Source organism: Benincasa hispida, chromosome 10 (assembly GCF_027475165.1).
Source record: "Benincasa hispida cultivar pf3 chromosome 10, pf3_genome.v1.1, whole genome shotgun sequence".
NCBI lineage: Eukaryota > Viridiplantae > Streptophyta > Magnoliopsida > Cucurbitales > Cucurbitaceae > Benincasa > Benincasa hispida.
The window spans coordinates 22,077,462-22,149,550 of NC_143487.1; the positions used below are offsets into that span (position 1 = coordinate 22,077,462).

Consider the following 72,089-nt stretch of genomic DNA (forward strand, 5'->3'; position numbering starts at 1 on the left):
GACCTGTCCCAGTCCACGAACACCCCTAGGAGGGGAGAGAGAACTGTGAATTTAGAACATACTCACATTCAACTTCAGTTCGGAATATTCATCTTCGAGAACCCTTATTTTCTTTTTTGGTGATAAATTGTTATACTTATTTTATTTTTGTCCATAAAATTTTAAGCATTTTATTTTTATTGTTTGAACTCGCAAATGACAAATTGTCATACTCACATTGTTCTTTTTATTACTTCTATAACATATTTAACATTTTTTAACATGTCCCAAGTTTAGTATTTATTTAATTATGACGACTAAAATACACATCAACACATTATATAAATGAAAAATAGACTTACTCGTCAGTTTTATTCATACAATTTTATAAAAATAAATATAAGAATACAACAAATATTTGAATCAAAATTTTAGAATAAATTATATAAAAACATAAAAATTATAAACCAATAAATAATAAATAGATAAAAATATAAATAGTGAATAGTTCATTCATTATAATTTGGTGACAATTGTTGTAATTAATATTATCACAGTTGGTGGTCATCAATAAATTGTCTAACAATGAAGTCCTTGTGTGATTTGAAATAAGTCATTGTTGTGGTTGAAGAAATACAATACAACAAAAAATAGGTTTTTGTGGCTCTAAAAAACTATCATAAACACATTTATTGACTCTCTTTTTCAGTCCTTGACTCCACCGTCAAGAAAAGTGCATCAATAATGCGTCTAAAGCCTATCATTATAGGATGTTTCATGACTTTTTAATGTAGTAAACAGTAATCATTTATAGACATATTATGTGCCATGGTAACATTTTCTATGGCAATTTATCAATCAATAAATGACCCTAAAAGTTGTATTTTTATGTCAATTAAACATTATATTGACACTATAATCTATCACAAACTGTTATAATGTACCATTATATTGACACTATAATCTATCACAAACTGTTATAATGTCACATTTATAGTATCAATAATGCTTTAATCGTGACACTTTTTGGACGTCATTGAATTACATGTATTGACACTTATTTATAATCATAGAATTTTGATTCATGACAATATTCCAATGTCAAATACATACCTCATGACATTTATAAAATGTCAAAGAAATGCTTATAATTATGGATACACATCTCATAACACTTTTTGGATGGTTTTTCTCTCTCTAAATTTTCTAGCGTTCATGTGACATGAAATGTCCATTTTGTTGTATACGTACTAAGTTGTGTTATGGTTGGCTCTATTGGGTTTTATGCCCTAAATTCGTGGTTTGTAATAAATAAACAATTTGTTGTTGATTATTAATAAAAGAATTTGTTATTTTATATGAGGTCTTGAATTTTCATATCTATATCTAATAAAAGAATTAAAATCCAAGGCTAACGATATGAAATTTGAATAGTACGTAGTTGACTGCGGTGGATTATGTTCAAAATAATAACCTAAAGGATCTATAGTAATGGATGTCTTATCCTGATAATACTATGAATACAACCTACTTTGTAATTGTTACGAACGATGTAATCCAAATTTTTCTACAGAGATATGTGAGTGAAGGTATCCTATACAAAGAGTTTGTATAAGACTAGAACACGAAATGATTAATCATTCTTTATAACTCCATTAATTGAAGATATTAATGTTTCAGATCATATGTAACTCAATCTCAATCTTGAGTGAGTTTGAACTCCTATCTGTAAGGGCTCGTCCTTTGATTTGTATGAGTGTGAGTGGCTCGAGTCGCCGACTCAATAAGCCTATCATTTTGGAGACTTGATCGAATAGGGAGCTGGAAATATAATTTTATAAGACGAAATTCACTCCTTCCTGGGTAAGTAATGAAGGGATTAGATTCCCGAAGTGGAAGTGTACGAATGTCTAGTGTCTCGAATTTTGTTTGTCAAAACTCAATAAAATAGAGAGATGGAAACACATGATAAACAATAAATCCTATGCATGCTTTTTCTACAAAAATTTAAAGAAGAAAGGGACATTGAAAATAGACTAACCCTTGAAGATCCGATCTTCTCAAAATCCTGTCTGGTAAGATCATGAACTGTAAAGTTTCTTTTCTTGAACCCAAACACTATGAACACAACAGTGAGGACACCACCACAATATTACATTGTTATTCTCAAGGTGAGAATCACAAAAAGTTGTGGCTTTTGTTTAATTTTGGTAAAAGGGGAAAAAGTGTTCTTTTAAAGAAGTGCAGAAAATGAAGATGAAGATGAGAGAGAGATTTTTCTGCAGAAAACTTCACGTTCTCAATTCTATGTACAACTCCCCTTTGATAGACTACATATATGAGAGAAGTTAGTCAGAGAAATAACTCCCCACTATTTGGAAAATAACTCTCATTTGATTTAATTATATTAATAATTTAATATAATATCTCATATAATATATAACATATAGTTTATTATATCACATATTCTATAGAATAAATTATCTCATATAACCTATAGTTTTAATACGCATCAAATTCATATTAATTCTAAACTATAACTCTTTATGAGTCATATTCATATAAATCTCATATAACTTTTCTATTATAATGTATCACATATATTATATTAATTATATCTCATACAATTAATTCTCTTAATTTAATTTGAACGATTCAAATTAATTTAAAATTAATTTGATTCTCATTAATTCTTATTGAGCTAAAAAAGGGACATTATGGACTTACAAATTGAAGCTCTAATGATACGAGATTAATTAAAACTCTTTAATTAAATTAATTTTCATTCATTAGTTGTTGGTCTCTCCATTAAAGACCGACAACTGCACTTTTCATACTATAGATATATTTCTGTATTCATTGGATATAACCAATCAACAATTCCTTGACTTTTCACAAATTGGACGTAAGTACAGTCTGGTCATACCCTTGTAGTTACATCTAACTTCTTAAGTACCACTAATTTCTCTAATGAACAATTAGTCATAGTTCAGCTATAATTGAACCCCTCTTGGGCGAGGAGAGAGTGCGGTGTCACATTGTTTAAAACTCAGAGTCACTTTGACTTATTGTTCATTAGAGGAATCAGTGATACTTAAGGAGTTAGATGTAACTACAGGGACAAAACGATAAATTGGTCCAACTGTACTTACGAGCGATCTGTGAAGGTTATCGCACTGTTGATTGGTTGATATGGACTAGAAATATGTCTGTAGTGAGAAGAGTGCAGCTGTCGGTCTTTAGTGGAGTATCCGACAGTTAACAGATGGTGGATCCTATGACTAAAGAGTTTAGTTAGTTATTCATGTACTGTTAGAGCTTCAAGCTACAGATCCATAAGGTCTTCTTGGTAGCTCAATGGGTTCAAGTTGAAAATCAGATTTGGTATTAATTTGAAGTGTTCAAATTAACAAGAGAAAATTCAATTATATATGATATAATTAGTGTGATATATGAGATACATCAAGTGGAGGATTTAATGTAAATATGATTTACATTAAGTACCATAAAATAGAAAAAGAACTATGGTTTGTTTCATGAGATGAAATATTAAAACTATAGGTTATAAATATAATATGGTATGTTGGTTATCATATTTATATATAATATATTAATTATTTGATAATTATGTCTTTTTCTCTAATAACCGATTGAGTGGGAAGTTATTGGTGGTTTTATGGTAACCGTGAGATAAAAGGAAAATTTTTTTCCTAAATTTAGAAGTTACTTCATTTGGAAAGTTCTCACGAAAATAAGCTATCAAGTGAAAGAGTTTCACTAAGCAATAGCCTTTAAGAGACTACACGATTAGCTAAGCGATCGCTTACCTTTGACTATACGATAGTTAATCAGTTGATCGTAGCTACAGGATCGAGTGGCTAAGTTTATACGATAGGCTGCCGGTAGTAAATGATCGAGCACATCGTCCATACGGTAGACAGTGTCTTATCTCCCACTTGCTCGATCGTCTACTCGATCGTAGTCCTCTAGTCTCTTCCTCAAGCCAAGATCTTACATAGCCCACAACTCTTGGATTCTCACACTGGGTAACCATTGTGGTGGTATCCTTACTCAGTTCGTGGATCGAGTTAGACTCGATTGGGTTCGAGGAGCTGTTAGTCGTTCGTATTGGTGGTTTACTATTGTATATGTGTTAGCCGAAACTCTTCTCAACCTGTTCGCCGCATACTCATCGCATTTTCCATGTGTCAACTCTCTTTTTGAACTTCACCGCATTTCTTTATTTTTATTATTGCAACCAACTTTCCCAAAAACTATTGATTTATTTGGTTACCGCAAATTTTTCCTGAAAAATTACCACTGCATATTATTTTTAAAGTCTCTGAGTTTAACCTTGGACTTACCAGGAAACTCAGTTACTCTTGGATTTCACTGAGGAAACTTGATTGCTCAACACACATACAATAGTAAATCATGCAACACACATACAATAGTAAACCACCTCTCGATGCGAATGCTACAGCTTCTAATGCTAGAACGTATGCGATATATGCGATAAGTCTATAGGACATACACATAAGTCTCCATTCTTATTTATACGATGACGAAATGACACACATAAATAAGGAAACCACATAATATCATATCTATCTCTAGGGTGCATGTGATGCAGGTTGGCAAACAGAGCTTATCTCTAAGTCCCTATCTCTTGTTTATGTAGTTCTAATCTTGCTCTCTCGAGTCTAGATTCTAACCTGGCTCTCTCAAGTCTTAGGTTCTTTCTTTAGACTCTCTCTCGAGTAGCTCTAAAGGGATATTTGGTTAAGCATAACACAAGACAATTGCAAGCAATGAAAATCCTAGGTCATGTTAGCTTAGTTCTTCTCAACCTATTCGACTAGTTTAGCTACTCATGCGTACTAAGAGAGTGAACAGATGTAGAATAAGAACTTCCATTATATAAACATAAAGATGAAGTACAAAACAACAATGCAAGAATAGAATAAAGAGCCTGGTAGTAATCTCTTGCGTCCTAGACTTTTACACTATCTTTCTACTCGTGTTCAAAAGATAATCTTGCTCTCGCGAGAGTCGGCCCACTCTCTACTTCTACGCCTCAGGGTTCTCTCTCAAGTTGCCCTGAGTGATCTCCAACGTCTCTTCTCTTCTTTTGCTCTGCCTTAAAATAAAAGGGAAAACTATGGACAAAGACGTGTTGAGCTCTTAAATTCGTGAACAGGTGAACTCCTTTTCTGAAGGTTGCCTTCAGTATTTATAGAGCTTTTGGGATGAAAGGCGAATTTTCTCTTATGATTGCACAGATGGGATGACTTTAATTCCCTGACTGATGCATAGAATATTTTCATTGAAAAGCTGAATGTACTTGTTATCGTTACCGACTGTCAACTTAATTCGGATTCAACCGTCATCAGCTTTCTGTCCCATCGCGATTAATTATGCCTTTCACCCAGATGCGCCCACCAAGTTGCGACAATCCTTCTTGAGCAAATGTTTGCGACACAATCACTGCAAAGCCTTGCGGTAATGCTGCGCTCAACCAATGATTTCCTATGATCGAAATTTCTACCTTACGTCAACGCATATTCTACATAAAAATACAAAAATCAACTGTTCCTATGCGATGAACGCATGCAACCGCAATGTAATAAACTTAATGCTTTTTGGACGTAATCTAACACATTTTATCCATGCAAGCCAACATTGTTTAAGAACTTAGCACTATGATAACGTGCATTTCTGTCCGTTATCATAGGGTATACAAATAAAAAGTACAAAAGCTAAGTACTATATACAAAACAATAAACTAGGGCATACACTACGTTTCCAGTAACTTCTTCCACTTACCCTAGACTAGGTGATATAAGTCTCCTAGACCCAGACTCTTTAGGTGACCCTTAAACAATTTAACCATGAGAGCGTTTGTAAATTAATCTGCAACATTGTGCTCTGAAGCAATCTTTGTGACGATCACATCCCCTCGATGCACAATTTCTCATATGAGATGATATTTAGGCTCTATGTGCTTTCCTCACTTGTGGCTCCTAGGCTTCTTAGAATTAGCCACACCATTATAGTCATAATAAAGGGTGATGGGCTTTGACACGTCTGGAACAACTTTCACATCCGTCAAAAACTTCTTAAGCCATAAAACCTCCTTGGTAACTTCACAAGCCGCTACATACTCTACCTCCATGGTAGAGTCAGCTATGCAACCTTACTTTGTGCTTTTCCAAACCACAGCTCCTCCGTTAAGAGTGAACACTGATTCTGAAGTGGTTTTCCTAGAATCCTTATCATTTTGTAAATAAGAGTTAGTGTTTCTTATAAGGATCAAATTCGTAGACTCATCACAAGCATGTAGTCCCTTATTCTTCGAAAATACTTGAGGATAGTTTTAACAGTTGCCCAGTGATCTAATCCTAGATTAGATTGATATCTACTGACTATCCTCGCTTCATAGCAAATGTCAAGTCTAGTACATGACATTGCATATAATTATTTCTCTTAAATTAATCTGAACAATTCAAATGAACCCAAAATTAATTTGATTCTCATTAATCCTTATTAAGCTAACAAGGGACCTTATAGATCTACAGATTGAAGTTCCAATGATACGAGATTAATTAAAACTCTTTAATTAAATTAATCTCCATTCATAACTGCCCGCCACTCTACTAAAGACCGTCAGCTGCACTCTTCGCACTATAGATATATTTATATGTTCATTGGATATAACCAATCAATAGTGCGTTAACCCTTAACAAATTGGTCATAAGTACAATTAGGTCAAAATTATCCTTTTACCCCTGTAGTTACATCTAACTCCTTAAGTACCACGGATCCCTGTAAAAAACAATTAGTCATAGTCCAATTATAATTGAACCCCCTCTCGGGTGAGGAGAGAGTGTGGTGTCATATTGTTTAAGATCCGAAATCAGCCCTTAAGGGAGCAATCTATCTACTTACCCTATCAGTGGGAAGAAGTGAATTTCTTCTTGTGTAGCTGTGTTCTCAACCCTCTAATAAGAAGAATCCCCAAAATGGTAGGCATATTGAGTCGAGTATTTGGCCATTCTCACCCATGCAGATCAAAGGACCACCCTCATAAGTAGGAGTTCACAACTCACTCAGGATTAAGGTCAAGTCACTATGGTCATCCTGGTGAAATGTTAGTCTCTTTTAGTAATGATATTATAAAGAGAGACTCAAAATTTCGTTGTCCAGTCTTATACAAAATATTTTGATAGGATACCCCTGCTCAGATGTCTCCACATGAATCATGAGGATCAGATCATTTGTAGCACTTTACAACAATTGTAAAATCTACAAAGCGGGTCATATTCGTAGTGTTACCAAAATAAAATATGCAACCTTATCCATCTGCTACAAATCATTTAGGATATAACTTAAGCCTGATCCACCTATATGTCACCACTTACATATGTTTAGGCTACATCGAATAACCTTAGATCTTAATTTATTGGTTTTGGGGTTAATGCAATTAAATGTCAAATAAAATAAAACAACACTTATTTTATTAAATAAATAATTTTCTTGTACAAATAGAGTTTACAAACTACAAGACTATGAGATTTAGGGTATCAACCCTAACAATCTTCCACTTGTTCTAAAGCTAGTGGGGTGTACATATACAAAGTACAAAAGCTAAGTACAGTACACAAAACAATATATTAGGGCATACACTACGCGCCCAGTAATTCCTTCCAATTACCCTAAACTAGATGATACATGCCTCGTAGACCTAGGCTCTCTAGGTAACTCTTAAACACTTTAGCCGTGAGAGCCTTTATAAGTTGATCAGTAACATTGTGCTCCGAAGTAACCATCGTGACTATCAAGTCCCCTCGATGCACAATCTCTCGTATGATGTGATATTTGCGTCTATGTGCTTTCCTTGCTTGTGGCTCCTAAGCTCATTAGAATTAGCGACAACACCACTATAATCATAATAAAGGGTGATAGGCTTTGACATGCTTGGAATAACTTCCAGATTAGTCAAAATCTTCCTAAGCCATACAACCTCCTTGGCAGCTTCACAAGCCGCTACATATTATGCCTCTATGGTAGAGTTAACTATGTAACCTTACTTTGTGCTTCTCTAAAGCTCAACTCCTTCGTTAAGAGTGAACATTGATCCTGAAGTGGATTTCCTAGAAATCTGTCTGAAAAATCAGAGTCAGTGTATCTTGTAAGGATCAAATCCTTAGACCCATACACAAACATATAGTCCTTCGTTCTCCAAAGATATTTGAGGATGATTTTAATAGTTATCCGGTGATCTAATCCTGGATGAGATTGATATCTACTGTCTATCCCTACGGCATAGCAAATGTCAGATCTAGTACATAACATTGCATACATTAGGTTGCCAACCGTAGATGCATAGAAGATCCATCTTATTTCTTCAACCACTTAAGGTGTCTTAGGAAACTATTCCTTACACATGATAATTCCATTCCTGAAAGGTAATGACCCTCTCCTGGTATTCTACATCAAATATTTGACAAGCATCTTATTAATGTACGATGCCTAAGATAAGGCTAGCATTTTGTTCTTACGATTGCTGAAGATCTGGATCCTTACAACAAACCGTGCGTCTCCCAAATATTTCATTTGGATTTGGTCTGCTAACCACTGTTTAACATCAACGAGTAGCCTACATCATTTCCAATTAGTAGAATATCGTCCTTGTACAATACTAAGAAATCTACTAAACTGTTGATGATTTTCTTATAGACATAAGGCTCATCAACATTCTGGCTATAAGATTTGATCGTAGTATCAAACTTTATATTCCAAGATCGAGAAGCCTATTTCAATCCATAAATGGATTGATTAAGCTTGCAAACTATTTACTCTTGACCTTGAAAAATGAATCTCGGATGAATCTTTCAAGTCCGAAAGGAGAAGAAAGGCTGGAATGCCAACAGACACCTATTATTGAATTCACCCGACCCTCTAGTTGTTGCATATAAATGGCCTTAAGATTACTAGTCAGAAAGGTAGTCCTGGCGTCCATTTTCCAAATCTCATAGTCATAATATGTTGCCACGGATAGAGAGTATCTAGATAGACTTTAACATGACAATAGGTGAGAAAGTTTTTTCACAGTTCACTCCCCCAACTTGGGTATAATCCTTTGCCACCAACCTAGTCTTAAAGGTTTGTACCTTATCATCAACACCTTTTTTTCTCTTGTAGATCCACTTGTAACCTATATGTTTAACCCCATTAGGTTGCTCTACAAGATCCCAAACTGAATTAAAGTACATAGACTCCATTTTGAGATCTATAACTTTGACCCATTCATTTTTGTCCACATCTTCCATTGTCTATTTATAGGGCAATGGATCCTCAACATTACCATCTGATATGATCGTTAGGGTAAAAGAGTTAAAAAACATGCAGTGGAAGTATCAAGGATCCACAAGCATTCTAATTCACTAATTTTGGCAAAAACTAAAGCATGCTCTTCTTAAAAAGTGGGTTTTCAGAACATACCTTTGATGAACTCTCCAAGAAAACGTCTGTTCAGCTGCTGTTTTCACTTGATATCAACGTGAACCACCTCAAAGCCTTCCCTACTATGCTATTGGAGCTTTAGGAAAAGTTGTGAAACTCAAGAATAGCTTGAAGATGTGAAGAAACCAGAAAAAACTCACAGCAGCCCAACTGAAGAAGACAATTTCTTCTTCAGAAAATTTTCTCAAATTATGTATTCTCTTCTCCTCCAACAACTCCACTCTTCTTTATATATAATAGATGAACATGCAAAGAGATGGAGTACATGGCTTGCAGCTCATGCTTGGAGAATCAAAGTAGAGAAGATAATGCATTTGTGTGAGCATAAAGATGATGGTAATGGAGAAAACCCATTTTCCATTTTGTGCAACATGCAAACGAATTTCCATTTTCTTTTTTTAAAACATAAATTGAATTTAACCATTTTAATTCAAAATTTTATTTTCTTAAATTAATTTCATAAATTAATTAAAAAATAACTAATATAATATCAGATATTAAATTAATTTTTGCACAATAAGCATCTTTATATATTTAAATATTTATTCTCTTGTTCCGTTTAATTTGAACGTTTCAAATTAATTTCTCAAGCTACCCTAAAGCTTATCCATTTACGAGCTAGTAGGGGGACCTCGCGGACCTACAGATCATGGGCTCCAACGATTCGAGATTAATCGACTAAACTCATTAGTCTGATCTATAGTTGAACTCCCCCCACTGTAGATATATTATGTCTACTTAATAACCATAATCAGTAAGTCGATCCTTCACAGGTTGTTCGTAATCACAGCTAGGTCAAAAATACCGTTTTACCCCTGTGACTACATCTTATTCCTTAAGTTCCTACTGATCCTCTAATGAACAATTCTGATTCATAATCTCTATGAATCAAATCCTTTCTCTATCATGAGAAGGCAGGGCCCCGATTGTTCAAGACCTAGAGTCAGTACTTTAGAGAACAACCTATTTGCTAACCCTAAATAGGGTAGGAGTGAATTCCATCTTGCAAGGCTATGTTCTCAACTATTCATCCGTTCTTATCCCCAAAATGGTAATTGAGTAGTGTGGTTGGACTACTCTCACCGTTTGCAGATCAAAGGATAATCCCGAACAAACAGGAGTTCATAACTAGCTCAGGATTAAGTTCGAGTTAACCTAGGTTATATAATAAATGAAATAGTCAATTTTAACAGTAAATGATCGTTATAAAGAAAAGTGACTATTTTCGTGGTCCAGTCTATATGCAAACTCATTGCATAGGATGCCCCCACTCTCATGTCTCAACATGAACGATTTGTGGATCACATCGTTTGTAGCACCTTACAACTTCTTGTAACAAAAATAGAGTGGGTCGCATCCAATAGTGTTACCAGGATGAGATACCTAATTTCATCCATATACTTAGTAGACCATTTAGGCTATATACTATCAACTTGATCCTATTTATGTCACTACATAAAGTTACAACATTTAGACTATAGCCAAGGATGCGATTATTGCATTTTCATAATAAGATGCAAAATCAACAAGTCACTATTATTGATAGAATGTTTAACATGAACTGTGAGTTCTAAGACATTCTCAACACAGGGTTTATAAACAAGTGGATTCACAACCCTCCCACTACGTCGAGGTTCCCTCAATTGTTGAGGTGGATATGTTTGGCTAGATGAACTTACATCAGCAACTCTTGTTGATGTACTAGCTTCTTCAACAACTCTTATTGAAGTTTCAGTAGTTTTGTTGGAAAGCTCACTCAACACTTTGTTACTGCAGGGCTTATACTCCCTGGTGTGGTCCTCTTCTAGAAACGTAGCATTTGTTGAACAAATACTTTATTATCTTTAGATCGTAGAAGTAACCACCCTTTGTTTTCTTAGGATAGCCTACAAATAGGCATAATTTTGAACGAGATTCCAATTTCTTAGGATTTATCTTAAGCACATGTACTAGGTACCCCCAGATCCCGAATTGACATAAACTACCTTTATAATGATTCCATAAATCCAAATGTGTTTCATAAACACCCTTGGATGAAACATAGTTCAAAATATAAACTGTAGTTTATACTACATAACCTCAAAACGAACCAGGTAAATGAGCATAACTCATCATAGACCATGTCTAACAAGGTTCTATCCTTTCTGATACACCATTCCACTTGAGTGCACCAGGTATTGAGCGTTGGGATGCAATTCCATGTTCTACCAAATAGTTCTGAAATTTTAAATCCATATACTCTCCACCTCGATCGGTTTGAAGTGTTTTAATTGTTTTACCCAATGAAAATTCTCAACTTTAGCCTTGTACTCTTTGAACTTTTCAAGGGCTTCAGACTTGTGTTGCGTTAGGTATAAATACCCATATCTAGAATAATCATCTATAAAAGAGATGAAATATTCAAACTCTTCTCTTGCCTTAACATTCATAAGACCACAGAGGTTCGAATGTATAAGTTCTAAGGGATCTTTGGCTTTATGGCCTTCTCTATTAAATGATCTTTCAGTCATTTTGTCTTCAAGGCATGAGTCACATATTGGTAAAGAGTCTTCTTCTAACTCGCTTAGAAGTCCTCCCTTAACCAACCTCCTTAATCCTATTTAAATTTATGTGACTTAATCTTAAATGCCAAAGACAAACATTTTCTTTAGGAGAAATCATTTCTTTTTTGTGTTAAGTTGTTATAGTTTTGAAATTTTCAGTATTAAGAAGTGCTTTAGATGCTAACGACCTTAGCACATAAAGATGAATTTTTAAGTTCACAGAACATATTTGAACACCATTCTTATAAACACTTTATTTACATTAAAGTTAAAAGAATAGTTCTGTTCAAGCAAACATTCTACAGAAATCACGTTCCTCTTTAAATCAGAAACTACATATACATTATCCAATAATAATATGATTTATGTAAAAGCAATTTGAGGCCTTCCATTGCCATGGCTGAGACGATGTGCCCTGTTCCAACCCGCATTATCATTTCACCAATCTTGAGCTACTGTCAGGAACTAATTCATTGAAAAGAAGAACAAACATGATTAGTGACGCCTGAATTAATTATCCAGTAGAATCATCATTCTCCACTAAACAAGTTTATAAAACTGGTAAATCACATTTACCTTGTTTGGCTTTCTTTTTCTCTGTCAAATACTTGGGACAGTTCCATTTCCAGTGTCCTTCCTATTTGTAATGGAAGCAAATTCCTTGGACAACCTTGGCCTTCTTACCCCTCTAGGCTGCAACAGGGTTAGCTTTATTTCCCTGATCTCTTTTCTTCTTCTTCCACTTTTTGGTGTTGAAAGGTATATACTTCTTCTAGAGGTCGAACCTCTATGGAACTTCTTTGAGGAAGTGGCAGCATTTGCCTCTCCCTTTTGCTCCTTGACTTTCATGAAGGATTGGCAAGTCTGTCATTTATTAAGAATGATGGTCATGTTGTAGTGTAGCTTGTTCATAACAGCGTTATTATGGAATTGAAGAAAGATCTCATGTAGGGTTTCCAAAACAAAGCTAATCTGACTGGCCTCATCGATGTCAGACCCATTCATTTCAACCACGTTGTATGGACAGTTGTCCAAACATCTCCCTCAGTGAATCCATGATCTCACGTGCAGTGACCATGGCTTCATGCTTCTTGGCGAAAACTTTAGATAAATTGGCCAGTATGTACGCTAGGGCCTTTTTGTTTGGCTTGTCCCACCTTTCATACGCATCTCGAACATTTCAAGATGCTCCAGCATTAGGTACTTGAGGACATTCCTCAACAAGGACAAACTCAGGTCATCGATAATCAACATAGTGTTTATAGTATTTTCCTAACCCGTGTATCATCGATTAATTTGCAAGTACTTAGAATGCTTAATGTAGCGAGAGTCATTCTCGAAGATTGTTGAAATCAGACAAACTATTTATATTAGTTATTAAACATTACCTAATTGAAACCAACAAAAGTTAGCAAAATTCTAATGTATCCTATGTGACATCTAATTTTATAAGATGCATCAATGAGTCAGGATAAAAGCTACCGTAGAGTGGTCAGTCACCTCTTCACTGAATTGAAACAATCTCAACCAACCAGTACACCAGAATAACTCTTATCCCTATAATGATTAGTCACTGTTGTTCGGTCAAGAAAACATTAACTTACTTAACAATTTCTTGTAAGTGCAACTCTTCATTTTAGACTCTAGAGTTCTGTCCTAATGAGCCAACCATAGGGAAAAACCGATTGGGGAAAAAACTAAAGTAATCATATCCATTTCTGGAGTTTGTGTAGAATTTCATGTAAACATCTTCCATAGGGGGACACAAGCAAAGGTGCCTCAAGGCCGAGCATGAAACTTTACTACAAACCAATGAAGGTGGCCGTGGGATAGTTGACACACGTCTCTCTTCCACTTACTATAAACACTCTATCCATTCACATTGGTATGGGATATAAGCAAAGATGCCTTGAGGCCGAGCATAGATCTCACGGTGTGCACTATTTAGGAAGAAACATGAAAGGAAATTGACATATCATATACATCATTTTCCTCCTACTGAATGTTTCAGACCTAGGGTTTATTAACTTAGGTACATTCGACTAACAATTTAACTAAGTGATTATTAAATTCGCTCAATAAAACTTTTATATTGGATAGTTTAACAATAATGATACTTGTTTATTAAACACTTTAATAAATCTAATAATTTAACCTATAATTCATATTAAATGACTAGAAATATTTTAATCATATTTAACTACATCATTTCTCTCATATTATACAATTTTAATATGAATCTAATTCATAATTAACTATATAATTGTAATAATGTATCTAAATACATTAGAACTAATATTAATTGTATCCAATACAATAAATATATTTTTCCTCAAGTCAACACATTAATTTGAATATTTCAAGTTCTTTTTTCAATACCTTGATCTTTGTTGGTCTGTTATGAACTAGTAGTGGAACATTACGGACTTACAGATTATAAGCTTCAATCATACAAGAGTAATAATTGACCTTTGTTTATTAACTATGGGACAAACCACTCAAAATGCACTCTTATGCATTGTAGGACAAGTTGAGTCAATGGATCTAATCATTATATGTAAATTGATCTTTCACGAGCTGTTTGAAATGATAACTGAATCAAATGTTCATTCTACCCCTATAATTATCTCTATCTTCTTAAGTACTACTGATCTTCTAACAAACAATTTATTTATGATCAAATCATAAACTAAATCCTTCTTAGACCAGTGAGAGAGTGGGGCCCTTTGTTTAAGTACTAGAGTCAACACTTAAGAGAACTACTCATTTACTTACCCTATATGGAAAGAAGTAAATTCTGTCTTGTGAAATTACGTTCCCAACTCCCTATTTGGTGAAGCCCTAAAATGGTAGGCATATTGAGTCGACGACGCTAGCCACTCTCACCCATGCAAATCAAAGGATGATCCCTCATAGGCAAGAGTAAATATTAAAATATCGATGTCGTCATCGATATCGAGATTTTAATTTACGACTATATTGATAAAATATCAATAGCGTCGGATATTTCTATAAGTCATGAAATTTATAATTTTTTTAGATTAATAAATAAATGGTTTTTACTCCAAAATTAAGTCATGGATATTTCTATTAGTAATCATATTCATATTGAACTAAATAAATGACATTTTTATGTTTTATGAATATTATTTATAAAAGATATTGGAGACAGTAATGGATATTTAATATCGGTGTTAAACCCTTTGATTTGATATATCGATGGATATAAAGGCATATCCATGAATATTTTCATCATTGGAAAGGAGGTCATAACTTACTCAAGATTAAGATCGACTCATATATGATCATCATGTGAAACATAAATCTCTTCAATTTATAGATCTATAGAAAGAGATTATATATCTGTGGTCTAGTCTTATACAATCTCTTTGTATAGGATACCCCCACTCACATGTCTCCACATGAACGATTTGGATCAAGTTATTTGTAACAGTTACAAAGTGAGTCGTATTCATAGTGTCATAAGGATACACCCAATCTTATCCATATACTATAGACCATTTAGGTTATTACTTGAACATGATCTACATGTATGTCAACTACATATTGTTCAAAATTACATCTAATAACCTTGAATTTTTATTTTATTGGTTTAAGTTATACAAAATTAAATACAAAGTAAATGAAAATTAATTTGTTACGTAAAATAAATAGTTTATTAAATTTACGAGCTTTAGGACGTAACACCCGACATTCTCTCACTTGAACTAAAGCTAGTGGTACAATAAACTAGGGCATACAATATAATTAACAACATCTCTCATTAGTCCTAGACAAGATGATGCATATATAGTAGACCTAGACTCTCTAGATGACCCTTAAATACTTTAGCCATGAGAGCCTTTGTAGATTGATCAACATATTTGTATTCCAACACAATCCTCTTGACAATCACGTCTGCTCTTTACACAATCTTTTTTGCCAAATGATGTTTCCTTTTAATGTGCGTTCATCTTTTATGACTTCTAGGTTCATTAGAGTTTGTCACAACAACGCTATTATCACAATAAAATGTGATGGACAATGGTACTAGTTCCAAATTTGTGAAGAACTTTTTGACGAGACAACTTTGTGGCTGATTCACAAGCATTTACATATTGAGCTTACATGTAGAGTCTATAGTGCATCATTATTTGATGCTTCGCCACACTGTTGCTTCTTCATTTAGAGTAAACATTGATCTTGATGTGGATTTCCTAGAATCCTTATTAATTTGAATATTAGAATCAGTGTATCTTATAAGGATCAAATTCTTAATCCCATTGACATGCATAGAATCACATACACATGCATATGAAAGTGAATTAATGGTTAGATATTAGAAAAGGTTGAATTCGGAAACCTGGATAAAAATCTCCTAGGTTTATAGTCAACATAAAACCAATTCAAGGTTCAAATAATTAATTTAGATAAGTCATAAACGAAGACATTAACCTAGGATGCGTTTTTGTCTAGTTTCACCCCGATGTTATCATTTATTTGCTTTCTCTAGATTTTGTTTTGAATTAGATTAGTTTTCATCATAGGTCTGTCCCCTAGATAAAATTAGAAGGATCTCTAAGTAGCTAAAAGTTTATGAATCCAATTTCTCAGATGACGATACTTAGTCTTTTGATTGTTGCAACTATATTATTACTCGAAGCATGCATTGCGCGTACCAAGTTTTTGGCTCTGTTGCGAGGGAACTGAGTTTTAATTTTTTTTAATATATGAGATTTGACTATTCTTAACTTAGGGTATAAATTAGTTTTTAAAATTTTTGTTTTTATTTTATTTTTTATTTGAATTTTTTATTGGTTGATTCATTATGGTGATTGCAAATCATATATTATTATAATTTTGGGTGGCCTTATAGGATCTTCCAACCTAAATTAGGTCCAATACCACCGATGTCTTTCAACCCTTATCCTCATTTCAATTATCCTTCCCAAGACTATAGGAGTTATTGTGTTCATCCAATCTAAGTAAAGAGAAATCATCCCTAGAGGACCAGTTAAAAGAGTTTATCTTAGAGTCCAAACTAAGGAGGTTTTGTATGTTTGAGACAAAGATGTTGAATAGGATAGAAGCTCAAGTGGTAAAGAATAAGGCAACTCTTAAACGTATAGAAGATCTACTTAGTGTAATAGTTTACATTGTTAAAGCCTTGTATGAGGATAATATTTCTGATACCACTGAGGTAAGGAGGTACAGTATTCCATATTCTGATGGTGAGGATGAGTTGGAGGATTTAGAGTCACATCAGGAGCAGGTTTGTGGATTGAGAGAGAAATTGTGCTTAATTTAGATGAGGAAGTTTAAGTGATTAAGATTGGATTTAAAAGCCTACTTTTTCCATCCCTCGAGAGTACTCTCATTTCTGATATTTCTCTTCCATATTCTTATCAACCTTGTCAGTATGTTTATAATTCTACTTTTAATTTTTCATCTTTTAATTTTCCATATAATAAATATACCAATAAAAATAAAAATCTAATTATAGGTTCCTATGAAAAGAGGGTGAGGTTATAAGATTTCGTAGGTTATATAGATTCAAGTAAAAAATGGCCTAAAATATGGGAGAATTTTTTACAGCGTATAATCTTTCCTATCATCTATCTAAAAGATGTTAAATCTAATGCTTCTTGGGAGGCAATTCAAGTTTATCTGCTTTATTTTATTTTAGTTATTTCATTCAATTATTTATTTTTGTTTTAGTTCGGCTATCATGGTGTGCGATCTTATCTTTTTCTAGCCTCATTTAAGGCATTGGTTAGAGGCTTGACACATGTAGACTACTTCACTAACTAGACCAGTTTTGCTCACTGTATGTGTTTTAACTTGTTTTTAATGCATTGAGAACAATGCATATTTATATGTTTGGGGTGGGGGAAGTATTGCGTACTTTTACTTGCTTGTTTATTTTTATCCTAATACGCATGTTAGTTAGGAACATTTGACTATGAATGCTAATTATGCAAACATTTTGAGTGGTTGAAATTTGAAATTTGAATATTTTTTTAAATTTTTTTAGTAGAAATATGTTGTTGTGCTTTAATTGTGAAATTTTATGAGTATGTACTAATTATAATTTTCAATGATATGTTCTAAATTTACATGTTAGATGATATTTTTAGGAATAGAATAACATATTCAAGAGTTAAGTTAATTTAAGTCCTTGGAGTCTCTTGCATATTTGAGCATGAGCCATTTTCTTTTAGGTTCCTAATAGTAAAACATGCTTTCACTTGAATTAATCAAATTGTCACCTAAAAGATCTTGAAATAAATTAAAAAAAATCTCTATAAGTTGTGTAGATATATTTACTAGATTGACGGGAAAAAAAAAAGAAAAAAAAAAAAGAAGAAGAAATGAAAAAGTAAGAAAAACAACTTTTAAAGAAGATAACTCCTCCTTCCATTGCACGCTAGCTAAGGGAAGTGAGTAAGCTTAGGCACTTTTGATAGATACTCTACTCGGAGTTAGATGTTATTCATATAATCCATGTAGGCAAGTCAAAACGAAACAATGTGAGTCAGTATATCCTATAAGGATTAGCCCCAGACATACACATTTAGTCCCCACACATATGAAAGTGAATTAATGGTTAGGTGTTAGAAATAGTTGACCTCGAAAGAGGATGACTAGATAAAAGATTCCTAGGTTTATAGTTAACATAAAATTAATTAAAGGTTCAACCAACGAATTTAGTTAATCCATTAACGAAGTCATTACTCCAAGACGTGTTTTTCTTTAGTTTCGCCTTAGTGTTATCATTTTTGTACTTTCTCCAGATTTAGTTTAGATTAGTTTCCATCACAATTCAGTCTCCTAGAAAAAATTAGAAGGATATATGAATAGCTAAAAGTTTATCAATCCAATTTTTCAAAGGAAGATATATAGGATTGGTATGGCAACCCTAGAGGGATGGTGAATAGGGTTTAATCAAACTAATGAAAACTTTTTAATAATGTGGGCTCAATTAAGCAAATGAATACAATTTTAGGTAATAAGTAATTTAAACAATAAATTTATGAATATAATTTCACTTGGAATTAAACAAGATAATAAGAATCACACTTTAACACTTTATTTAATTATAATAAAAAGATTGGTAATGAATATATAAAATTTAAAACTACCCATCAAAACAAATCAAAATGAACAATCTATTTAAAGAACAAATTTTGTAATTAATTTAATGTAATAAAAAATACTAATACATTAATTACAAAATTAAGTAGTATAGTGATAGAGAAATTGACATCGATAATTTTATAGTGATTTTGCACAATCGGCTTACATCCACTTCCCAAGCTTCTTTTGGGTATGTCAGTACGAACTTGACTCTTTCCACGGCTTAGAGTCGAACCGTACAACATTCTTTTTTCGAACGCAAGAATAAACCTGCACGGTTGAGGATCAAACTGTTACAACAACTCTTTTTTCGAGATCAAAAGCAACCCTTACAATAGTTTGGAAAGAAAATAACATACTCGACAAACTCTCTAAAAGATTAGATTTACAAATTTAGTATTCAATGAACCAATCCTCACAGCATAAAATATCTCTCTCAAGAAGAAATAAAAAGAAGAAAATTGAAACTTAGAGAGAGAATAACAATGGTGGTGAGTTATGGAGAATTAAAAAATAATGGAAAATTGTTTTATTAATTTGGAGAAGAAGGTGTGTTTAAATAGAGGAGGATAATAAAATCCAAATTTAATTTGGGCTATTGGATGTTCTAAAAGAAATTAAATGGTGAAGATTTAAACTCAACTAGTAGTTAGATACAAACAAAAAATAGTATAATAATATATATCTTTTAAAACCCAACAAAAAGTAAATACCCACAATGTGTCCAAAACTAGTCGTTAAACACAAAGTAAAATAATATTAAATTTATTTTCTTTTTAAATTCATTTTTTTAAAAAAAAAAAACCAATCCAAAAATTAAAAGGCCACCATATGTCACTCCTCCATTACTCCAAGTGGCACATTTCAATTGGTCTATCATTCTTCCTTGTCATCAACTCGAAATTTTTCATTAAGTTTGTTTCGATCATATCTTCTTCGTTCGAGGTCCGATTTAGTTGATTCAAATTGCGTTGGAACCATTGTTCCAAGCTCTATACAATGGACACTTAAAAAATACTCAATTTGTTCATAAATAAAAGCAGGTTTGTTATTATCAAAACATTAATTAATTGGTTAACTAAAATTAATTATTTTGGGATTAAGGATCAAAAAACCAACAATCTTCCCCTTTTTGATGATGACAAAAAACTTAAGAAAAATGAAATTTGATATAAAGTGTGATATGAAAAATGTTCTTGATGCATAATTAACACATAATTTCAATTCACTTGAACCCAGGAATATATTCAATATCAACATGCTTTCATTTTTAAAATCAAATGAAAGCATGTTGATATTGAATATATTCAATTCACTTCAAAGTAGTTGCTCCAATTTGAATTAATTTTCAATTTGAAGTCCAAGCAACAACTAATTGCTTTTTGTAATCATACAAAGAAAGCTCAACCAAAAGATTTTGGTACTCATTTCTTGGGTCCTTCATTGTTAGTGAGCAAAGAATTCGGAACCCATTTCAAATTAGTTCCAAAATTACTGCCATTGATCTTTGGCAAGTAACAAATATTAAGTTTATAACCAATTTTGTCACAAGAGTAGCATACAACATTGGGCAAGAATTTATATTTAACTAAGTGATTTTTCACAAAGAAGTTCTTTCTTGGAGCCTTTTCAAATTAAAATAATTTGATCTAACATGACTTTTAACTCCACAAAAATGACATATAGGCACAAATTTAAAGTTCACGTGCTCATTTCTAGCATTTCTATGATTAAGCACAAATTTAGCATTATGCATACATTTTGATTTTCATGAATATGTTTATGCACAAACTACGATTTTTCATGCATAAATCTACCTTTCATGCTTAGGCACAAATTTATAGTCAAAATTAGACAAAACATCTTTAGATATACAAGATGTGACTTTAACAAAAGTAGTACTCTTACTAGTAGATGAACAATTTTCATTCACATTGTCTAATCCCCTTTTGTTATTAAAAGGTTTACTTATTTCAATAATCTTATCCATTTTTTGTGCACTTATAGTCAATTTCTTTATATTTTCTTTAACACATTCAAGCTCATTTACAAGATTTGCCTTTTTTTTTTCTTAGAGTTTTAACAAGTTTATTCCTGTAAAAAAATATCATGCTCAAGAAATTTAATTTTATTAACAAGAGAAAATTTTTCCTTTTTTAGAGAAGAATCGTTAGTTTCTAATTCAATAATTATGTTTTTCTAACTAGCAATTTCATCTTTTAATTCCAAAGAGAAAGTTTCAATTTTCTCATTTTCATCTCTCAAGTCATTCACTTTAAGTTTCAAATTATATGATAAAGATCTAAATTTATCTTTCTCAACTTCAAGAAACTTCATTCTATCATTCAAAGCACATTTCTCATCACAACAAGAATCATGCAACATTAAACGGCTCCATTTTTAAATCAAGCATTTTCACCCATCAAATTTTTATTTTCAATAGATAATGTTTTATACTTCTTTGATAATTTTAAATATCTAGAGCTAACTTTTTCAAAATCATGTTGCGTATCTTCAAAAGTATCATACAATTCATCATAAGAAGGAAATTTTTTATTTACCTCATTTTTGTCACTTTCATCTCCGGAATCGTTATTCGAATGAGTCATTAAATACAAGGAAGGACCATCACATTTTCTCTTTATCCCGTCATAGAAAATTTCTTGATTTTGAGAATTGTAATTCTCCTCCACATCAAATAAATTATTAGTAGTACAAGAAGAATTTTCTAAGTTATATATATTATCAAGAAAATTCCAAATATCATATGCATATTCAAAATGTAGGATTTTATCACATATTTGTTTGTCTAATGCACAATATATGATATTCATAGCTTTGGCATTAAAAGTAAGCAACTCATTATTCAATTGCAACTTAGACAAATCATGCTCACAAACATACAAAATGTTAAAATCCATAGCAAGCAAGAATGTTTTCATTTTATTTATCCATACAACATAATTATAATTTCATTAAAGTATGAGGATCTATCAATAGAATCAAAGTTGCCATAGCTCTAACACTTAACTTTTTAAATAAAATTTCAAAATATAAATAATATTTTAGAAATAATTTATATGGAAGAGCTCCGCTCTAATACCAATTGTAGGAGTGACAAGCTCAAACAATTGGTATGAATCTAAAATGATTTATGAAAATTTTATCACAAACTAGGGAGTAGCTAACTCTGATACCATTTATAGGATCGGTATGGCAATCCTAGAGGGAGGTGAATAAGGTATAATCAAACTAATAAAAACTTTTTACTAATGTGGGCCCAATTAAGCAAATGAATACAATTTTAAGCAATAAATAATTTAAACAATAAATTCATGAAAATAATTCCACTTTGAATTAAATAAGAAGCATACTTTAAAGCACTTTTTTAGTTATAATAAAAAGATTGGTAATGAATAAAGAAAATTTAAAACTACAAATCAAAACAAATCAATATGAACAATTAATTTAAAGAACAAGTATTGCAATTAATTTAATGTAATAAACAATAATAACACATTAATTACAAAATTAAAATAATATAGGGATAGAGAAATTACACCGATAGTTTTATATGGTTCGACACAATCGACCTACATTCACTTTCCAAGCTTCTATTGGGTATGTCACAACGAACTTGACTCTTTTCATGACTTAGAGTCGAATCGTACAACGTTCTTTTTCTGGGCGCAAGAACAAAACCTAATCCTTTCCACGGTTAAGGATCAAACCATTACAACAACTATTTTTCTGGAATCAAGAGAAACTCTTATAGTAGTTTGGAAAGATAAATAGCACACTCAACGAACTCTCTAAAAATAGTGGATTTATAAATTTAGTACTCAACGAACCAATTCTCACAACATAAAATATCTCTCTCAAGAAGAAGATGAAAAGAAGAAAATTGAAACTTAGAGAGAATAACAATAGTGGCTTTGAGTTATAGAGGATTAAAAAATAATGTAAAATTGTTGTATTCATTTGAAGAAGAAATTTTGTTTAAATAGAAGAGGATGATGAAATCCAAATTTAATTTGAGTTATTGAATGTTGGTAAAAGAAAATTGAATGGTGGGGATTTAAACTCTCAACTAGTCATTAGGTACAATAAAAAATAATATAATAAAATATCTCTTTTAAAATCATTTATTTTAAAACCCAACAAAAAGTAAATATCCACCATGTGTTCAAAACTAGTCATTAGACATAATCATAAAATAATAATAAATTTATTTTCTTTTTAAAACCAATCTAAAAATCAAAAGCTCACCATGTGTCACTTATTCGTGACTCCAAGTGGCACATTTCAATTAGTCCACTTTGATAAGAAAAATTGTACATGCCATCCGAATTTTTCCATTAAACTTGTTTTGATCATATTTTGTCCATTTGAGGTCTGATTTAGTTGATTCAATTTATGTTGGAACAGTTGTTCCGAGCTCTTCGCAATGAACATTTCAAAACACTAAATTTATTAATAAATAAAAGCAGGTTATTATCATTCAAATATTAATTAATTAATTAATTAATTAATTAAAATGCATTAATTTGGGATTAAGGGCCAAAAAGCCAACATGATACTCGGTCTCTCGACGGTTTTAATTATACTATTACTCGACGCATGTGCTTGCACATCATGCATGTGTTATTTCTTTTGTTAATTATATTCATTCATGTAATTTTATGGCTCACTCATTTACTCGTATTGTTTTTTCTCGTATTGGTGCACTATTTTTTTCTTCTGATTAAGAAGTGTACGGGACCTATTGGGATTCTTGTTTCCTAACTGGTTATTCTTAGGATTGTGTTTGTGGTTAGTTGGTCTTATTGAAGTAATTTTCTTTTAAAAAAAAAAAAAAAAAAAAAAATCTTTTATGTATGTTAAATTTTTTTTGTCCTTTCCATGGTTGCATCTGAGTAAGAAATGCAATTGAAAAGCTTCACCTATTTAGTGGAGCAATCACTAAAGGAGATGGGAAACGAATAAATGAAGGTAAAGAATGAAGAAGTAGAAAGAGAAGAAAATGAGACTGAAACCACATTCATAGTCCCACAATTTTAAGAAGAAAAAAGATGAGATAATTTGACAGATTATGAGCGTGTTGGCTTCTCCTTGATGGAAGGTGTCGAGAGAGACTTCCACCAAAAAAAGATATAGAAAAACTGTCTCAACTTTTCTTAAAAAAAGTAAACAACCAAGCTCCATCATACGGTCTCAAACTAGTAGATGCTGCAACCGATGTACGAAAGACAGTTGATTATCTACTTTTGCGGCAGGAAAATGGGTAAATTTAGAGAAATGGTCCAAAATAGCCTCCTAAAGTTTTTCTCTTTTAAAAATATCATACTTTTTGAGAACTCATAAAAATGTTTTTTCTCGATTAAAAGGACCAAACTACCCCTGATTCAAAAACCCAAACGTTTTCCTTCCGTTTCCTTCTTCTTCTTCAGCCAACTTCTTCGATTTTCTTCACATCTTCTTCAAGATTTCCTGAAACTCGCTAATTCTCCAAGTATCATTGCATCGGTTCACTTTATTTCAACTTAATATAGCAGAGGTATTTTGCATTACTCTTCGTTGATTGTTTGGTAAAAGGTTTGATTTTTAAGTTTGTAACTTTTTTAGGGTTTAGAAACTATATGAAAATCTGAGACAATCTACTGCAATGGTTTTTACATATTTTTGGGTGCTTTGTTTGTATTTGTAATGTTTTGATACTTTAGCTGAGGAAATAAGTGTTAGCTTGCTCGGGAAGGGGTTAAATCTCACATAGGGATGAATGTATTTCGCTCGAGATGTCATGTATCTCGCTCGAGATTCATTCAATCTCTCCCCAGATTTGTCTGGATGTTGAAGACTTTAAGGCATTCTGTTATTGGTCTCGGGATGATCTCGCTCGAGCAGAGGACTTGTACAAAATACTGAAAGCTCTAAACCTTGAAGCTTGAAGCTTGAAGCATCCCCAGTTATATAAACCCAAGACGCACGCTTATTTCAAAAAAGAATTTCAATCTCGGGCCTTGATCTCGACTGGGATCTGCACCGAGATTGAGAGCAATTTATTGAAATTTAGTTCAATTATTTCTTTGGTAGATCTATGTATCTATGACTTGAGATTGGTGCCCTAAATCTCGGGAGTTCCATAGTTTGTAAATTTTGTACACGGATTATTTATTAAATAAAATAAGATGTTATTTTATTCGACATTTAGTTTGCATTAACTAATCCAATAAACTAATGACCAAGGTTCTTTTATGTAACTTAAACATGTATGTGGTTGACATAAAAATGAATCATGTTTAAGTAATAACCTAAATGGTCTATATAAAATTTGATACCTTATTATGGTGACACTATATATATGGCCTACCTTGTAATTTTTACAATAGTTGTAAAGTGTTACAAATGATGTGATCCTAATTGCTCATGAGGAAACATGTGAAAGGAAGTATCCTATAAAAAGAATTTGCATAAGACCAAATCATGAAATGATTGATCTTTCTTTTTAACATCGTTACTTGGAAAGACTAACATTTCACTAGGATGATCATAGGTGACTCGACCTTAATCCTGAGTGAGTTATGAACTCATGCCTATGAGAGCAATCCTTTGATTTGTATGGGTGAGAGTTGCCAGTTTTTTCGACTCAATAAGTCTACCATTTTTGAGATTTGTCCGAGTGGGGAGCTGGGAACACAACAAAACAAGAAGATGTAATTCACTCATTCCCATTTTGAGAGTAAATAGATTAATTGCTCCCTTAATAACTGATTTCAGGTCTTGAACAATGAGGCTTCACTCTCTCACTAGGTTGAGAGGGATTAGTTTATAGTTGGACTATAAATTATTTGTTCATTAGAGAGACCAATGGTATTTAAAGAGTTAGATGTAATTTGACCTAGTGTAGTTACGAGCAATTCGTGAAGGGTCAACTTACTATTGATTGATTATATCCATGGACACAAAGATATATCTACAATGCGAATAATGCAGTTGTGGATCTTTAGTGGAGTGATCAGTAGTTAATGAATGTTGATTAATTTAATTAAAAAGTTTAATTAGTTAATCTCGTATTATTGGAGCTTTTAATCTGTAGGTCCATAAGATCCCCTTGCTAGCTCATTAAGGGTTTAAAATAAGTATCAATAAGTTTTGGATTAATTTGAATTGTAAGAAAATTAATTGTATAAGATACAATTAAACATAAGTATAAAGATATATTATAATATAAAGATAATTTTGAATAAAATTAAAAAAATTCTACTTTATAATATGAGAGAGATAAATATTTGAATAAGATTCAAATATAATTTATGTGAATGAGATTTAAATAAAAATTATAGGTTAAAATTAATATGAATGAGATTTTAACTAAAACTATAAGTTATGTGAGAGGATGTGGTTTGAATATGATTCAAATAATATTAAATATATGATATTTAGTGGTTAATTAATTGACTTCATTAATTCAATTATATATTTGGTTTTAATATATAATTTAAATTAATATAAAAATCAGAATCTTTAAGTTTAAGAAGGTAGAGTCACGGGGTTGGGTGCTGGAGAATGGTCCATGGCACTTGGGTGGCAAACCCGTCTTATTACGACAGTGGTCCCCAGGTATTATTCCTGAAACCTTTGTTTTTTATTATGTTCCTATCTGGATTAAACTTGAGCGTGTTCACTTGGAGTTGTAGATAGATAGGGGTTTAGCAGTGGTAGCGAGTGTCGTGGGTAAATGTAACAACCCAAATTTGTACGCATATACTACAGAAAATTAAATGTCAAATATTAAGCAGGATGAAATTTTATTTAAGGATGTAGTAAATGTAATACCCTAACCCTAATTTAGAAAGCAGGAAAACAAATAAAATATATAATTAAGAATGAAAAATGAAAAATATATAAATTTAATAGGAAAATCGGGTGGAAATTTAGAATTGGAAAAAAAATAAGAAATTTATTAATAATCCAAAAATAATGAATAAGGGGGTAGAATCAGGGAGGATTGATTAGAAGTTGGACACTAGCTAATTCAGGAGACAAAGGACAGTAGATAACTTTATGTATGGGCACGGCTCATTGGAAGAATTGGAGATGAATTAATTGTCAATATTCTCTTAAAATTTGAAAGAGTTAAAAAGAGAAAGTGGAATCCACAAGCAGTGAAGGCAACCCACGCGTGAAAACTAGCGAGATTGGAGAGAAAATTGGAGAGAGCGAGAGTGGAGAGAGCGAGATTCTCAGCGAGACAGTGGGAGAGAGCGGGAGCCACAAGAGCAAGAGCGAGAGCGAGAGTCACAAGAGCCAAACCAGCGAGAAAGCTGGAGAGAGCGAGATTCTGAGAACAGAAAGAGCGAGATTTGGATAGAAGCGTGGATTATGCGTTGAATTTGGCCACGATCTTATAGATTATACATGGAGAACCCTAAAATTGAATACAAACAAAGGTTGATAACGTAAGGGCAAACGTTAGCCAAAATTAGGTGTCTTATTAAGAAAAATTCTTAAACCTAAGTAATTTTAAAGAAGCCATTTGTAGGATGAGTTGTCACACAGAGAAGAGCTAGAAACGGCTATAAATAGAAGGCTTTGGGCAGAAGTTAAACTCATTCTCAAACAAAACTCAGTAGTGAAAATCGTGTGAAAAGGGTGAAGTAATTCTGTTAGTTTGAAGGAGGAAACGCGAGGGAAGTGCTGCCCAAATTTCCTTCTGGTTTAAGAGGGAAAGCTCTACTGATTAAACCATAAGGAATAATAAGGAATAACTAGGATCGTAGTCAAGGTAAGTAGTTTATCTCACCCTATCTTTAAGTGTTTCATGGTAGTGTACCTTTAATATGTTGCATAATTATGTTATTGTTATGTTGCATTACATGTTTAAAATATGTTTATCGACAAGGGACTTCATGCATTATATTTGTTCATAAGATTAAATTTTAATTAGATAAAGGTTATGCTTCTAGGGCTAGCAGGGCATGTATGGTTGTACCCTCTAGACCCAATTCTATGTCAAGTTTATGCTAGGGATTAACAGGGTATGTATGGTTGCACCCCTCTAGTCCAATCTTACGTTTTTGTTAATGGTTGAGGTTGGATGCGACTCTGGCCCTACTGACTGCATGACCCGCTAATCATCAGATGGGTTAGTTTCCGCCTAAGTCCTCATCTTCCTATCAGGGCGGAGAAATTTACGTTAGAAGCATAATCGACCACTACATGTTATTATATGTTTTCGGTCCCAATCATATGTTTTCAAAACATGTTGCATGTGATTGTGCATTTGGTCACTACCCTATGTGAGAACTACTTACTGGGTATATTATATACTCATCCTATTTTTACAAACTTTGTAGGTAAGGACACAACGTATGTGGTAGAACTGGACGTCGCTCAAAAGGCTAACCATCAAACTCACTATTATAGGCATATGCATTTTTGTATCACTATGCTAGTGTTTTATGGATCCTGGTGTTTTGTAAAATAAACTTTTTATATAGTTTTCTACCTAATTAATAAAATCTTAGATATGTTCTTTTGAGATTTTTACCAAAACTCATCTCATAATAGAAAAGTCTAAGCATGCATGTCGTAGCGGTCTGACCATAATATGTAAGGATCCGGTCGTTACAGTAAACCTGTCTCTTTTGATGTTGCAACAAGAGAGCGGCGACGATTATCGTATGCGAGGGTTTGTGTTCAAGTTGATGGTGATTCTTTAATGCACCCTTCAGTTACTGTTAGAATGCGGGGCCAGGAGTTTATTATTCCAATAGTGTATGAGTAGAAACCTCGTAGGTGTTCTTATTGTTATTCCTTTGAGTTTGCTGGGGCTGTGTGTGAGAAACAGGGTATGGATAAGGGTAAGGAGTTGTGTATTGTGGCAGTTAATAAGGGGTGTTTGGGGGAGAATGGGGGAATTGAGAGTGTGAGAAAGGGGCAGGATTTGGGTATTGGTGCGAGGGGAATTAACCAAGTGGATGGGAATAAGGGCATGGGGTGTGCTGACGAGTTTACTATGGTTAGTTGTCGTAGGCGTGATAGAGAAGGTGTGGGGCATAGGGGTGGAAGTGGGTCACCGGGTTCAGCGCCCTCAAGGAGTAGAGTAGTTTATGGGTCCCTTGGAATTACGGGGTTTGTAAAGCATGTTAATGATAGTAATCAGTTTGATGTTTTGTGTGATGAGGGGGAGATTCGTTGGCTTTGGCTTTAGTGCAGACAAATCCTGATCCGTTGTCTGTTATGGATGGGATGTGCGGGAGTTCGGGTAAAGGCTCAGTGGGAGGTCTTAGGTGTGATTTCTTGTAAGATTCATGATTTGGTGTTCCTAGAATGTTAGGGGTTTGAAGGACCCTGTCAAGTGTAGGGTGTTGGCAGACTTTCTGGCTTCCTCCTTTGTTACTTTCTACTGTTTGCTTGAGACGAGGGTTCATCGCAAGAATTTTGATATGGTGATGGGTAGGTTTGGTGATGCTTGGAGTTGTGTGTGTAGCTATAGTGTGCGGGGAGTTGGGAGGATCTGGTTGATGTGGTAGAAGAGTTTCTATGATTTTTCTATTGATGTCAGTGGAGAGCAATTTGTTTCTGGAACCTTAGTGGATATTGTATCTAGTACTAGGGTACATATTGGTGCTGTGTATGCCTTTAATCTCGCGAGCGAGAGGAGGAACTTGTGGTCTCAGTTGAGTGATGTGTGTGTCATGTGGCAGCTTCCTGGAGTTATTTTGGGGGATTTTAATGCTATTCATAGTAATTCGGAGGATTTTGGTGGCTGCCCTGGCTTGAGGGAGATGGAGGAGTTTGATGAGGCATTATTGGAGACCGATCTGGTTGAGTTGGGTGTGACAAGTAACTCGTTTACTTGGACTAGTAAACTTCAGGGGAATGGTATCTTGTGCCGGTTTGATCGATGCTTGTCTAATGAGGCGTGGAAGGTAGCTTTTTCGTATTTGGAGGTTAGGGTTGGTCAGTGGGGGATTTCTGATCATAGCCCTCTTTTGGTTTCTATAGGGGAGACGAGGAGTAGGTTTCCTCCTACGTTTCGTTATTTTTCTCATTGGGCGAAGGGTGAGGGTTTTATTGATACTATCAGGTCAGTGTGGATAAGATCTTAGGTTGTATCTCCTATGGTTAGCTTTGTGTGAAATTTGAAGGCAGTGAAGCGAATTTTTTGTACATCGTTTGGTAGGCATATCTCTGTGTTAGCTGATGAGGTGTGAGTGGCTAGGCAGGTTATAGAGGCTGCTCAGGCTGATGTAGAAAGAGATCCTACTTTAGAGGAGGTGTCGCTCCGGCAGAAGGCCAGAGTGAGGTAGTTGGAGTTAGGTGATATGATCACAGCTTTTTTTCATCGCTGTGTTCACTCTCGTCGCAGTTGTAATGGTTTATTTACGGTTATGGATGTTGGGGGGACTCGCCAGACGGTGCATGATAGGGTGGCAGGGGTGGCGGTAGATTTCTTTCAGGGTTGTTTAGAGTCTCAGTCTGTGGGGTATAGGGATCTTATTGCCCGAATTAGGGATATTGTGCAGTTCAGCTAGCCCGAGGAGGGGGTAGAGGCGCTTGGTCGGCTAGTGAGTCGGGAGGAGATTCAGAAGGCTTTATTCTCAATGAAGTCTGGGAAGGCTCCTAGGCTTGATGGGTTTTTGGTGGATTTTTACAGAGCTGCTTTGAGTGTGGTTGGGGATGATTTCTATGATGCTGTGATCAATTTTTTTAAGATCTATTACCTGCCTGATGGAGTTAATCCCAAAGAGGCGGGGAGCTGAATGTATGGAGGAGTTTCGTCCTATTTCTTGTTGCAATGGTTGTGTATAAATGTATCTCGAGGATCGTAGCTGAGAGATTGTGGTTGTGGTTGCCTGCATTCATCAGTGGCAACCAGTCTGCGTTTGTTCCGAGTAGGTCAATTTTCGACAACATTTTATTGTGTCATAAGCTTGTGGAGGGCTATAAGGAGGGCAAAGGGAAGCCGCGTTGTGTGTTGAAGGTAGACCTTCAGAAGGCATACGATTCGGTAAATTGAGATTTCCTGTTTGGTGTGTTGTTGGCTATAGGTACGCCCCTTCAGTTTGTTAGTTGGGTGAGGACTTGTGTTACTTCGCCTAAGTTCTCTGTGATGATTAGTGGTTCCCTTGAAGGACTTTTTTCTGGTAGGAAGGGGTTGAGGTAGGGAGATCCGTTGTCTTCTTTTTTGTTTGTGATGGTGATGGAGGTCTTGTCTAGGTTGTTGAATAAACCTCCTATGTAGTTTAGGTTCCATGATCGGTGTGAGAGTGTGGGCTGGACTCATTTAGTGTTTGCAGACGATTTGATGATTTTTTATGCAGCGGAGAAAGATTCTTTGGAATTTGTGAGGCAGGTCCTGGCAGATTTTGCAGGGTTGTCTAGTTTAGTTACAAATGTTGGAAGAGTTCCATGTTTGTTGAGGGTGTGGAGTCTGGGGAGGCGGAGGAACTAGCTACGTTTATGGGTTTCTTTCTTGGTTCGTTGCCTGTTAGGTATCTGGGTTTACCTTTATTGGCGGGTAGGTTGAGGGCTGTGGATTGTGCGCCTTTGATTCAAAGGATTACAGCTCGTATTAGAAGCTGGACGGCGCAGTCCCTCTCCTTTGCTGGGAGGTTGTAGATTGTTAGGTTTGTTTTACAGTCATTTCAGGTTTTTGGTGTAGCACCTTCGTGTTTCCTGCGTGTGTAACTCATGAGGTTGATTGTCTGTTATGTAGTTATTTTTGGAAAGGTAGTGCGATGAGTCGAGGTAGTGCACGGGTGGCGTGGGATGAGGTGTGCTTGCCGTTGGGAGAAGGGGGGTTGGGTGTGAAGCATGTGGCCTCTTGGAACCAGGTTGCTATTATGAAGCTGCTCTAGCTTCTTTTAATTAAATCGGGATCATTATGGGTGGCATAGGTAGAGGCGTATGTTTTGTGTGGGTAATCTTTGTGGGTTGTTCGAAGTGAGGTTGGGAGGTCTTGGTGCTTGAGGGCTATCTTGCGTAGTAGAGATAGATTCAAGCATCTGGTTTGTTTGATGGTCGGCGATGGTCGGTCTTGTTTTGTTTGGTGGGATCCTTGGCTGTCGGGGGGTGTGATTTTGGATTCTTACAGATCTACGGTGGTTTATGATGCATGGAGTAGTTTGGAGGCGCGATTTTCGGAGTTCATGGATGGTGAGAGAGGTTGGAGGTAGCCTACAGTGTCTTGGAAGCTGTTTGAGAACTGGGGTCTTCTTCAGACAGTGGGGCCTAGGGTGAGAGGAGAGGATTATTGGGTTTGGGTGCCGGATGCTAGTGGTCGGTTTTCTATTGTTAGTGCGTGGGAGAATTTACATCCTTGTCGTCCTAGGGTGGCTTGGGCTAATATTTTATAGGCGGGGAGTGGTATCCCGCGTCACTCCTTCTATGCGTGGTTAGCTGTGAGGGACAGGTTGGGTATGCGGGATTGATTGAGGAGTTGGGAAGTGTTGTCAAAGGGGGGGGTCTTCTGTGTGAGGGAGGTATGGAGTCGCAGGATCATTTATTTTTTTAGTGTAGGTTTGAGAGAGAGGTGTGGTCTGGGGTGTTGCGTCAGTTAGGTTCGTCGCATTGGGTGGCGGGTTTGGATATAGAGCTGAGTTAGTTGTGTCGAGTGGGGTCGGGTAAGGGGGTGCATAGTAAGTTGTTACATGTTTTCTGATGTGCTTCCATCTACTACATCTGGCAAGAGCGTAATTGGCGGCTGCATGGAGGTCGACCGAGATCGGTGTCAGCTCTGGTTCACCTTATGATCTCTACGGTTCGTGCTCGTGCTGCTTCCTGACGAGTTGACCTTCTTGGTCTTATCTAGTGTGTTTACAGATTTTTTTCTTTTTGATCTTTACGTTGTTCTTTGTTTTGTTTCTGTCCCTAGTTTGTGGGGTTTTGGGTTCTTTTCTTTGGCTTTCTCCCTGGTGGTCTGCGACTTTATTTTTATGTGTTTGCCCTATCTTTGCTTGTGCTTTGTTGCTTTGATGCCTTGATCTCGGGCTATGGGATTTCCATTATTGTTGTATAATAATATCACTTATTCTAGAAAAAAAAAAAAAACAGAATAACTCCCAAACGTAATAGTGGAGGAAGTTATAACTCCCCAACTCATCCTCTCGTTAAGATGAGAAAGAGAATTGATTTGCAAAAGAGGTTAACATGCAAAAAGTCCAAAATTCTCTGAAAATTTTCTCTCAAAGAAACTCCCTTCTCACTAAGAAATCATTCCTCCCTTCCAAAGCAGTAAGCCCACACATCCTTGTTACTTATTCCTGAGAATACTGAGGAAACTGGTTGGTGGTGTCTAAAGGTTTGTTTTTGGAGTCTGTGAGTTTGGAAGAGTTTCTATGTTTGTGCAAAGAAGTGTTCATGATTTCGAGAAGAGGATTAACTTGAAGAGAGTTGATCTACAAGGATGAGTTTTATCTTCCACTCTTCCTCTCTAGAAATGCATGTTTAGAATTTTATTGTTTATCCTATAAAATTGTTTGTTCTTTCTCTGTATTTAGATACTTTTCAAAATTGATATCAATTGCACAGCATTCACATGCTTCTGCAAGGAATTCAATTCCTTCACTATGGACGCGAAAATTAATATTTTTACAAAATACAACTTCGTGGTTGATCTCTGGACACGAAATTCAGAATTTTTCTTATTCGCAATGACAAATAGTTTCTTATGCAAATATTTCTTGCATAAAAACAGGTTACGAAACTGGACATCGTCTATAATGGACTGTGATGACAAGATGATGGGGTTGATTGTTACTTGTGAGTTACAATTCCTCTTCCTACGATTGGTGACCGGTTCACCACTTTCTATCAAATTCTTTGAATGTTGTCGTTGATTGTTAGGTTATTCTCTCTCGAGATGATCCTTTGTCAATTTGTGATTCTACTTTCACCTTTGACTCAACCTCTATAGTCATCAGATGTTGATCGTTAAATGAGCCACCATGAAAGATATTAATATTTGCCTCAGATATATTCACATTTTCCACACTAACATTGACATCGAAATCCAATGACATATCTACATTGAAAATTGACTCCATATTCAATAACCCATTTGTATCTTCTCCCAGATCTAATGGTACCACTTTATCCTTTAATGGACTCAAGGATCGCAAATCATTCAAACTCACGTGGTATTTATGAATAAAATCAAGGTGGGATGAGGGAAGGCGAAATAAATGTATATTTTGGGCAACTTAGATTGGAAATGACGATACCACACTACTAGTGGTATCTTAGACACTAGAAGGGCCATCTGAGACACATCGTTACCAGTTAAGAAATATTGGAAGTTTTCTTGATTACTATTTACAAAAATAGAGATATTCGACCTAACATTATACAGACATCTTATAAATAACCAAAACTCAACAGAATTTATACTACTTATTCTACATATTTGGCGTAAAAATTACTCATACTTTATCTCGACGTCTATATTCATACCTTTTAATTGTCATCCTAAATATTCTTTGTCATTCTCTGATGAGCAGAAAGTTGTTGAATATATAATCTTGATCTAGAACTTCAACTAACAAGTAGTATCATTAACAAGACCGGGTGGAACCACAAGGAAGCACTAAAATTAGTTTCTTAAAGTCCATTTTTAACTAAAACGGTAAATTTGGGGGGGGGGGTGTTAATTTGATAATCAAAGGATAAACAAGCTAAAAAAAGGTGGTTGTTCTTTTGAAAAGCGACAAGATGCATTTAGTTCTTGAAAATGGAATCACCTAATTCACAATTATGGTTCTAGGATATAACTCAATCTGCTCAAACATGTGGCTTACTTAAGTGAAAAAAATCTGAAATTAAGCGTTCTAAATTATTAGTTAAAACTCACATCCTAATTAAACTACGTGTGGATTAACAAAAAAATGGAACACGTTTGCTAATTAACCTAAACATATGCATTAAGGTCTAGGGCTAAGCAATGACAATTAGCTAATAGAAATGCCGATAAGTTAATTGATTCTTCTTTATCTCTAAGTTACTCATGACAACCATATGTTGTTACCAAAAATGTCACGAAAACACACATACACCCATGAGATAACACATGCTTCGCAACCTACACCCAACAATTATGGATTAGATATGAAATTTCTAGCTATTAGCAAGTATAAACAATTGGTTTGTCGGTCCTAATCATTCAAACATGCTAAAGATTGATCCAAGAAATGAGGATATAAGAGAGATAGAAATAAAGACCTTTAAGAATAAATCCTCTCATAAACGTAAAAAGGTTCGTTCAAATCCACAAACTAAATAAAACTAGCAAAGATTATATACCTTGAAAATACATAATCAAGACTCATAAACATCGAGCCATTTACAATCCAAAAGAAACAACCTAAAACTAAGAAAACAGGTATGAAGATGAATAAGAACCGTAAAAAAGGCCCATAGCTCAAAATGAGCACCTCCCTCTCAAACTCTCAATGAAGAACCCTAAAAAAATGAGATGGTTTTTAAAGAAATCAATGAAGCGGCCAATGCTAATGGCTTTAGATACAGCGTCGTAGCTCCTTGGAGTGTTGCGGCACCAAAGAGCAGCACCACAACACTTGTTGCTCTTGTTGCTTCTGTCTTAGCCGCCACGACTACATAACACCATGGTTACCTATGCCTGAATCCTCTGATTTGCTTCGTTTTACTTGTTAATTTCTCTGTTTAATCCCGAGTTGCATCTAAACCGTCACAATGACTTTTTATACTCGATAACTTATCTAAAAACTCAAATAAACATTAAATTCATGGGAACTAACATGATTTAGGCTGAGAAAGATAACTCATTTAGAGAATTATCATTCTCCTTCCATTCGTCACCGAAACAAACAAATATATGAGGCATCTTGGAAAAAAGAAAACAAATATATACAAAACGTGACAAAAATCTGTACAATTTCATATAAATCTAAGGCGAGATTGGTGACTTTATACTAAGTTTATGTAGAGGGTTTAAATAGAGATGTCCAAAAGTTATTTTTTTGGGTCAAAAGCATAAATATAAGAAAAAACATATATAATAAAGACATGAGCAAAATATATACCTCATCCTCATCCTTTTTTACCCAGTTACTCCATTAAGGCTCAAAATTATCCATTTTAGCTCCATTTTCACTATAACGTTCCATTCTACCACTTAAGTACTTGAAATTTACATAATCATCAATTAAACACATTAAAGAACAGGGTTAAGTTGAGCGATAGAGCATATTTCTGGTACTATCACAATAATATATAAGTACTTATTAAAAATGTAATTTCAGTATATCATAGTATTTGAGTAGTGTATCCTTAAAATGATATGCAAAGTATTATAGTGTACCAATAATTCACTATAAGGTAATATCACATTTTGTCAACAATGTATCAATTCTAGGTTTTTACTATTTGCTTTAGTGCTCATACATTTTTGTATGTTGTGCCCTCAAGGATAACTTCGACCTTTTGCATTTCTTGTTTTATTTGAGCTCTATCTATATAACTGATATATGCATATTATGTACATAATGAATGTGACAGATTATAAATATACCAAATATTAGGTACGTTGTTGATGTGCTATATATATAGTGGTAGATTAGTGATACATCTGCTATAAGTAAGCAGTTATTTAAAATTTATTTCAAGGACAACATTGGTATATTAAGAATACACATAATTTAAAATTTTGGTTAAAATCTTGAAATTTTGAGATTTCGATAGGTTTGAAATTTTGGTAGAAGGAAAATTTCGATTTTCCCCCTATTTCTTCAAATTTCTTCTTGAAATCTAGAAATTTTTATCGATATTTTGAAATTTTCATTGTATTTCCATATTTCTATCGATATTTCAAGTTTTCCCCCTTATTTTAGCAATTAGCTATACTTGCTTAATAGAATTTTTTTTCTCTTTTACCATAAAAAAAATTTATTTTCAAGAAACTATATATTTTTATTTAAATCTTTTCCATTGAACTTTCACATTATTTCACCTCAAATTTAAATTGATGTGACTTCTCTAATATTCCTCTCATTTTCTTTCAAGCTCTATCTATTTCTAGAATTTTCTTTTTCTTCTTTCTTTCAAATTTTGTTGTGTGTAACCAATATGAGTGTAGCTCAAATGACATAGTATTTGTACTTTTGACCTTAAGGTCAGATATTCGATTCTTCCACCTCATACTTTACTTACAATATCTTTGCAAAAAAAAAATAATAATAATAATAAATGTTGTGTCATGTTTAAAATGTTATACTTTTTACATCTCTCTTATATTTAATGTTATGATTTTTCTATCCTTATTATAAATTGTAAGAATTCCATTTTATAATAAACAATTTAAAATTATTTTATATGCAAATATTTCATGTTCTTTAATTTTGTAATTAAATTTTCTATATTTGATATTATTTTGTAATTATTTTTCCATTTTTTTTTCTAAATTTCTATTCTCGCATCAACATTTACACAACTATTTTATAATATATATATAAATGTTGTCTTACTTCATAGAAATGATTATTAAAAATGATCAATTATAGTCTAACTCAAAATCAAATTTTAAAATTTTCATCAATTTTTATAAAATTTCCCAAAATCGGAATCTCGATATTTCAAAACCTTGACAATATATTAATACTCATTCAAAATAATGTTTCAAGTACATTATTAATGTATCAATAATATATTATTAGAATGATTATTAAATTAGCTAGTATCATAGTGTAACAGTGATAATCTCTATATAAGGTATATAACTAAGTTAAGATATACTCAATCATTCGTTAATGTAAATATTTTAAGAAAAACAATGATTAGGTACAACCTAGATTGCACCTAATCTCACACTCCCTCTTCCTTTATGTGAAAAGAAATCATCAACATTACTCAATTGGAAGTAGACGTTTGAAAATGTATTTACACAATTTTCATTATATTACATATAAACAATAACTCACACACTTTTTTTCCTTCTTAGTCCAAAATACACAAACTATACTTTGCATTATAAAAGAATGTTACTATGACATCATTAAACAAAACATAGCTTAGTGAATAAGACTCCAATCCTATAGTTTGACAAATTTTATTGAAACAATACTTACAATCAAGGGATTGGTAGGTTTTGCAATAACAATTTATTGGCCATAAATTTGTAAGTTAAAATAGAATAATTGACCAACATGGAAATATTTTTAATACAATAATTATAGGGATGGAGGATCAAACGAGACCGTAGATTGACAATGAGCCACCAATATGAAAGTTAAAATGTTTGATATTAACAACTTTATGAGCCAAAGGTATCATCCTAACTATTAACCTATCACCTATGCTCATATTTGCCACATAAACTGTATTTAATACATTACATAACACTACACTATTTTTATATGAAAAAAAAAAAAAGAAAAAACTTTATAACAGAAGTATTAAGAGGGATATTACCAACCTATCATCTCTATTTGGCTATTAAATCCTATGGCATCTTTTGATTGAATTAATCAAGCTTGACTGCTTTTAACGTGCCGTTGGCAGAAGACTTTTAGCCTCCTAAGGCCATCTCTAAGAGCTGCAAGATCAATTGCAAAAGATATCCGTAACCAGTTCTTCAAACCAATCACAACGCCTGGATTTATGATAAAGACTATAATTAAACTAATGCAAGCTTTTTCATGAATTAAGATTAAGGGCTGATTTAGAATGACTTTTCAAGCTCGGAAAGTCATTTCAAACAAGCTCACTGCAAGATCTTACCAGGAACGATAATGACAGATTCCTCTTTAGCCAACTGAACACAGAACTCATAATCATCTTCAATGCCTTCCAGAATGGACACATCAAGTTTCACCTGCAAGCAAAAGCAAATGAAGTTGTTACCTTAAACCGTAAAATTCTTACAGTTTAACAAAACTCGACAACAATTGATGTTGGAAAAACGCGTAAAAGAATTGAACACAAAGACAGATAATGACTTTCATCATCCATGAAAGATATTTGATTTGATCCATGAAAGATATTTGATTTGTCCTTGTCTTTCAACCATAACTGTTGGACTAATAGAAAGTGATTGATTATAAAAAGATACAGCAATGCTTCTAAACATTGAAAAGATCTTGACAAATAATGCCTTGGTCATGATCTTACAATCATAAACATGGAGCCTTCTGGTTTTTTAGGACAACTAATGCAGGGGATTTCCTTCACACCCTCATAACATGTATCTGCAGCCTCTCTTAGCATGTTGTTTATTCTGGAGAAAAAACCCTCCTTAGTGGTCTCAAATATTTGAGGAATGGCTGCCTGAAAAACCCAAATAACAGATTAAAAACAAAGGGAGCTTTTGTTTACATCTCAATTTCTTGTTAACAAACCTGAACGAATGTTGCAGGAACCATTGTGAAAGTGATATAGCTCTTGATGCGTTCAACTATCTAAGCAAATAACACCCAAAAAAGGAATATATGAAAACTGGATACAAGATTTTTATTCTCTCTAACAAACAAACATTCAAAAGAAAGAGATCAGACCCCAGATTGATGAAGAATGCAATAAGGATCATGAGTAACAAGCCAACCAAATCGCCATCCAGGCACAACCCATCTCTTAGATATTGATCCAAGAGTGACAACAGGTGCAATTGATGAAAATGCTCCCATTGGAATAAATGGGTTACTTCCAAAAGTGATATTGGCATAAACTTCATCAGAGATTATCATAACCCCAAGTTTTCTTGCCGTTTCTGCAATCTAAAAGGAAACAAACCACAAATAAACTTGACTTCGATTTTTTTTTCTACTTCGGTCAAATTATCAGCCACAGGATTGATAAAGTAATTACCTTCTGCAGATGTTCTCTTGTGTAAACACTCCCGCAGGGATTTCCTGGATTGATGATGACCAATGCAACAGTTCTCTCGTCTGCTATAGCTTCAACGCCATCGAGATCGACTTCCCAATCCTTTTGAGGAAGAAGATCGAAATGGCGAGTTTCAATGTGAGCGAAATCAGCTCGGTTCTCATAGATTGGGAACCCTGGCCTTGGAAGCAAGACATTGGCGCCTGGGCCAGAGAAAGATAGAGCCGTTAATACGGTTTGAATTCCTTGTACACACCCAGCTGTTAGATAAACATCATCTGCAGATAAACTATACGGAAGATCACGAGACAGATAATCAGCAACTGCCCTGAAATCACCGATTTCGTACTCGATTAATTCAACTAATCGACTCATTTTACTCTAAAAAATGAAGAAATAGATAATGAAACTTAGCAGAAAGTAAAATAGAGAGACGACCTTCTTGCTTGGGGAAGACCAAGACTAGGAGAATAGGAATTAAACTTAGCAGAGCGAACAGCATCAGCAATGGCGTCTTCAGCAGCAGAATCAGTATGATAGGAAGGAAATATGGAGGGATCGCCATAGCCAAGGGGAATGACGAGCCTCTGGTCGTCTTTGTCGAGGCTCAGACTTATCTTATCGAGAGCCGAGTAGATTGAGAGATTGATGGGGTTGTTCGATACGGAAACGCCTTGGAAACGCCATTTTGTTGAAGCGATTTCCATGGCTTCTTCTTCTTGTAAATTTGAAATACTGAGTAGTGGCTATGGCGTAGGGGAAACTTGGAAGAAGAAGGAAGAATCAACAGAAAAGAAATGAGGCCGTTGTTTTAACTTTTAAGTTCACTGTTCACATGGACACGCATTTCGCAGTATTTTCTCAACTAACTAAATATCATTCACTTAATAACTAATCGTGTACCCTAAACACAAACATCAATCACTAAACAACTTAGCACCCTAAAATGGCATACAAGAGTCTCATTGATCACGAGATACGTGGTCCAGAACCCCCTACCTTTATCGTACTAAAAGAATTTTGTACTCTAAACACAATCTTCACTACCGATTAAGCAATTTTGCACTCCTAAACATAAACTCTCCAACTCTGTATATATATATAGAAACAATTGTTTTCATTGAGAAAAAAATGAGAGAATATAAGGATGTACAAAAAAAAAAAAAAAAACCCAAGCCCACAAAACCTCTTAGAAAAGGAGAATCCAACTAAATAAGACGTTGCCTAGGGAGTAATCAAGAAAAAAATCTTTGGAACCGAAGTCCAAAGAGAAAAATGAAACCTCACTGAGGACCAAATCTCATTGGAGTCTTTCTCCACTCCACGAAACACTATTACTTCTCTCCCCCTAATGATCCCACAAAATCGTGTGTATCCCTGCAAACCAAAGAAAACGACATTTCTCTTTAAAAGGTGGATGGAGTAGGAAACTCCCCGATTATCAAATGAACATCCCTCGATGAGCAAGCGCAAAATCAAACTCCACATATATATTAACTCCAAACTTTAGGCCTCAAACAACCTGTTAATGATGAAAAGATATCATTGAATCAAAATATAATTCCTTACATTGTTTTGATGTTATAATATCCCAAGATATAACTAGGGAGATGTTAATTTGAACGTAGCTAAGTCGTGTCAGGTTGTTTTTAACAACATTATTGAATATATATGTTTGACCATCAATTTTAGAGGTGGTCTTAAAAATTTGATGATTAAAGTACGTTTTGAAAATTGAAGGACCAAAAACACCTATTTCTAAAAATTCAGACTAAAAAAGTACAATTTAGGAACCAAATATGCATAACTATGAAAATTAAAAAGGTAACTTTCTCAAAACTAATTTCAAAAGTTAGCTTCAACTTGTGAATTTGAGAAGTACAACAGGGATACAGATGTTAATAAAATATAATATTAAAATAAATAAAATATAATAGATAAATAAATAAATAAAATAAATTAACAAAATAAGAAAGGAGAAAATTCACAAATTTCTCCACTTTTCCAATTTGTATAAAATTTGCCCAGTGTGTGTCTTTCAAAACCCACTGAAGACTACTATTTATAGGCAATTTGGAAAATAGGATGTGGATTACATGGACACTAAGAATGAGTATTTATAAAACACATAGATAATACTTTGGAAAATAGGGGCATGATACATGGGCAATGGATACTAAGCATGAGCATCTAATGGACATCTATTTTCTATAATATTTATAATACTCCCCTTAGATGCCCATTATATATATATGAAATTTGCCCCGTTAAAATCTTACTAGAAAAAACCCAATGGGAAAAAAACCCTAGTGAAAGAAAAAGGTACATATTTCATATTATATTTGCTCACTCTCACAAACATATCACGTAAGATCTCTGAGTCACCGCATTCCCATGTTGTGCACAGATTTTTCAGAAGTTGTGGTTGGTAATGCCTTTGTAAATAAGTTTGTCAGGTTATCCTTCGAACAAATTTTTTTATATAGTGATATCGCCATTTTGTTCAAGATCATGAATGTAGAAAAGCTTCGGTGAGATATGCTTTCTTTTATCTCCTTTAATATATCCTCCTTTGATTTGGGTTAAATAAGTTGTGTTGTCTTCGTATAATATTTTTGGGAGATTTTTATTAGAAGACAAACTACACGTTTCACGAATGTAATGAGTCTAAGGCCAAACCACACGTTTCACGAATGTTTTGAGTCATTGACCTTAGCCATACACATTCTTGACTAGCCTCGTGAATTGCAAGAATTTCAGCATGATTTGAGGAAGTGGCCGTTATGGTCTGTTTCACCGATCGCCATGATATAACAGTCCCTCCATATGTGAACAAATAACATGTTTGAGATCTAACTTTGTGTGGATTAGATAAATATCAAGAATTTGCATAACTAACTAGATCAAAATTTGATTTATTTGAATAAAAAAAATCCATATCAATCGTTCCTCGAAGATAACGAAGTATACGGTTGATTCTGTTCCAATGTCTTTTTGTTGGAGAAGAACTATATGTTGCTAATAACTTGACTGAAAATGCAATATCTGCTCTTGTATTATTAGCAAAATACATAAGTGCATCAATTGCACTAAGATATGGTACTTCAGGACCAATAAGTTCTTCATTATCTTTTTGAGGTCGAAATATATATTTTTTATATACAATGAACGGACTTCCATTGGAATATTTAATGGATGTGCTTTGTCCATATAAAATCATTTCGAAATTTTTCCTGTATGAGTTGATTGATAAATATTCCATCCGCTAAATGCTCAATTTGCAAACTAAGGTAAATTTTTTTTCCGAGATCTTTCATCTCAAATTCTTTCTTAAGGTATTCTGTTGCCTTTGAAAACTCTTCAGGAATTCCAATTATATTCAAATCATCAACATATACAGTTATAATAACAAATCCTGATTGTGATTTCTTTATAAAAAACACAGATATATTGGATTATTTTGATATCCTTCTTTTAATAAATATCCACTTAGGCAATTGTACAACATCCGTCCTGATTGTTTCAATCCATATAGTGATCTCTGTAACTTTATTTAATACCATTCCCGAGAATTTGATTATATGTTTCAGGTATATTAAATTCTTCTGGGATTCTCATGTAAATATCATTATCAAGAGAACTATATAAATATGCCATGACTACATCCATAAGATGCATATCTAGACTTTCATACACAGTCAAGCCAATTAAATATCTTAATGTAATTGCATCCACCAACGGAGAATACGTCTCCTCAAAATCAATACCAGGTCTTTGTGAAAAACCTTGTGTAACTATTCTTGCTTTATATCTTGTGACCTCAATATTTTCATTTCTTTTTCTCACAAATACTCATTTATATCCCACTGGTTTAACACATTCTAGTGTTCGGACTACTAATCCAAAAACCTAACGTCTTGAAAGTGGGTGTAAGTCTGCCTTGATTATTTCCTTCCACTGAAGCCAATCTTTTCTATGTTGACATTCTTCAACAGATTTTGGTTTAGGATCCTCATTTTTAGATATAATATTAAGAGTAACATTATATGAAAAAATGTTGTCAATAATTACATTAGTTCGATTCCATCTTTTTTCTGACATGACATAGTTTATTGAAATCTCATTATTATCTTTATGTATTTTACCTTCCTCACTAGTAATGTTGAAGATTTCTTCATGGATATTTACATCCTCAACAAATCTTTTTTACTGTTAATTATTTTTCTTTTTTGAGGATTTTTATCTTTAGAACCCATTAGTCTACCACGCTTATGGCGTGTTTCAAACTCATTAGTGACAATTTGTTATGTTGAGATATCAATTTTTTATGGAACATTTACAACTTGTATATGAGACTTAGTTATTTTCTTTGCATCTATAACTATATCTAGTAATTGATTTGTTATATTTTGCAAATGAATTATTTTCTAAACTTCAATTTCACAATGATATGTTTGGGGATCTAAATGAGACAATAACAATGCATTCCATGTAATTTCTTTTTCCAATTTCTTAATTCCTCCCCCTACTATTGAAAAATTTGTCTCATTAAAATGACAATCAGCAAATCGTGCACTAAATACATCACCCGTCAGGGGTTCAAGATATTTAATAATTGATAGGGAATCATATCCAACATATATTCCTAACCTCATTTGAAGACCAATCTTAGTGTGTTGTGGTGGAGCAATTGGAACATATACTGCACATCCAAAAATTCTCAGATGAGAAATATTTGGCTCATAACCATAAGCTAATTATAATAGCGAGTACTTTTGATAAACTACTAGCCTAATGCGTACAAGTGATGCTGCATACAAAATAGCATGTCCCCATAAAGATGAAAGAAACTTAACTTTCATAAGTAATGGTCTTGCAATTAATTGCAAATTTTTATAAATGATTTTGCTAAACCATTTTGTGTATGAACACGAGCTACAGGATATTTAACACTTATCCGAATTGACATACAATAATTATCAAAAGCTTGGGATGTAAATTCACTAGTATTATCAAGACGAATGGTCTTAATTGTATAATCAAGAAATTGTGCTCTTAACTTAATTATTTAAGCAAGTAATCTTGCAAATGCAAGATTTCGACTTGATAATAAGCACACGTGTGACCATCTACTGCTGCATGTATTAATACTATAAAATATCTAATGGTCCACTTGGTGTTTTAATAGGTCCACATATATCACCATGAATGTGTTCTAAAAATGTAGGTGATTCAGTCTCCACTTTAGCGGGTGATGGTCTAATAATCAATTTTCCTTGAGAGCAAGCATCACATGATAATTCATTAGATTAAAGAATCTTTTGGCTCTTCAATGGATATCCATTTGAATTCTCAATAATTCTCCTCGTCATTATAGATCTTGGATGACCCATTTGGTCATGCCAAATTGTAAATGTCTGGATTCATGAACTTCAAGTACATTGTTGCATATGTTTCAATTACTTGTATATGAGTATAATATAATCCAAAAGATAAAGCAGACAACTCTTCCGATATACGTTTTTCATTTGAGACAGTAGATATGATATATAGATATTCCATATTATTCTTACTGTCGGTATCAATATGATAATCATTGCAACGTATATCTTTAAAATTTAGAAGATTTCTCTTTGATTGACTAGAGAATAATGCATAGTCAATTGTAAATTTTGTTCCTCTAGGCAAAATAATATTTTCTTTTCCAAAACCTTTGATCAGGTTTGCAGAACCTGATATCATATTGACTTTTGCTTTCAATATTGTCAGTTTGGAAAAAAAAAATACTTATAAGTATTGTATGTGTAATTGCATTGTCTGACAGACATAGATCTACTTTACTCATTTTTTAGTCACCCAACATATGAAAATGATCTAAGTTTCTTCAGTAAAAGAAAATAATTACAATAAGAAAAACAACACTTATAATATACAAAAGTTACTTTAAAAAAAACATGAAAATAGATTAAAAACAACAACAACATTAAGTCTAGATATTCTCAAAATCAAAAGAAATACTTGATGTTTCATCAACTACACCAATCTTCTCTTCAGGAGATTCAAAGAAGTCTACTACATCAAAATTTGTCATATGAGATGGGTCAAATATATCATTATCCTACTATGCAAAATTTGCTTCCACATTTTTTCCTTTTTCCTTCGGGGAGGCTTGATAGAGGTCAACTAAGTGTTTTGACATACGACGGGTACATGGCCAATGTCCAGTCATTCCGCATCGGAAGCATTTATTTTCAACACTCTTTGAACTTTTATCTTGTGGAGCTTTTCTTTTGTGATCATCATTTTACATGGTTCTTTTGAAATTTGAATGATTAGAGTGGCCACCACGAAAATAAATATTTCTTCCCCTATCACGGTCATGACCTCGACTTCGACCACGACCACGACCTCGACTAGGATTATTAACATTCACAACATTCACTTTAGGGAATGGTGTCGTTCTGGTTGGTCGAGATTCATGATTTTTTATCAATAACTCGTTATTTTTTTCGACCACGAGAAGATATGAAATTAATTCAGAATATTGTTTAAAACCTTTCTCTGGATATTGTTGCTACAGGAGCATATTCAAAACGTGAAATATGGAAAATGTCTTTTCTAATATATCAACATTAGTAATTTTCTCTCTGCATAATATTTATAATACAACTAAGTTATTAATATTTATTGAAATGATAGAATAAGAGACTAAATTTAGAAAGTTTAAAAAGGAGGAAAATGAAATATGTTCCCTGTAAAGGGATTAACGTTTTCTTGAAATGTATGAGTACGGAATATAATAGCCGGTTTTGGTTTATTTTAATATTCAGGATATTCTTTCTCGAAGAACAATAATGGTTAGAGATGTTGTGTTCGTTATATGTGTTTAAGTCTCGAGGATGTTACTCGAGTGATCCTCCACTTGTCTCTGCTTCTATTATATAGATTAAGATTTGTTTTTATAAATGTTGACCCTCTGAATTATATTTTTTTTATTTGAAAATTTTTCTTTTTTTTTTTTAGATTTTTTTCTTCATTTCTATACACGTCTGTTTTGGAAGCTAGAATTGCTCATTTGCTTTTCCATTTTGTGCATATTTAAAGAAACCGTGAGTCGTGTTTGAGGTTAGTTGTTTCAGAAAGAACATCATCTTCAATCGTTTCTGGAAGTTTGTAATTTGTGTCCGACTGTATGTTGTGTTAATCTTCTCTAGATTATCTGAAGAAGAGTTTTATATACTTATAGGGAGCCTAAGCTAGTCAAGCGAAGAGGTCTTTGCTTGTTATGGGAAGATAATCATCTTGAGAGGGAGTCACTTGCTTGGACAGCCTAAGTAATCTTTCACTAATATGTACAAGCTTAAGAGAACCTAAGTTCACCGAGAGGGAGTCTCACATTCAAGGAGAGCCCGAGTGTCATTTAGAGAGCTAAGTTGTTCGAATGTCTCTGTATTTGTGACATCATCATAAATAAACATATTGTTGTAATTACTTGACATTTTATTAGTGAAATTTTCTTTCCACAGATACTTTGTATGCTAAACGTAGTTGATTTTGCACCGAATTAGGTTATCAATCTTGGTGTTATTTTCTTTTCTGTCTCACTACATTTTATTTTTGTGAAATGGTGTAATATTGTTTATAACATTATTTGTGTGGTAGGAACCTCTTTTTTTTCAATAATAATGATAATAATAATAAATATTCAGGATGTCGCTTTTATCCATATTTTAGGTAGTTTAAATACGACAATCCATATTTTATGCGTAGGGTTTTCTTCCAAAATTCTAATATTTGGCCTTCCTTTTACAAAATGGTGGTTTTCCAATTCTTGATCCGATTGTAAAAACTTTGTATCCAATTGGGAAAATGAAGCCGTATAATATATTATTTTTCTGCTGTAAAAGAAAGTGATTCACATAATCACATCATATTTTTAACACAGTTAAAAATAAATCAACATTATATTGCATTTATAATTTCACCAAATAATTTCTCGTGACACCTACTCGAGGCTAAACCATATGATTAGTAAAATTAAAAGTAATAACTATTATGCTAGGTAATTAGGCCAAGATTCAAAATATTGATATTGATGGAAATATCAAAATTTTAATTTTGTAAAAATTTTTATGAAAATATCGATAAAATGTCGATTTTGATGGATATTTTTTAAAAAATTATAAAAATGAGAAATTCAAAAAAAAAAAAAAAAAACTAGTAAATAAACATTTAATGATTTTTAAACAAGTTAATATGTAACAACCCCACTCTCTAATATTTACTGGAGGACGTTACTATATGCATGCATAACATGAAAATAGTTCTTTTACCAATTTGGGTGAAACAATCAAAATTGACTTTATTAAATAAACTCTAAAAAGGAAAAGAAAAAAATATAAATTCATTGTTCGAGGTACCCCTAACTCTAATTTAGAATAAATTAATTAAAGTAATAAATTAACAAACATATAAATAGATCAACCAAAGAGTTTTAGATGCTTGATTCCTAAACCAAAACAGGTCAATTTCTAAAAGAATAAGTGCAGACGCGATGTCAAGTCCCTATGGTCGATCACGAATTCTTCCTGTCATTCGTCGTCCGATCTTTTCCCTTACCTAAAAAACATGGAGAGAAAAAAATAAGTATAAAAATATCCAGTAATTGATCTACTATTGAGCCCCCTAGGTGGCTTATTAACCTTCCTATCGAGACACAAGTGTACATTACACATCATAGGATAAGCATAAGAGGCAAACCCGAAGGCACGCTTTCATAAGTAGTGATCTCAGAGGGTCACAATCATAAGCATAAGTGGTGATCTCATAGGGACACCAAACATAAACATAAGATGTAAACTCAAAGGTTCGCAAACATGCGATGTACATAGCCTGACAAGAACACTAATAGTCACCATCAGTCTAATCATGCAACATTCGACATTTAGATTTCACACCATCCATAAACATAATATCCTAACCTTAGTAACGTGGTCAAAGGTTTTCAAAATACTACCAACAATCCATCCATCAGTCAAATCGTAGTAGATCATTCCATCAAAATAGAAGCATGCATTCGACATACTCAAAGCTTAGCATTAACTTGGGATTCAAAGGTGAATTGGTAGTAAATCATTTCCTTAAGATTAACCTAACTAATAACTCTGCAAGCAATCAACCTCCCCCTAAATAACCTTGATAGCTCTCAAAAAGAGTTATTATTCCTAGCTTAATTCGGGTTCACTATCGGATTTTACGTGTTTATTTTCCTATTTTGTAGGTATCAAACAATCAAGAGGTGGAATTAATCATTTGGTGAAGAACAAGGTTAGATTGAAGCAATTTGGAGTCGATTTGAACATCCGGACTTCAAAGGAGTCGAAATTACCAAAATTCCATCGAGTTCCACCGAGTATAATCAGCCATCAAGTACCATCGAGTTTCATCGAGTAAAAGGCTGTCAAGTAACCAAGAAAATGCTACCGAGTGAACGAGCATCGAGTATCAAGTCATCAAGCAACGAGTAGCGAGTTTCTGATAGAATACTCAGTGTTGCAACGCTACTCCTACCATCACGATGCTCTAAATGTTCAACCTCACCACCATTGCAACGTAGCCTGACGCTTCTCTCCAATGCTCATGGCCTTTCCTGTTGAGCAAACAGCATTGCAACACTATGAAGATTTCTATAAATACTCCTCCTTGGCCCTAGGTCGAAAGATGCTGAACTTTGGAGGCCGAATTGATAGAGGTTGAAGTTAGACTTCAATTTTCTTCTATTTCCTTCAGATTTTAGTATCTTTAGATTAGTTTGTATTTTATTTTCGGATTATGGACGTGTTCTGGATTGTATCCCATTGGTTTATCTATGAATCGATGAGGTAAGCTTTCATTTAGTTCTTGGGTCAAACATTCTTGTATTTTGATGAGTTTAATGTTCAATTTTGTGTTTTAATTTTGAATTATGTTTTTCTTTAATCTTGTTTAATTTAGACTTGCTTTTATGTGTTGGATTGACGCCCTTATCATAATTGCATGTCTTAGCTAGTTAAATTCAAGCTCGCACATATCCTTGTAATCGCCCATGCTTTGAATTTGCTCTTGTAGCACATACTAGATGAGCATGCTTAGGTTTAGGTTGTCCTTGAATCTTTGCATCGCACGTTTAATCCATATATAAAGAATAAATTGATTATTTGAACATGGTTGTCCTAACACTTAATCAACATAGTTGAATCCTGAATCTTAATGCATGTGTTTCTAGTTCCTTATGGCCACTGAGGACCCAATTGTTGGGGTTGATGCCCTAAATCTCATAGAGTCCTATAGATTGTAGACATTGTATGAATTGAAGGAACTCGTTTTTAAAAATATCCTTGAGCGGAAGCGGATCATCCAAATTCCATTAATTATTGAAAACATAATTTATAGCAAACATACAATAATGCATTTACAATAAACTACAACATGCTTTTAACAGAAGAGGAGTTTAAGATACATTACCCTTGAAGAAACTTTCTTCGTGAAACTCCCTCAAACAATCGTGAGCCTCGAATAGAAACAGCAACTCTTGAAGACCTTCTTCAAGATTTTCTCGAATTAGGGACACTACCACAAAGAGCCATTGGTATTCTCTAGGTGAAAACCCAAGAGTGGGAGGCTCTAACTATTTTAGTTAGGAGGGATAGTTTGGGTGGAGGAAGGAAATTGAGAGAACTCTCACAGGAATTCATAGAACTTTTCTGCAACTCAATCGTTTAAACCGTAGTGGAAGAAGAGAAAAAAAAATCTTTTATTCCTCTTGCCACAAAATCAATAACCACCCACTAAGGTGGTTGGAGAGAAAAGAGAGAAGTTATTATTCAAATAATAATAAAATAATATAAATAAATACAGTAACTAACTTATCATATTATATTTATATTAAATTATATGTTATATCAAATATAACATATAACCTATAATTTTAATATTGTATCACATACAGTATAAACTATAGTTTCTTTTTTCTATTTTATGGTATTTAATATAAATCATATTTATATTAAATTTAACAACTATGAATCATATTCATAGATAATATATTTGAATCTCACTAAAATATTTATTTCCTCCCATTAAATTATAATGTATCAAATACATTATAACAATTATATCATATATAAATGAAACAACTTAATTATATCATATATAATTAAACCCCTCTTATTAATTTGAACAATTCAAATTAACCCAAAAACTGATTCTCAATTAAATCTTTTTGAGCTACCAAGGGGACTTTATGGACCTGTAGTTTAAAGCTCCAAAGGTACATGAATAATTAATTAAACTCTTTAATTACATTATTCATCATCTGTTAACTGTTGGGCACTCCACTAAAGACTGACAGCTGCACTCTTCGCACTACAGATATATTCCTGTGTCCATTGGATATAACCAATCAACAGTATGATGACACTTCACAAATTGCTCGTAAGTACAACTGGGCCAAATTACCATTTTTCCCCGGTAGTTACATCTTACTCCTTAAGTACCACTGATCCCTCTAATCAATAATAGATCATAGTCCCACTATGACAGAACCCCTCTCGGGCCAGGAGAGGGTGTGGTGCCACTTTGTTCAAGACCTAGAATCAGCCCTTAAGGGAGCAATTTATCTACTTACACCTACTTCGGGGAATGAGTGAATTTCATCTTGTGTAGTTGTATTCCCAACTGCCCAATTAGACGAATCTCCAAAATGATAGGCTTGTTGAGTCGGCGATCTGGCCACTCTCACTCATACAAATCAAAGGATCGCCCTCATAGACAGGAGTTCACAACTCACTTAGGATTCAGGTCATGTTACCTATGGTCATCCTGGTGAAATATAGGTAACATGACATGTTCCTAAGTGAGTTGTGAACTCCTGCTTATAAGGTGGTCCTTTGATTTGTATGGGTGAGAGTGGCTAGATCGCTGACTCAACAAGCCTACCATTTTGGGAATTTGTCTGATTATGGAGCTGGGAACATAGCTACACAAGATGGAATTCACTCATTCCCCGAAGCAAGGATAAGTAGATAAATTGCTCCCTCAAGGGCTAATTTCGGGTCATGAACAATGTGGCGCCACACCCTCTCCTAGCCCAAGAGGGGTTTAGTCATGGTAGGACTACGATCTATTGTTCATTAGAGGAATCAGTGGTACTTAAGGAGTTAGATGTAACTATCGGGGCAAAATGGTAATTTGGTCCAGCTGTACTTACGAGCAATTTGTGAAGGGTCATCGTACTATTGATTGATTATATCCAATAGATACAGAAATATATATGTAGTGCAAAGAGTGCAATTGTCAGTCTTTAGTGGAGTGTTCGACAGTTAACAGATGATGAATAATGTAAATAAAGAGTTTAATTAATTATTCATGTACTATTGGAGCTTCAAGCTACAGGTCCATAAGGTCCCCTTGGTAGTTCAAAAGGATTTAGTTGAGAATCAGTTTTTAGGTTAATTTGAATTGTTCAAATTAATAGAGGGATTTAATTGTATATGATATAATTAAATTATTTCAGTTATATGTGATATAATTAAATTATTTCAGTTATATGTGATATAATTGTCATAATGTATTTGATACATTATAGTTTAATGGGAGAAAATAAATTTTTCAATGAGATTCAAATATATTTTCTATGAATGAGATTCATAGTTGTTAAATTTAATATAAATGAGATTTATATTAAATGTCATTTAAAAGAGAAAGAAACTATAGTTTATATTGTATGTGACAATATCAAAACTATAGGTTATATGTTATATTTGATATAACATATAATTTAATATAAATATAATATGATAAGTTAGTTATCATATTTATTTATATATTTTATTATTAATATTTGAACAATATTCGCCATCTTTTCTCTCCAACCACTTTAGTAGGTAGTTATGATTTTTATGGTAAAAAGAAAAATAAAAGAAAAACAGTTTTTCTTTTTCATCTATGTTGCATTTTGTTGAATGATTGAGAAAACATGCAGAATTGTTTTGTGTTCTCGTGTTCTAGAAAGCTTTCTCAATCTTCTTCCTCCTCCACCTTAAACTTATCCCTCCTAACCAAAATAGTCAGAGTCCACCACTCTTGGGTTTTCACCCCGAGAATACCAAGGACTTCTTTGTGGTCGTGTCCGAGTTTTTGTTTGAGTTTTCTTGAAAAAGTTCTTCAAGAAATTGTTTTTTTCTGTTAGAAGGAGTTTCATGAAGAAAAATCTTCAAAGGTGGGCCAATTTACCGTTTTACCCCTATAGTTACATCTAACTCCTTAAGTACCACGGATCCCTCTAATGAACAATGCAACATAGTCCTACTATGTGTGGACACCTTTCAGGCCATGAGATGGTGTGTGATACCACATCATTCAAGCCCTAGAATCAGCCCTTAAGGGAGCAACCTACTTCGGAGAAGGAGTGAATTCCATCTTATGTAGCTGAGTTCCCAGCTCCCAAATCAGACGAATCCCCAAAGTGGTAGGTTTGAGTCGGCAATCTGGCCACTCACACCCATGCAAATCCAAGGACCACCCTCAAAGGCAGGAGCTCCCAACTCACTCAGGATTGAGGTCATGTTACCTATGGTCATCCTAATGAAGTGAAGTCTCTGTCATGAACGACGTTATATAATGAGACTATAACACTTCGTGGTCTGGTCTTATACAAACTCCTTTGTATATGATGCCCACGATCGCATGTCTCTACATGAATGATCAGGATCTGACCATCTATAGCAAGTCACAACACTTGTAACTACTCTACAAAACAGGCCGCATCCGTAACATTACCAGGAAAAGGTTTTCCTCCTATATCCATATGCTACAGATCATTTTGGTTATCACTTCACACATGATCCACCTGTATGTCTCCACATACATGCTTAAGTTACAACGACAACCAGGGATCTTAGTTTATTGGTTTGTGACAAAACAATTAAAACATCCAATGTTTCATAGACAATAGTGAAGAAAAAATATCATATATTATTACATCACAAGCGTTTGTTCAATACAATGTTTACAAACTATAGAACCCGACGAGAGTTTAGGGCATCATCCCCAACAATCTCCCACTTGTCTTAAAGCGAGTGGGGTGTACAAACAACTAGTACAAAACAATAAACTAGGGTACTAAGGCCTAGTACAAAAATATCCCACTTGCCTTAGTCAGCCGCGGGCGATCCCATAGACCCATGCTCTGAAGGTGACCCTAAAAAACTATAGCCGTGAGAGCCTTCATAAACGAGTCAGTAACACTTTTCCCTAAAGCGATCTTCGTGACTATCACGTCCCCTCGATGCACTATCTCATGGATGAGATGATATTTCTACTCTATATGTTTGTCGCGCTTGTGACTCCTAGGCTCCCTAGAGTTCGCCACAGCACCACTATTCTCATAATAGAGGGTGATGGGCCTAGACATGTATGGAACAACTTTCAGATCTATCAGGAATTTCCTGAGCCAAACGGCCTCCTTAGAATCTTCAAAAGCCACTACATACTCTGCCCCTATCGTGGAGTCGGTGATGCACCCTTTCTTAGTGCTTCGCTACACTACAACTCATCCGTTAAGAGTAAGAACTGACCCTAAAGTGGATTTCCAAGAATCCTTATCAGTTTGAAAGTTAAGAATCTGTGTATCTAGTAAGGCTCAAATCCCTAGTTTCGTACATGAGCATGTAGTCCCTCATTCTTCGAAGATATTTGAGGATATTCTTGACTGCGGTCCAGTGACCCTGTCCTGGGTTAGACTGATACCTACTGATTATTCCCACAGCATAGCAGATGTCTGGTCTAGTATAGAGCATCACATACATCAAACTACCAACAGTAGATGCATATGGGACTCGTCTCATCTCGTCGACCTCTTGAGGAATCTTAGGACACATTTCCTTAGACAAAGTAACTCCATTCCTGAACGGAAATAGGCCCCTTTTTGAATTCTACATCGAGTACTTGAGCAACATCTTGTCAATGTACGATGTCTGAGATAGCGTTGACACTTTGTTCTTTGATCCCGAAAGATCTGAATACCAAGAACAAACGGAGCCTCTCCCAAATCTTTCATTTAAAATTGGGTCACTAGGCAGTTCTTAACTGCAGTCAGAAGTCCTACATCATTTCCAATGAGTAGGATATCATCTACATATAAACTAGGAAAACTACTTAACTGTTTATGATTTTCTTGTAGACACAAGGCTCATCAACGTTTTGGTCAAGTCGTACGATTTGATCGCAGGATCAAACCGAATGTTCCAAGATCGAGACAACTGTTTCAGTCCATAAATGGACCGATTCAGTTTGCAAACCTTTTGCTCTTGACCTTGGGCAATGAATCCCTCGGGCTGCACCATATAAATGGTCTCCTCAAGATTTTCATTCAGAAAAACAGTTTTGATGTCCATTTGCCATATCTTATAATCATAATAAGTGGCAATGGATATGAAGATGTGGATACACTTCAACATGGAAATTGGTGAGAAAGTCTCCTCATAGTCAACTCCCTCCACCTAGGTATAACCCTTTTCCAAAAGTCTAGCCTTGAAGGTTTGCACCTTCCCATCAGCACCCTGTTTCGTCTTGTAGATCCATTTGCAACCTATAGGTTTTACCCCATCAGGTTGATCTACAAGATCCCACACTGATTGAAAGTACACCGACTCCATCTCAAGATCCATGGCTTTGACCCATTCATCCCAATCAACATCCTCCATTTTCTTCTAATAAGACAACGGATCCTCAACATCACCATCGGCTACCTGATGCGTTAATTTTATTAAGTGGAAATATGGATGATATGCGTTGATGGATTGCATTGTGCACTCAAGTTTCCCCAGTAGAATTCAAGTGTAAATTTCCCTAAATTTCCTGGTAAGTCCAAGGTCGAACACAGGGACTTGTGAAAATAGTTACGTTGGTAATGTTTATGAAAACTTTGTGGTAACCAAGTAAATAAATAAAGTGTTGGGTGCGTTGTTGTGTTGATGAAAAAAGAAGTATGTAAAGGCGGCGGATTTGAGAAAAATAGTTGCTTTAATAGATGCAATGAGTATGTGATGAACGGGTTGAGAAGATCTTTAGCTAGCATTACTCGGGAATGCGTCAAACCTTGCGATCATGTTACAACCATGCACAACAAGTCATTTTCCAATGTAAATGTGATGCTCCTAAGTTTAGGACGCATGTGTTGAATGCAAAATATCCATAGAGTTTATCCCTAAGTCTCTACTCTTGTCCTATGCGTTCATGCAAAATGCATGAAACCAAGGTGACCGCATACAATCATACCTTATTGCTAAGATGCATGTGATGCGTTAATAACAAATAGTGCTCATTCCTAAGCGCCTATCTCCCGTTTGTGCGTTCTAATATGGTTCTTCCAAACCTAGATTCTGACCTGACCTTCCCAAGTCTAGATCTTGTCTTTAGACTACCCTCCCGAGTATCTCTAATGACGAATGAAACATATATAAACAAGATAATCGCAAAGATGAAGATTCCCTCGTCATGCTAGCTAACTACTTCTCAACCCATTCAACTAATTTAGCTACTCATGCTTAAATAACAGAGAATGAACAGATATAGAGAAAGACATTCCATTCTTATAACTGAGTTGAGTATAAAATGATAATGGAAAATAAAGGTAGAGAGCCTAGTAACAATTCCTTGCTGACCGAGGCTTTTTACACTGAATCTCTATTCTGATCTACAAATGTTCCCGCTTTCGCAGGCGTCGGCCCTCTCTCTATCTTGAAGCTTCTGGTGCTTTCCTAAGCTTGCCAGAACGATCTATCGGCACACCTTCTTCCTCGCGTCCACCTTAAAATGGAAGAAAACTATGGACAGAGGCGTGAACTGCAATGTGATGAAGTAATCAACTGTTTAACCCCTTCTATGAAGAATGCACTTGGTATTTATAGAGTTTCCATGGTGAAAGGCGGCTTCTCTCTCCTGGTTGTACAGATGGGACAACTTTAATTCCTGACTGATGCGCCGAATAATTGTCACCGATAAAGCTGAATGTACTTTGTGACCATTATCGGCTGTCAACTTAATTTGGATCCGATTGCCTTCAACTTTTTGTCCCATCGATCTTAATTATCCTTTCACCCAGATGCGCCCACCATGTTGCGCTGACCAAGTTGCGGTGATTCTTCTTGGGCGAATGTTTGCGAGCATGATCAACGCAAAGTCTTGCGGTGAAGTTGCGCTCAACCAATGTATTCCTATGATCGCAATATCTGCATAGTGTTAACGCATATTCTACACAAAAATATAAAGATCAACTACTCTAATGCGTTGGACGCGTCCGACCACAATATTATAGAATTTATGCTTAATGGACGCAATTTAACATATTTCATCAACGCAATCTAACATTGTTTAAAAACTTAGTACTATGATAATGTGCATTTCTGCTCGTTATCACACCTCCAAATTTAAACAATACTTGTCCTCAAGTATAAGGTAAAGATTCCTTTAGCAAGTTAACCGCAAAGTTCTTTCCCTAGATTTCTCAAGGATACTTCGTTCATATCCTATATGCCAGAATTTCCTTAAGTCTTATTCAAGTCTCTTCCTAAAATATTTCTAAGACTTAGGGATTGCAAGCTTAACTTTCAAAAGAACTTTACTAAATTCCGGAACATCGCATGATTTATTTCAAAAAGAAAATTTCCCACCGGGGTGTCAAATGATTTATCCTTGCACAAAAAATTTCTTCATTGCTATCTTTTACTGACCTTGTGCTAATCTGAGTGCTTTGCCTTCGTTTTGGTTTGCTCCCACGTGTGTCATGCGGACATCCAACTATAAGCAATGCACTCTTTCTCAGACTAAACTCATATCAATTTGGTAGTGGAGTTGCGATCATTGATTTATGCGTTGATCCTGGTGACTTACTTTCGTTTTGGCTTGTCCCCACGTGTGTCATGCGAACATCCAACTACGGCTAAGTGCCTTTCACAACTTAACTCTTATCAACATGCGTTTCCCATTGCGTTGACAGTGGAGTTGTTATTCTCAAATATTTATATATTTTTTATTTTTTTATTTTTTTTAGATATAGCAAGGTCGAAAATAAATACCTCACCCCCAAATTTAAAATATGGCAATGTCCTCATTACCAAAGGAAATTAAATTAGGTCATGTGATGGTCATATAATGCTTGTAAAGAGAGTTTGAAAGAAAGCTAGTAAACTCCTAACTTCTAGAAATATTTCATAAGATGACTATTTTAAGACTAAGTTGACTCTAGTGTATACAAAAGAAATAGAAGTATATTTATCATCATTGAAATCATACTTGGATAAGAAACAGAATGCGGTAAACTACTAAATTTATCTACTTGTGAAATGATTGTGGTAATCAAGGAGGATGCGGTGATAAAACTTTGAAAAGTAAAATGCAATGTGATACCGCAAAATTTGAAATAAAGAAGAGTACACTCCCAAATTTTGCGTTGTCACCCGCATTGTGTATTGATGCATCCATCCTTGCGGCAATCCTTGCTTCTGTGGATTGAATTGATGGAGTGAGATCATTTGCTTCTTCTGGTGATATCTCCGCAATCCTATACCTTAATCATTGTAAACAGACAAAGAGAGGGTCAAATGATTTTAAAACAAAACAACAAGTTTTTTTTTTTAATTTTTTTTAGAGAAATAAGTGAAATACTGATATAGTAAAATGACGAAGAGTTAAATGTTTAAGAGTTGAGTAAGGGATAGTCCGGGTTTTTCAACTTTGTGGAGACTGTTTCTGGCTGGAAATCTCCTTCGCAATATGCCTTTATCCGTTGTCCATTAACTTTAAATGTTCGACTGCCATCCTCGGTGATCAATTCCACCGCACCATGTGGAAATATTGCTTTGATGATGAAGGGTCCGGACCAGTACGATTTTAATTTTCCTGGGAAGATCCGCAATCTCGAATTGAAGAGTAAGACCTTTTGCCTGATTTGGAGGTTTCTAGCGCATATGCATTTATCATGCCAGCACTTGGTGCGCTCTTTGTAAATCTTCGCATTCTCATATGCGTTAACCCTTCATTCTTCTAGCTCGACCAGCTGCAGTTTTCGGGCTTCCCCTGCTTTCTTCAAATAAAAATTCAGTTTCTTGACCGCCCACAATGCTTTATACTCTAGCTCAAAGGCAAATGACACGCCTTGCCGAATACCAACGCATAGGGGGACATACCTATAGGTGTTTTAAATGCGGTCTGGTAAGCCCACAATGCATCATCAAGCTTCATTGCCCAATCCTTCCACGAAGGTTTAACTACCTTCTCAAGTATCAATTTAATTTCATGATTGGACACTTCAGCCTGGCTATTTGTTTGCGGGTGGTATGCGGTGGTCACCTTGTGGAGGATATTGTACTTGCGCTGCAACTCCTTTATATTATCGTTGACAAAGTGTGATCCTTCATCACTTATGATGGCACGGGAATTGCCAAAACGAGTGAAAATATTTTTCTTGAGAAATTGGGAGACTATTGCCGCATCACTTGTGGCGCATGCAATTGCCTCTACCCACTTGGAAATGTAATCGACAGTCAATAAGATATATTGCTTGCTATGCGAAGGAAGGAATGGTCCCATGAATTCAATCCCCCAGACGTCAAATAATTCCAGCTCTAAGATAGTGTTCATTGGCATTGCATTCTTCCATGAAATGCTACCAGTGCGTTGACATCGATCACATTTCATTGGTAGTCAACAACATCCTTAAATAATGAAGGCCAAAAGAATCCACTTTGCAAAACTTTGGCTGTAGTACGTTATCCTCCAAAGTGCCCTCCATATGGCGAATTGTGGCATCTCTTTTATACAGATTCGGCTCATCCCAATAATAATGCTTACATTCATGCTTGAGCTTCTTCTGTTGATGGTATGTGTAATCTTCAGGAAATTGTTCACAAACCAAATAGTTAATGACGTTCGCATACCAGGGCAATTCTTCTATGTGGAATAGCTGCTCATCCGAAAACGCAGCACTCACCTCAGATTCATTGCGGTCAACCTCGGGATTTTCCAATCTGGACATGTGATTCGCAACTTGATTCTCTGTCCCCTTCTGATCAATTATTTCAATATCAAATTCTTGAAGGAGGAGAACCCATCTGATCAACCTCGGCTTTACGTCCTTCTTTGTCATCAAATATTTAATTGTCGAGTGATCAGTATGAATAAGTACCTTGGTTCCGAATAGATATGCCCGGAATTTTTCCAACGCAAAAATCATAGCGAGAAGTTCTTCTTTTGCGCTAATGCAGCTCCCATCGCATACCCGCTTGCGTCACACATGATTTCGAACGGCAGTGTCCAATCCGATGTAATCAAGACGGGCGCGGTAATCAGCGCATCTTTTAAAACTCAGAATGCGTTAAGGCAATTGTTGTCAAATTCAAACTTTCTGTCCACCTCTAACAATGCACTCAGTGGTCGTGCAATCTTAGAAAAATCTTTAACGAATCGTCTATAGAATCCAACATGCCCCAAGAAGCTTCACACAGCCTTCACATTGGTTGGAGGTGGAAGCTTTTCAATTGCGTTGATCTTTGCTTTGTCCACCTCCAACCCTTCCCGGGAGACTTTGTGTCCCAACACTATACCCTCTTTTACCATGAAGTGACATTTTTCCCAATTGATCACCAAATTCATCTCTTCACATCTCTTTAGAATTTTCTCCAAATTGGCTAGGCAGACTTCATAGGTGTTCCCATAAACGGAGAAGTCATCCATAAATATTTCCACTGAGTCCTCGAGATAATCTGAAAAGATTTCCATCATGCACCTTTGGAACGTGCTTAGCGCATTGCAGAGGCCAAACAACATGATTTTATTATACCCGGCATATCCATCCAAATGTCCCATATGGGTAAATGAATGTGGTCTTGTCTTGGTATTCAGGAGCTATCATGATTTTATTATACCCGGCATATCCATCCAAGAAACAATAAAAATCGTTCTCTACTAATCTGTCAGCATTTGATCAATGAATGGCAAAGGGAAGCGATCTTTCCTTTTGGCCGCATTCAATTTCTGGTAGTCCATGCAGATGCGCCATCCAGTGATTGTCCTTTGCGGTATTAATTCATTGTTCTTTGGGACTACCGTCATTCCTCCCTTCTTCGACACACATTTCACGGGGCTGACCCACGTGCTATCTGCAATGGGATAGATAATGCCGACATCCAACCACTTGATAATCTCCTTTTTGACAACCTCCTTCATCGCAGGGTTAAGTCTGTGTTGATTTTCAATAGTTGCTTTGTGTTCAATCTCGAGATGAATGTGATGCATGCAGTATGTGGGGCTAATTCCTCTGATGTCAGCAAACATCCAGCCAATTGCTCGCACATGTTTCTTGAGAATGCTCATCAGCGCATTCTCTTGATCTGCGTTGAGCGTAGAGGAAATTATCACTAGCAGCTTCTCATTCTGTACCAGAAATACGTACTTCAAATGTGTTGGTAGGGTCTTTAGTTCAAGTGTTGGTGGTTCCACAAGGGAAGGTTGTGTTTTTTTTTCTTTCTCCTTTTGGTTCTTCTTCTTGCGTTGCGATCGTTCCTTCTTCTTTGTTTGTTTTTGCTATGATCGCGTTGCAGGCAGCTACAGATGCGTTGGCATCCTCTTCCTCACACTCTTCATCAGAATTTTCTTCTTCAATCAAATTCAGGTCATCGTTAGAATCTTGTAGGTCTTCCTCATCCGAAAATTTCATGGCACGAATTATATTAAATTTAAGCTTCTGTCCGTTTATGCTCAAAGTGATTTCTCCCTTGTGCACATCAATTTGAGCATGACCCGTTGATAGAAAAAGTTGCCCCAAAATGATGGGCACATCCTTGTCGACTTCATAATCTAGGATGATGAAATCAGCTGGAAAAATAAATTTATCAATCGTAATCAGCACATCCTCCATCTTACCTTCTGGATGAACCAGAAATCTATCAGCCAATTGGAAAGTCACTGATGTGGGCACAAGTTGCACCACATTTAATTGTCGAAAGGTTAACAGCAGCATCAAATTTATGCTGACCCCCAAGTCACACAGGGCTTGCCCAATATAGAGTCCTCCTATGGAGCAAGGAATCGTGAAGCTCCCAGGATCGCTCATCTTCGGTGGAATAATAGATTTGGAACTTTGCGTTAATGCAACCATGGAAAATTTTCCAACGCCTCTCTTCGTAGTTACCATGTCCTTCAGAAACTTGGCATAGGCAGGCATTTCCTCATTCGCTTCACTGAAAAGGATGTTAACATGTAGTTCTTTTAACATAGATAAGAAGCGTTGGTACTGTACCTCTTCGTTTTTCTTCTTTCTTAACCTCTGAGGGAACGGTGGTAACAGGACTTTCACGGTTCCTGTTTCATTTGACTTTGAGGTTGACGTAACCTCAGGTTTTATTACTTCATTTTCTTTTTCTTCTTCTTGCGTTGCTGCAATCTCAGGTTCAGTTGTGATGGAAGTTGATTTGTTCTGCTCCTTCTTTTCTCTTACGACAGTCTTTCCACTATGCAATGTCACAACCTGACATTGCTCTTTTCCTGATCCCCCTGGGTTGCGTGGAAGCTCGGTTGAACTTGGCAACGCCCCTTGCGGTCTACTTTTGAGCTCATTTGCAATCTGGCCCATTTTCAATTCAAGGTTGTGGATGGACGTAGCCTGACTTTGAAACACTGTCTCGTTTTTCTCTATGTATTGCTTCAATAGGCTCTCTAGAGAAGAATATTGCGTTGGTTGTTGTGAGCTACTTGCTTGGTTGCTCTATTGACCGTTGTTGCGTTGAAAGAATCCTGGTGGCCCTTTTTTTTGTGCCATAAATTGAATTTTTTTTGTTGATTCTTCCAAGAAAAATTGGGGTGGTTTCTCCACCCGGGGTTGTAAGTGTTTGAAAATGGATTATTCTTTACAAAATATACAGACTGTGGATTTTGCGGGCAATATTCCATCGTATGCCCATCACCGCAAGTCGCACACATAAATTGTTTTTCAATAAACTTTCATACATGGCATGCGTTTAAAACATAACTCATAGTTTTCTTGGAATTTACTTTGTAAAACTAGCTAGCATGAGAATAATCTTTCTTTAAGACATGGTTTCTTTATAACATTATAAATATTTAGTCACAACTTTTAGAACTATTCCTCGAGGGTCGATATGCTTCTATCACTGGTGTCAATCCTGTGGACACAAAACCATATATTAGCTACTAGCATAGGTCTCCCTTTTGAGACTAACCCTTAAGTAAACTTTGTGTTTAGCCTACCCTTTTGAAGAATTTCACCCAACGCACCTTGTTGTATGTCTTAACACTTAGGAATTTCTTTGAGATTTGGCTCATGCAAAGCTTCCAATCGCTCTTCACAAACGCAACACCACTTATGCAACCAACACTTTTCTCTCTAAGTGTTCTTATAGCTTCACATGGTCATCCTCAAGGTTGCTTATGCATCCAAGACTCCATTGCAAGCTCTCCTCAGCCTACACAATAGGTCCAACACATGGAAAAGCTCAGCCCTTGGTCTGTCCAAGCTTTTCCTTTGAGCTGTCAGCTTACTCAACTCAAGCAGCTGCCTGCTTGTTCATGAAATTCTAGATTCAATTTAAAAAATTAATAAATCGAATTCTAGAGCTCATCTCAAGAAATTTCCTTCTACAAACTTGTTAATAATTGTCTCAATAAGCTTACCTCAAAATTTCAGCTTCCAAATCCTTGTGGTCTATCCTAGAGACTTAATTCTTTAACGATGGCCCGGATTTACCTGAGAACAAAACCTCTAGTCATTTTTCGCCTTCTCCGGCCTTATCCCACTGAGGACTTCTTCTAGTAGTGTCACCTCTGAAAGTAGACTCTCAGAGCTTTCCAAAAACACCAAGAACACTATATTGGCAAGGACGAAATGATCAAACTGATCGTTTGAAGTTCTGTCTCCCCCTTCTTATACTACTTTCCACCGCTTCTCATTAAAGCATAGCATGACACCTTCAGTTTTCATGGAGTTAAATCTGGTGCTTAAGATAGCTGGTGCATTTAATCGATGATTAATACTGATCAACACAAGTTCAATCGTTTAGCCCACTACCACATCGTTTAGCTCATCATTCAATGACCTCACGCTGATGCTTGTCACCCAATGATCTCGCTCTCGCCCATCGCATAGCACACAGCCTATCGCATAGCTCTCGTGCATCGTGTAGTTCTTGCTAACGCTCATCATATAGCACTGATGCCCATCGTCTAGTGCATCACGGCTATCACTTAGCACCCACGCCCATCGCGTAGCGCCATCGTCCAGCGTCATCGTCTAGCACTGATGTCGATCGCATAATGCCAATGCCTCATCGTTTAACGCTATCGTCCATCGTGTAGCGCTATCGTTTAGCACAACACATCACATCGTCTAGCACCGCACATTGCCACATAATCGTTTACCCCATCGCTCAACACTGCTTCTTGTTACACGATTGCCTACTGCATCGCGTAGCGCCGCTCATTGCTACACAATCGTCCAGCACTCACTCATTGTTACACGATCGTCCAGCGTGCGCAACTCCAACGCCTAGTGCCCACGCTCGCACACACTTGAGGCTGCTGCATACACGCTAACCTCTCAAGACTTTGGTTGTCGCATGCCTTCCCACGCATACCTTTTCTCTTGGCCATACCTTAGCTTCCTTTAATGCCCAAATAAACTCTCAAATGAGCATGGCCAATGCCCTTGGCTCAACTCTAACGCTTAGCACAAGGCCAAAGCATGGACACAACACTTAGCCAATTTTCTAGCCACCAATGCATGGATTATACTTAACCAATTTTTCAAGCTTTACCCAAGAGTCAAGCATTCAAACCCAAACTTTTCTTCTAACTTTTCACCCTTTTCTCTACACTTACTTAATTCTCACATAAACCTACTCACCACAGTGGTCTCATTAGGGAACATACCAAGTAGAGAAATCAAAGGTCAGTGTTCATAATTCCATCTTGTGTAACTGAGTTCCCAGCTCCCAAATCAGACAAATCCCCAAAAAGGTAGGCATGTTGAGTTAACAATCTGGCCACTCTCACCCATACTAATCAAAGGACCACCCTCAAAGGCAGAAGTTCCCAAAACACTAATAATTGAGGTCATGTCACCTATGGTCGTTTTGGTGAGATGTAAGTCTCAAGTATCAATGGCGTTATATATAGTCATTTCGTGGTCCGGTCTTATACAAACTCTTTGTATAGGACACCCCCGCTCGCATGTCTCCACATGAATGGTCAAGATCTACTATTTGTAGTAGTTCACAACACTTGAAAACCTCTACAAAGCGGGTTGTATCCGTAGTGTCACTAGGATCAGGTATCCCTCCTTAATCCTTATGCTACAGACCTTTTTAGGTTATCACTTAAGGCATGATCCACTTGTATATCTCATATACATGCTTAAGTTTACATACAATAACCATGGAGATTTTGTTTATTGGATATGAGTAAATGCCAAATAAAATAACTCTTATTTTATTTATAACAATGTGTACAATTTACAAACTACGAGACTTTGGGAGAATTAGGACACCAATCCCAACAATCTCCCACTTGTCCTAATGCCTCGAGAGATTAGTGTACAATACAAGATAAATACAAGTACAATATACAATAAACTAGGGCATACCCCAGTATCATCTCCCACTTTTCCTAGGCAAGATGTTCCATGTTCCGTAGACCCAAACTCTCCAAGTGACCCTCGAACACTTTAGTCGTGAGAGCCTTTGTAAATGGATCAGCAACGTTGTACTCTGACGCGATCTTCGTGACTATCACATCACCGCGATGCACAATCTTCCTGATTAAGTGGTACTTTTACTCTATATGCTTGCCTCGAAGATGACTCTAAGGTTCCTTTGAATTTGCTATAGCCCCGCTATTACCACAATAGAGTGTGATCGGAAAATCCATATTTGGAACATCTTCCAAATAAGTAAGGAATTTCCTCAACCAAACAACCTTCTTATCTGTTTCACAAGCAGCTACGTATTTGGCTTCCATAGTGAAGTCCACGATGCATTCTTGCTTGATGCTTCGCTACACTACAGCCCCTTCATTCAGAGTGAACATTGCCCCAATGTCGTCTTACAAGAATCTTTATCGGTCTTAAAGTTAGAGTCTGTGTATCCTGTAAGGATCAGATCCTTATCTCCATACACGAGCATGTAGTTCCTCGTTCTCCGAAGATACATGAGGATCGTCTTCACCATTGTCCAGTGATCTAATCCTAGATTGGATTGATAACGACTGACAATCCCTACTACGTTATGTGATACATGTTCCGAAGATATGCGTTGATAGTCATGCGTTGGAATGAAAAATGCATTAATCGAATGTATGCAATGACCATGCATCCTGCCACAAGTTTTCTTGCGTTCACACCAAGTATAACATGAATGCAAGTTTCTCGGGTAATCCGAGGTCAAAATAGGGACTTGTAGCTATATGTTTGCGGTGATTGTGCATGTGACAGCTGGATAAAAGAATGGAGGGGATATTGTTACGTTAATCCTACTCCTACTCCTATCTAACAGACAACGCAATGAGAATTATGTATGAAAGGTGGAGATGCGACAATCCTTGACATGAAATAAATGTATGGGAAATAGATAAAATGCGAAGATGTTTTCATTGCAACCCTTAAAAGTGACCACAAGGGCAACCTAGTCAACGCAAACTAATGCGATCATGCAAAACTCATACAATAGTAAACCACCTCTCGGTGCGAATGCTACGGCTTCTAATGCTAGAACGCATGCGATGTATATGCAGAGGTGACTATAGGGCCTACACATAAGCCTCTAATTCTTGTCTAGGGTGCACACGACCTATTCCTAGGGTGCACGCGACCACATATCATCATTCCTATTCCTAGGGTGCACGCGATGCAGTGTTGACAAACAGAGCTTAGCTTATCTCTAAGTCCCTATCTCTTGCTTATGTCAATCTAATCTCGCTCTTTCGAGTCTAGATTCTAACCTAGCTCTCTCGAGTCATTAGGTTCTTTCTTTAGACTCTCTCTCGAGTAGCTCTAAAGGGGTGTTGGGCACAACATAAGACAAGACAAATGCATGAACTTGGTTGACGCAAGATTGTTACTATCCCTAGCGAACAATGCATACCTTGCTTAATGCATCCAACCACTTACCCTCTTGGGCAGTTGGTTGTTGCTGACTTCACACATAGACAAGCAATGCATTAGCCTATAGATAGGCGTTGCAGTAGCTTCACACTAAGCAAATAAGGTTACTCACACACTCGCGCAACGCACACCTCTTGGTGGGTTGCTACATGCTTCATATTCCTAATCCACATGACTAAGTATGCAATACCCAAGTAATCCCACTAAGTGTTGCAATGAAAGTAATGATGCTAAGCAAGAAGATGGAAATGGAATCGAAGGAATAAAGAAATGCATTGAGAAAATATTTTATTAATTTCTTAATTCAAAATGTCATACGATACAATGTAGGAAAAGAAAGGAAAAAGAAATGACCGGCTGGAAGCAAAGCTTTACTTTCAGCGGATGTGCGTCAAGGTTGCCGATGGTGCCATGGATGGGCGGAAGAGTTGACTCTTTCGAGATCTAACTCCGGTCGAAGGCTCCGATCGTCATTCGAAATGGATGAAGGAGGTTAAAAACTCTTAGGCGTTTTCTCACGCATTTTTTCTAAATCGCCGTTAAAATCCCCGGTTGAGGGATAATCTCCAGATGATCGAATTTCAGCTCCTCGGCCTCTATTTATAGAGCTTGGATCGCCGACAACATTAATTGGACTACTCTGAGTCTGATGTTCGGCGCGTTAGTCCTTTTCTGAACCTCTGCCACTAACAGCGTGGTAGGTGAAATGTCAACATCAGCTTTGGATTTTCTCGAGGTAGATGCGTTGATGCGTTCATTCCACCTACCTTGCGTTGATCCATTAGAATGTGTTGTCACGTAGCTGCAATCATTCAATGGCCGCATTTGCTTAACACCGCAACTCTACACGATGACCGCAATCACTTGACGAACACAATTCCCATGCGATGGACGCATATGGCTAATTACCGCAATATCCATGAGTTAATCGATGTGTTTGCCTTGCGATGGAGTGTTTCTCCACATGCGGTCGTCTATACGATGGTCCAATTTTCGCGTTTGCGTTCATTTCCTGCATTGGCTACAAAAATAGAACATTTAATGCATAATTAACGCAAAGTAATGGGTTAACTAAGATTCGACATGCTGATCAACGCAAACTCTTTTTCTCATGAATTCCTAGCATGATCGTCGCATATTTAGCCTAACATCCTTCATAATTCTAAGTAAAAGGCCTAAGATGACAAGTTGGGTGGCTTCTATCGAAGGTTCTACGAATTTTTCTAGGACATGTTGGCTTCTATCGAAGGTTCGTTAGAGAATTCTCTCAAATTGCGCGACCTCTGAGCACATTGCTAGAAGCGAACCGGCCATAGGGCATTTCAATGACGACTGCTATGACGCATTTGAAACATTGAAATATGTGTTGACTACAGCCCTGGTACTAATAGAATCGAATTGGACGCAACGTTTTATTCTCATGTGCGACGCAGTGATGTTATAGTAGGTACAATGCAGGGGCAGAAGAAAGGAAATTTATTCCCATCTCTTACGCATCCAAAACACTAAATGACTCTCAGGAACACTACACAACCACGGAAAAAGAAATGTTGGCTATAGTGTTTGGCATCGAGAAGTTTAGATCTTATTTAGTTGGTGTGTCAGCCACCATCTATACAGATCACTCAGCCATAAAATTCCTGATGAGTAAAAAGGACGTGAAACCAAGATTAATAAGATGGGTGCTGCTATTACAGGAATTTGACATAGATATTCAGGATAGAAAGGGAACTGAGAATCAGGTGGCTGACCACCTGTCCAGATTGAAAAATCAGGAAATGCAAGATCAAGAAAATGAAATCAAAGATTCATTTCCTAATGAGAGCTTGTTCAGAGTTGGAGGAAGGGAACCTTGGTACGCAGACATAGTTAAATACTTAACTACCAAGCAATTCATTGGGAACTTCAACTCTCAGCAAAAGAATCGATTAGTACATGAAAGCAAATTTTACTTTTGGGATGAACTGTTTCTCTGTAAACAAGGCCCTGACTCCATAATGCGTCGATGCGTTCCGGAGGAAGAGACACAACGCATCTTGGCTGAGTGTCATGACTCTTCTTACGAAGCATTTTGTGGGCAAAGAACCGCTACGAAGGTTCTTCAAAGTAGATACTTCTGGCCCACCCTCGCCAAAGACGCGAGGGAGTATGTTCGTAAATGTGACCCCTGCCAACACACCGGGAATATCTCATCAAGGGACACAATTCCCTTGAACAATATTCTTAAAGTTGAATTATTTGATGTTTGGGGCATTGATTTTGTGGGACCTTTTCCCCTGTCCTGCGGTTAACAATATATCCTACTTGCAGTAGACTATGTATCAAAGTGGGTAGAAACAGTAGCTTGTGCCAGAAATGATGCGTCCATTGTTTCTAAGTTTCTTACCAGGAACATATTCACACGCTTTAGAATGCCAAGAGCCCTGATAAGTGACGAAGGTACGCATTTCATTAATCGCATCATTTCTAAATTACTTGCCAAATATAATGTTAGGCACAAGATCGCTACCGCCTACCACCCACAAACAAACAGTCAAGCTGAGGTATCCAATCGGGAAATAAAATCTATCCTGGAGAAATTTGTCAACGCATTGCAGAAAGACTGGGCATAGAGGCTAGATGAAGCACTCTAGGCCTACAGGACTGCCTACAAGACCCCCATAGGTATGTCTCCATACTTTCTAGTATTTGGAAAAGCTTGTCACTTACTTCTATAGTTGGAGCACAAAGCTTTTTGGGCAGTAAAGAAGCTAAATTTAAACTTAGACGTCGTGGGCGCTCAATGGAAACTTCAGCTCAATGAGCTTGAGGAATGGCGATTGAACGCATATGAGAACAACAAGCTCTACAAGGAGAAGACAAAGCGTTGGCACGACCAATGCATTAGTAAGAAAGAGTTTGTGTTGGCCAAAAAGTTTTATTATTCAATTCACGATTGCATTTGTTTTCAGGGAAGTTAAAGTCAAGGTGGTCAGGACCATTCATCATTAAAACAGTAGAATTGACACGGGAGGATGGCACCAACATGTTCAAAGTAAATGGCCAAAGAGTGAAATCATGCTTTGAAGATGGCATCGAACGTCAACAGTCATCTCTCGTACTACGCAAAGTCAGCTGAGGCCCGCGTCGAAGCATCCCTACGTTCGCATCGACATATATTCCAGGGACACTTCCTCTTTCCTTGTTCTTTTTGCATTAGGTATTTTACCAATGCGTTTGAGTTTGTTTGTTTGTTTGTCTGCATTCTAAGATTGATTGTTCATTGTTATTGCCTTCATAGTTGGAGATTTTTTTAAAAAAAGTTGTGTATAATCGGGATGGGAATAATGGACGCGTTAGACTTAAGTCTAATGCATGGCCCAAGTCGAAAAGACGCGTCTCGAATATGTAAAGCAATTGAGTACTTGGAAGCCTGAGACACGTCCCTTCGACTTTGCATTAATTGCGGATGTCAGGCGCTGCCTGACGTCACCCCACTCTCTCTCCCCAGCCTATATAAGACGAAACCCTTTGTTTTCCTTTTCTTTTTCCATTACCTTCGAGCCTCTGTGAAAGAAAAAAGAAGGAAAAAAAAAGCCCTAGCCCTTTCGTTTCCCTTACTGCCATTCACTCAAACATCTCTCCGGCCACTCTTCAACCACGATGTCGTCAGCGTTTGATAGTTAGAATCAATCCATGAGTTTTGGAGACATCTCGCCAGTAAGTTCTTTCTCCTCCTCGTCTGTTTCAACTTCGCCTCCCCCAAGCCCTCAAAAAACCTCAAAAACCTTTGTCCCAACCAAACCTCTCCACGTCGGGGCATCCTCCACCTCCCAGCGACCGTCTCGGTCAAAGACCACTAAAACACCCACAAAGCCTCCTTCTAAGACCACCCAACAGCCAAAAATCACCCCTAAACCAAAACCTAAAACCCCTTCAAAACCTAGGTAGCGCCCTTCGTCATCTACGGCTGCCAATAAGCCATATACCAAGCCCGCCCCATGACCATTGATTCCAAACATCACTCCGATGGGTGCAACGCATGACCCCATCCCAACCTACTTCCATAACGCCCTATCACCAGCCGTGCGTTCACCTCCTCCACTGTCAATCCAACCCTTGGCCACCATCTACCCACATGAAGCAGATGCGTCCAGCCAACCGTCGCGTTCACCCATCGTCATCTCATCCCATGGGTCGCCGCATACCCCATCCGACACCCCACCATTTACTCCACCTAGGCCCAGCTCTGACAGTCATGCGTTAGAGCATAACCTTGAAGAATTGGCGGAATTGGGTCGACGGGACGAGCAAGAAGTTTTTGGAGCTATCTTGGCAAGCCTGAATCAAGGCCAAGAAGAAGAGCAAGTGATGTGTTGCAACCCACCTAACGCATCACTTGACTTGGATGAAGCGGAGCACTACGCAATGATGCTCGAAGCAAAATTAGAAGAAGAAGATGAAGAAGAAGAGGAAAGGGGATTTAGCCCAGACGCGTCTCAATCACGCCAAACTGACGCGAATGAAGGGCCCTCAAAAGCAAAGAGAATGACAAGAAAGAGAAAATTAATCTTAGAGGAAGAAGATGAGCAGTCAGCATCCAATCCTGAGGATGTAACGCATGGGAGCTGCTCAAGGCACAATGCGTTAGAGAAGGAATTGGAAGATTATCAATCCACAAGGCAGGGGAGAAGGAAGACAACTCTCCAAAGGGAATTGGAGAACGAATTGAGAGAGTTGGCACGGGAAGCCAAGGAACATACGACTGGCAAGGTAACCGACGCGTTACCTAAGAAGACAACAGGAAGAAAGCGTTAGTTCAATGATATTCTTGCAGAGAAAGACTTCTTTCCCGAACG

At 35.7% G+C, this 72,089-nt stretch overlaps 2 protein-coding genes and 1 long non-coding RNA gene across 7 annotated transcripts; 2 read left to right on the top strand and 1 right to left on the bottom strand.

Annotated features, from left to right (window-relative positions):
- The first annotated feature begins 24,594 nt into the window (after positions 1 to 24,594).
- On the top strand, positions 24,595 to 25,388 carry LOC150033191 (uncharacterized). Its single transcript, XR_016524050.1, has 2 exons — positions 24,595 to 24,741; positions 24,908 to 25,388. It is a non-coding gene; the product is annotated as an uncharacterized LOC150033191 (long non-coding RNA).
- A 5,599-nt stretch (positions 25,389 to 30,987) lies between these two features.
- LOC150033192 (uncharacterized) lies at positions 30,988 to 32,050 on the top strand. The gene is made up of 5 exons (XM_090306314.1): positions 30,988 to 31,084; positions 31,241 to 31,352; positions 31,440 to 31,565; positions 31,685 to 31,804; positions 31,909 to 32,050. The coding sequence occupies exons 1-5, from the start codon at positions 30,988 to 30,990 to the stop codon at positions 32,048 to 32,050; spliced, it is 597 nt and encodes a 198-aa protein (XP_090162440.1).
- A 6,382-nt stretch (positions 32,051 to 38,432) lies between these two features.
- Positions 38,433 to 40,871, bottom strand: LOC120089218 (nicotianamine aminotransferase 1-like). 5 transcript variants are annotated; one of them, XM_090305745.1, is made up of 7 exons: positions 40,482 to 40,871; positions 40,026 to 40,332; positions 39,716 to 39,934; positions 39,560 to 39,619; positions 39,333 to 39,488; positions 38,943 to 39,036; positions 38,433 to 38,814 (listed from the first exon to the last, which is right to left on the bottom strand). In XM_090305745.1, exons 1-7 carry the CDS (start codon positions 40,748 to 40,750, stop codon positions 38,690 to 38,692), a joined length of 1,230 nt encoding a protein of 409 aa, XP_090161871.1. In that variant the 5' UTR covers positions 40,751 to 40,871; the 3' UTR covers positions 38,433 to 38,689. The 5 variants fall into 5 exon arrangements, with proteins under 5 accessions (XP_090161871.1, XP_090161872.1, XP_038902556.1 ...); XM_090305746.1 differs by having other exon boundaries at positions 39,333 to 39,438; positions 39,560 to 39,615; positions 40,026 to 40,371; XM_039046628.2 differs by having other exon boundaries at positions 38,433 to 38,757; positions 40,026 to 40,371.
- Between the last annotated feature and the right edge of the window lie 31,218 nt (positions 40,872 to 72,089).

Excerpts from the sequence above, each read along its gene's own strand:
- LOC120089218 (XM_039046627.2), bottom strand. The coding sequence starts at position 40,750 with ATGGAAATCGCTTCAACAAAATGGCGTTTCCAAGGCGTTTCCGTATCG. Across the intron at positions 40,372-40,481 it reads GGTCTTCCCCAAGCAAGAAG|GGCAGTTGCTGATTATCTGT; the intron begins GTCGTCTCTCTA and ends CGGTGATTTCAG. Across the intron at positions 39,935-40,025 it reads CAAGAGAACATCTGCAGAAG|ATTGCAGAAACGGCAAGAAA; the intron begins GTAATTACTTTA and ends GTTTCCTTTTAG.
- LOC150033192 (XM_090306314.1), top strand. The coding sequence starts at position 30,988 with ATGGTTGTGTATAAATGTATCTCGAGGATCGTAGCTGAGAGATTGTGG. Across the intron at positions 31,085-31,240 it reads CCAGTCTGCGTTTGTTCCGA|GTACGCCCCTTCAGTTTGTT; the intron begins GTAGGTCAATTT and ends TGTTGGCTATAG. Across the intron at positions 31,805-31,908 it reads TCCCTCTCCTTTGCTGGGAG|TTATTTTTGGAAAGGTAGTG; the intron begins GTTGTAGATTGT and ends TCTGTTATGTAG.